This window comes from Ipomoea nil, unplaced genomic scaffold (assembly GCF_001879475.1).
Source record: "Ipomoea nil cultivar Tokyo-kokei standard unplaced genomic scaffold, Asagao_1.1 scaffold0222, whole genome shotgun sequence".
NCBI classification, from domain to species: Eukaryota; Viridiplantae; Streptophyta; class Magnoliopsida; order Solanales; family Convolvulaceae; genus Ipomoea; species Ipomoea nil.
In genome coordinates this window covers 1,050,902-1,122,990 of record NW_017616650.1, presented here as the reverse complement: position 1 = coordinate 1,122,990, position 72,089 = coordinate 1,050,902, and the positions used below count along the sequence as shown (strand labels likewise).

Sequence of the window (72,089 nt, the reverse complement as noted above, 5' to 3'; positions counted from 1 at the left end):
AAACCGTTGTCTTTTAAAAAAAAAAAAACGCACATAGACAACGGTTTAAAAAACCGTTGTCGTTGTGGTGTTGTCTTTTCACAAAATGCACAAAGACAACACACTTACAACAACGGTTAAGTAAAAACCGTTGTCTTTGACAAAAGTGTTGCATCAAAGACAACGGTTTTGGACCAAACTGTTGTCTTTTATACAAAAGACAACACTTTTCTTAAAAACTGTTGTCTTTCTAGTGTTGTCTATGTGCATTTTTCTTGTAGTGTGCTCAAAGTCTTCAGACACACCATCCACCACAACACAGTCTTCATCATCACTCACAAACACCTGCAAGTTGAAAAAAACATCCTTAACAATTAGGTACTAAATGTTTGTAAATTACAAATAAATTCAGCTTCTATTTCAGATATGTACCTCACAGCTTTTCCCAACATCCAAAGAACCACCTATCTCAGTTGACACCATCTCAGATTGGCTGCAACCTAACAAACCTGAGCAGTGCTGTGTAAGCACTGCCTCATCCCTACAAAGACTGAGCACAGTGAACGCAGAGAAATAATTATCTACTTGCGTCCTTCTTCATAGCTATGCGGAATAGCATAGACATCCCACGTAAACGTCCTAGCTCCGGTGGAATAGAGTTATTACCCTAGGAAAATTAAAGTAGACCTAACGTGTAAAGATTTTAGCATAAAAAATCAACTAAGAAGATTTTAATAAAAAATTACATACCCCAGGATAGCTATCCTTTAAATCACCAGCTACCATACCAACCAATTCAGCACATTCACGATCCCATATAAGCATAGGAGCATCTCCAGTATCATCCGCAACACGAACTATCAGTCTATACCTCACAACTCCTTCTTGCCAATAGTTCTTACACCCAGCACAATAGAGCATTCCACCACTTTCAGAGAGCTTTTTCTTGCAAGAATTAGTCTTGCAAGAAATATAGTACCAATCACATAGACTCTCAACACCAACAATTCGACCGGCTACCCAATACTCCCCCAACTGGTCAGGAAAACACAATAAACCTATAGTTACTCGAAGGCATATATGTTAAACTAAAAAATTGTTAAAATCTTCCATCTACAGTTACCTATTTTATAGTTTACGTAACTATAACCAAACATAAATAGATTATATAAGGATAAAATCATAGGTTATAACATTTGAACTCTAGATCTTTACCATCAAGCCATTTTCTTATTCTTATTTCTTATCATAACAATATGAAATCTGCAAGTACTATCTTATTATTCTTTCTTATTCCTTTAATGCAGGCAGTCAGTAGACTACAACCTGTCTCTGGATTTGTTTTTTTTTTTAAGTTTTTTTTTTAGGTTTTAAATGCATTACATTTGTTTGCAGAAAATAATTCAAACAAATAGAATTCATAAAAGTTTAATAGATATATGTTTTCACATGTAAAGCAGAAATCTATATATATTGTGGAAGCAGAAATAGAAATCTAATAACCAAATAATTTATGAAATAGAAATAGAAACAGAAACATAGTTCATTTTACATGAGTACACTGACCTAGAAACATAAATAGAATTATAAATAGAAACAGAAACATAAATCATAGAAATAGAAACAGAAACATAAACATAGAAACAGAAACATAAATAATTTATGCAATATATAATAACCTAATTTTACAGTTTAGATAAATACATAGACACAAAAATAGATTATAACGATAAAACCAAAGATTACATGTTTTTTGCTGTAAATCTCCTCAATAGAACTGACCACCACTTGCTTAGAAGGACCACCACCAGTAGGAAAACCAACACCAAGCATAGATGAGGAATCAATACACCTCAATGGGGTAGAGTCAGCTGTGAAGCTACTAAAAGAACACAACAACAGAACATTTAGTGATTAATTAAAAAACAAAGATAAAATTTGGAAAGATTTTATAGGTACACTGACCTGCCTCTTCAGTGCAACAAACTCCTTACAGGGGTGAGAGAAAAACAACTGAGTTGCATCAAAAGAGCTACAAATGCGCACTTCACCATCTGGCAAACATAAAAGATTAAATAAGTAAAGGAATTATGTGTGCAATAAAGAGCTAGTGTAACTTACTGTCCATAAACTTTGCCCTGCAGAGTTGGATCAAAAGTACCACTGGATCAGCAACATTTGTATTGAAATAAGGAATAAGTTGATCCACATGGTCATCCCAAAGTGTGCACTTAATCTAATTTTTACTGCACACATAATTGGAAAACATATATTTAGCTTGTAATATAGCTGTAAGTTCTTGTAATATATAGAACCAAAATAGAGAAACAAAAATTACCTCATATCTTCAAGCACAAAGTCTATGAGCCTAGTTTTTCTGCCACATATTACCTTCTCTAGTGGGGAATAAATCTCAACAATTCGACCAATCACATCTAAAAACATAGGACTACGTTAATAACACAGTATGTCAAACTTTTGTTTGATTATTTTAAACAAACAATTTCAAGAGTAAAGTTTTGATTATCAAACCCTTACCCATCAACACTTTCTCATCAACATCTTGTTTTGAAAGTATGGCAGGGAAAGTCTTGAACCGAAACAGAGTTTTAGGGAAAGTGATACGCTTATAGTGCTTCACAATGGTGTCATGCTTAAACTTGATCATATAACGCAAAGTGCTTGTTTTGTATTTGAAAAAGTTAGTAATACAAAGGAAATTCCTAATCCCATAAACATTCCCCTCCTTGAATTCATTCTTGTATTTGCAAACAATGTCCTTAGGTATGTGTACGTGGATAAACACACCCTACATTTCAAAACAACCCAAACCACATAGTTAGAACAACCTAGAAACAGTTAAAGAGGGAGAGAAAAAAAAATTGAAGTAGCTAATGTAGGAATAACACACCTCTTGATCATGAAATACACATTCTTGACTTCTTATGTTGTTTTCTCCCTTTCTTTCAGTGACAACATAGTTCCTTACACAACGGAGCCTAATAGCCTTGGTAGTTAGCTGTGGATGGAGGTTTGCACCAACAATGAATTGGCCCTGGCCAGACATCCTGTAGAGTTGCTTACTGGAATTACAATCGCTTTAGTGGGCGGGATCGCTTACTGGAACTTGAATTCTATTTCGTTTCCTTTACTCTTCGATTGGTGGTAGAACATGTCTCAATCTGTATGTATATATAGCCGCAGAGATGATAACCTTTACATATTATTATATTAAAAAATGTATAGACATCACAGTCATCCCATACCCCTAAAGACTTAGAAGACACGCAAACTATCAAGAGACCATATATCTACAAACTCTAGAATAGGCCAACATCCTAAATATTAGCCTACAATCACACGTAAATCTAATATTTTGATTTGGAATACAAATTTAAGTTGAAAACAGGCGGGACATTAGCTAGATTTGAGGAAAAATAAAATAAAAAAATTTGACCTCTAAAATGGTGTAGTTTTTAGTGGGCGGGAAAATGGAGCCATTTGATTGGCTGAAATCTTGTTGCTTTTATATATATATAGATATAGATTATTATTATTATTATTATTATTATTGTTATTATTATTATTGTTATTATTATTATTATTGTTATTATTATTGTTATTGTTATTATTATTATTATTATTATTATTATTATTATTATTATTATTATTATTATTATTATTATTGATGGGTGAGGACCCCGGCCCAAGGTATAGGGGCCCAAAGAAAATAGATAGGAGAAGTGGGCCAGCGTCGAGAGGAGCCCGAAGAACAATTGGGCCGAGTCTGGGAGTCGGCCCAGGCCTAAGCATGGGGCCCAGTTCCGAGCTGCCAAGAGGAGTCCAGTAGGAGCTTAGGCCGAGACAAGGAGTCGGCTCAAGGAGCCGTTGAGAGCATTGAAGAGGCTCGTTTAAAAGGGAGCCGTTGAGACATTGAAAGCCGGACACGGTCAGGCCGTTACAAGCCTGGGAGAGCCGTTGGTCGACCGAGTAATGGCATCCAACGGCTCCGTATCTTAATTAGCCATGAAGTCGGCCATCAAAGGCCTTCAAGTCGGTAGAGGGGAGCCACTATATAAAGGCTCCTCCATTCTTGTAAAAGGGGGACAATTGAACACCCAAAGAGGGGAGAATACCAAAAGAGTTCCGAGTACTAGCATAATCTCCGAAATAGACATACACTTTATCGAAAGGTGCACCCACCAGCCGAAGGTTGTGTTGGACCTCCTTGGGCCCGAAAACCCTAAAACCATCACTGGCATCGTCTGTGGGGATCGAAACTAAGAGTCACGTGTCCTCTTGAGTGAGGCGAGTCCGAGGAACAACGATTAGAATCCCAGTCGAATTAGAAAAGTTCTAGACATGGCAGGAAGTGAAGAACAATCGAGCCGTCATAACAATGGACGGGAAGCAGACCTGAGAAGCCAGCTGAATCGGAGAAATGCCCGGAGCCGGGAAAACGAGACAACACCGCCGCCGACACCACCGATAAACCAACAATTGCCCCAAGTGCTGCTCACCCTAGAGCTGCGTGCAATCGGACGCGCTTGTGCCGAAGCAAGCCTAGGAGTGAGAGAACAGTCCATCACTCGCCAGCCGCAACACGAGTTACAGCCGCTTCATAGGCCCGACAACCAGCAACAGAGCCGACGGGCCGAAAGCCAACCGGTACAGTCCGTTCATTCTCGGCTGGGTCCCAGCGTTGGGCGTCGGTCGGCAAGAGAACGATTGGGTCGGATGGAACTCAGTCATGCCCCGTTAGCCGCTCGCCATCGACAAGCTGCACGAGAGAAGAACCGTACCAAAAGAGCCAGGACTGAGACTCGTCGCGTGGAGCAACCTCCACGCAACCCCAACCAACCGGCTGAGTCTGAAATCGGCGAGAGCACGGAATCCACAGGAAATCGCACCCGGGAGAGGGTCGAAGTGGCGAACTTAGTGCAAGAAGTGCGAAATCTGAAAGAACAGATGGAGGGGAAAACCAAGTCCCCAGGACGTACGTTACTGACCGCCTTACCCTTCTCGGATGAGGTTATGGCTTTTAAAATACCTGGTGATTTCAAGTTCCCGGAGCAGGCCACGTTCGATGGAACCGGCGATTCCCGGGAGCATTTGCTGAGCTACCAGGCTAAGATGCAGGTTTTGGGGGTACGAGATCCGGTCATGTGCCTCGCCTTCTTGCTCACGTTGAAAGGGTCAGCACAAAGGTGGCTAGTGGCACAGCCCTCGGGATCGATTCACAACTTTGAAGAGCTGGCAGACCGCTTCATGAGCCACTTACGCCGCTAATATCAAGCCACAAAAGGACCTAACACACTTGGCTGACATTCGTCAAGACGAAGGCGAGTCCTTGAAAACCTATCTGGCCCGCTGGCAGAAAGAAATCCAGTCCATAGAAGAGGTCGAGGACTAGACGGCGCTCACCTTCTTCATCGAGTCGCTGCGGTCCGGCCAGCTGTACCGAGACCTGAGGGACAATCGTCTGGCCACCTATGCAGAGGCCATTCATATGGCCAACAAGAGGGCCAACACAGAGCAGGCTATGAAGTACAAGCGACAGCGCGAAGTCGGCGGATCCGCCAGCGGGAAGAGGACGCAAGCGGAAACCAAAGAAAGGCGCCCGGACGTGACTCGGCGACCCGAGGTCAGACGGCCATACGACAGACCCGTCGTCCACGCTTATCGGCCGATTCCCGAACGTCCGGTCCATGAGATACAAACGGTCGCCCCGCCTCTGCCTCCGCCGACCGACTGAATCGCCCGACGAACGAAGAAATGGGTAAGACCTCTAAGTATTGTCGTTATCATAAATCTTATACTCACAGCACAGAGGAATGCTTCTACCTGAAGAAGATCATAGGAGGGTATCATTCAGCAAGGAACCCCGCCTCCTAATCAGTGGAGGCGAAGATCGGTCAATCGAGGGGATGAGGATCCCGCCGCCGTTGCCGAAAATAGTCGAGGCAAGCAGTCGACTCCCGAGGAGGAGGAGGTCAGTGGCGTCAGAAGCCGGTTATCAACATGATAGTCGGCGGGCCGGAAGGTGGTGACTCAACAAACACCCGAAAAGCCTGGGCCCGCCAATTATACGTTGGAACGGTGTACGGGCGCGAGGAGAACCTAAAAAGGGTGTCGAGAGCCCATTGTGTTTACCGACCGAGATTTACCAGCCGGTGAAACACCGCATCGAGATGCCTGGTTATAGCTATGGACATCAATGGCGTTGTCGTCCGACGAATCCTGGTGGACACCGGAAGCAGCGTCAATGTGCTGTACCTAGAAACCTTCATCAAAATGGGAATGACTCGGGAACAGCTGAGTCCTGTCAAAACTCCCCTCGCCGGTTTCACAGGGGACTCGGTGGAGGCGGAAGGATCGATCACACTTCCAGTTGAGATCGGCAGTTACCCAGACGTACAGAGACTCAGCATGAAGTTCATTGTGGTGAATCTGGCCTGTTCACATAACGCTATACTCGGCCGATCGAGTCTCGAGGATCTTGGAGCGTTGATTTCAATTGAGCATCTTTGCTTTAAAATTCTGCACGCCAAACGGAATAGGCACGGTGCGCTGTGACCGTAAGGTCGCTCGCGACTGCTACCTACAGGCATGTAAGGGGATGGGCAAGCGCGAGATACAGGTCCATGAGATCACCGAGAGGCCCCCAAAAAGGACAATAATACCACGTCCGGAGCCTGCCGTCGAGTTGGAAGAAGTCGAGATCGACTCCACGCAGCCGGACCGACGAGTCCGAATTGGAGTCGGCCTCCCCGAGGAAGTAAAGGAAGAAATTATAAAGGTGCTCCGGAACACCAGATGATCTTCGCCTGGTGCCCGGAGGACATGCCAGGCGTCGACCGATCGATCATATCGCACAGACTCGCTGTGGATCCCGGGCATCGATCCGGTTGTGCAGAAGAAGCGATACCTGGCCAACGACCGAAGAGAATTTGTGAAGAAGGAAGTGAGCACGCTACTCGCAGCCGGACATGTCCGCGAAGTTAAGTACCCAGAGTGGTTGGCGAATGTGGTCCTTGTACCCAAGCCCCTGGCGTGGCGGATATGCGTGGACTATACCGACCTTAATAAGGCCTGCCCAAAAGATCCGTTTCCCTTACCGCGGATCGATCAACTGGTCGACGAGACGGCGGGGTCGGCGCTGTTGAGCTTTATGGACGCCTTTAGGGGGTATCATCAGATATTCATGCACTCGGCGGACGAAGAAAAGACCGCGTTTCTGACACCGGACGGAGTTTATTGTTACCGAGTCATGCCGTTTGGGCTCAAGAACGCCGGAGCCACGTATACCCGAATGGTGGCCCGATTGTTTCAGCACCTGCTGGGAAAATCGATGGCCGCGTACGTCGACGACATGCTCGTCAAGAGCCGAGAGGAGAGCAAACACGCAGAGGACTTGGCCGACTGCTTCAAGGTAATGTTAAGGTACAACCTCCGGCTGAACCCTAAGAAATGTGCGTTCGTCGTGCAAGGTGGAAAGTTCCTGGGTTACATGGTCACCAAGCGAGGTATCGAGCCTAACCCTGAGAAAGTACAGGCCATCGTCGACATACAGCCTCCCAGCACTATAAAAGACCTGCAACGGCTGACCAGCCGATTGGCCGCCCTTAGCCGCTTCCTAAGCAAGGCGGCAGATAAGACCGTGCCCTTCGTCGAAGCCATGAAGAAGAAGGAAGGATTCGCTTGGACCCCAGAGTGCCAGCAGTCGTTTGAAGAATTGAAACAATACCTCTCGACACCCCCGGTATTGTCTACCCCCCAGGAGGGCGAGCCCTTGTTTCTGTACTTAGCCGCCTCTCGCAAGGCGGTGAGTTCGGTATTGGTCCGAGAGGAAGAGCGAGTCCAGCACCCGGTTTACTACGTAAGCCGGTCTCTAAAGGCTGCCGAGTCAAGGTATACCGCCTTGGAAAAAATTGTATACGCGTTGGTGATTACCGTGCGCAAGTTGGCGCCCTACTTCCAAGCTCACACCGTCCGAGTTTTGACAGACCAACCTCTCGGAAGTGTTTTGCGAAACCCATCGTCGTCCGGCCGCCTGGTAAAATGGGCCGTAGAACTAACCCAATATGGGATTGAATACCAGCCCCGGCCTTCCGTGAAGGGTCAGGCCTTGGCCGATTTCTTGGTCGAATGCACCGCGAGTGAGGAAGAAAAGGAACGCGCCGTGGAGAGCTGCCTAGGCGAATGGTGGGAAATGCATGCGGACGGAGCCTCGAGTCGACAGCACTGCGGAGGAGGTGTTGTGCTCATCACCCCCGAAGGGTTCCGACTGTATTATGCCCTGAGCTATCTGTTCCAAGCCTCCAACAACGAGGCCGAGTACGAAGCTGTGTTAAACGGCCTCCGACTCGCCAGGGCCTTAGGGGTCGAGAGGTTACGAATCAAGACTGACTCTAAGTTAGTAGTCGGGCAGATCTCAGGCACATGCGAGGCAAAGAATGCCCGGATGACTCTATATAGAGAACGCGCGGTTGAGATGCTAAAAGAGTTCGGAGCCTACGAAATAGAGTATATATCTCGAACGGATAACATAGAAGCTGACATATTGTCCAAGATTGCCTTGGAAGGAGTACCGGACCACCTGGCAAAAATCTGTCAGAAAGAGGAGCTAAGCCGACCAAGCATCGAAGAAGCACCGCTAAGGGTCCAGCAAGTGACTGGCGAGGAATGGGACCGAGAGAAAAATCCCGAGATGTTCTGGATAGAGGACATCCGGCGATTCGTAGAAAAAGGCGAGTTACCGGAAGACCCAGGAGTCGCCGCGAAGGTTCGACGAAAGGCCCCCTCTTTCCAGATCGTTGATGGGCAACTATATAAACGGTCGTTCGGAGGACCTTTGTTAAGATGTTTGCTCAGGCCCGAGGCCGAGAAAATAATAGACGAAGCCTATAGAGGCATCTGTGCCGCGCACCAGGGTGCCCACACACTCGCTCGGAAGTTAGTTGTCCAAGGATATTATTGGCCCACCATGATGCGAGACTGTATTGAATAGATATCCAAGTGCGGCGTTTGCCAGGCATTCGCCAAGAAAGATACTCGGCCAGCTACTTTTTACACGCCGGTCACCACCGCTATCCCATTTGCCAAGTGGGGGATTGATTTGCTGGGCCTATTGCCAGTCGGCCTCGGAGGTTTGAAGTTCTGTGTCGTAGCTATCGACTACTTCACCAAGTGGGTCGAGGCGGAACCACTGGCCACAATCACCGAGTACCAATGCCGACGCTTTTTATGGAAAAGGGTAATTTGCCACTTCGGCCTGCCCGAGCACATCGTTAGCGACAACGGACGACAGTTCGATTGCCAGGCATTCACCGACTTCTGCCGCCGACATGAAATTCGCCACACTAAGGTGTCGGTAGCATACCCACAAGCCAATGGGCACGTCGAGAATATGAACCGAACGCTAGTGGATGGAATTCGGAAGAAATTGGAAGACATTCGAGGGAATTGGGCGGATGAGCTTGACCGAGTCCTATGGGCTTATCGCACCACTCAACGACGAGCAACGGGAGAGAGTCCGTTCTCCCTCGCGTATGGCTTTGAGGCCAAGGTTCCAATTGAGGTGGTCGAGCCCACTCACCGGGTCCGTACCTATTCAGACACGGAGAACGAAGAGAGTCTTCGAATTGAGAAAAATTTCTTAGAAGAAAAGAGGGAAGCCGCGAGTGCGCGAATGGCTGAATACCAACAGGCGGTGAAAAGATATCGCGATCGGCAGATTCGTCCGCGAGCCTTCCAGGTCGGCGACCTCGTGCTACGGGATCGACAGGACAGTCAGCCCATAGAAGGGGGTAAGCTTGCGATCAAGTGGGAGGGACCATACCGCATCGCCGCGATTGTCCAAGCGGGGACCTACAAACTAGAAACCATGGAGGGCAAGCCCGTGGATCGAATTTGGAACGTCATCCACCTGAAGAAGTTTTATCAATAGAAAGGGACAAAGCATGTATGGGTCCGCGGGTCCTGAAAGACTTGAATAAAAGTACGAGTTACGGTTGACCACTCCAGGGACTCGGCGAGTATATAAAGAAACAATGGGGCACTGACCCTAAAACGTTTCTAAGAAACTAAAAGCCTAAGGAGTCGCCTCGACTGAGGGACTCGGCGAGAAAGAGTTAGGAAACAAGGGCCCAGACCCTTAGTCGTTTCCGTGAAAAAGCCAAGAAGAGTCGCCTCGATTGAGGGACTCGGCGAGTATTTAAAGAAACAACGGGGCACTGACCCTAAACGTTTCTGAGAAAGAAAAAGCCTAAAGAGTCGCCTCGACTGAGGGACTCGGCAAGAAAGAGTTAGGAAACAAGGGCCCAGACCCTTAGTCGTTTCCGTGAAAAAACCAAGAGGAGTCGCCTCGACTGAGGGACTCGGCGAGTATTTAAAGAAACAACGGGGCACTGACCCTAAACGTTTCTGAGAAAGAAAAAGCCTAAAGAGTCGCCTTGACTGAGGGACTCGGCAAGAAAGAGTTAGGAAACAAGGGCCCAGACCCTTAGTCGTTCCCGTGAAAAAGCCAAGAGGAGTCGCCTCGATTGAGGGACTCGGAGAGTATTTAAAGAAACAACGGGGCACTGACCCTAAACGTTTCTGAGAAAGAAAAAGCCTAAAGAGTCGCCTCGACTGAGGGACTCGGCAAGAAAGAGTTAGGAAACAAGGGCCCAGACCCTTAGTCGTTTCCGTGAAAAAATCAAGAGGAGTCGCCTCGACTGAGGGACTCAGCGAGTATTTAAAGAAACAACGGGGCACTGCCCTAAACGTTTCTGAGAAAGAAAAAGCCTAAAGAGTCGCCTCGACTGAGGGACTCGGCAAGAAGGAGTTAGGAAACAAGGGCCCAGACCCTTAGTCGTTTCCGTGAAAAAGCCAAGAGGAGTCGCCTCGACTGAGGGACTCGGCGAGTATTTAAAGAAACAACGGGGCACTGACCCTAAATGTTTCTGAGAAAGAAAAAGCCTAAAGAGTCGCCTCGACTGAGGGACTCGGCGAGTATATAAAGAAACAATGGTGCACTGACCCTGAAACGTTTCTAAGAAAATAAAAGCCTAAGGAGTCGCCTCGTCTGAGGGACTCGGCGAGAAGAAGTTAGAAAACAAGGGCCCGGACCCTTAGTCGTTTTCGTGAAAAATTCATAAGGAATCACCTCGACCGAGGGACTCGGCGAGCAGTTAAGGAAACAGGGTTGAAGAGAAAGCCTCAAGCTCAAGATAATACGAAAGAGAAGAAAAAATGGTAATTCTATTAAAAAAAGGCCCGAAAAGGAGGCCAGCCTTTACAAAAGAGACTATCCCAAACAGGATAGCCCTAAACTACTAGGGAGGGGGTGTCGACGTCAATCCCTTCGACTTGAGCCCCTGCCGTTGGTCCAGTCAGGGGAACAGAAGAAGGGTCCTCGGCCTGAAGAGAGGACTCGGTGAGCTCAGGAAGTGTTGCTGAGGGAAGAGTCGTCGGATCAGAGGCTGCCGGAAGAGCCGCCGAGTTCACAGTCGCCGACTGTCCTTCAGTCGCCGGAAGAGCATCTATTACGGGCTTGAGGCCCCAGCTCTCGGGAGTGAAAGAGGAGTCTCGGACCAGCAAGGCAGAATGGATCTCTGTCTGCGCCTCGCGAAAGCCGAGGCGATAGTCACGCTCGCCCAGGTCCAGGAGGAACTCGTCACCATCCGGCGTCGACAGCCACTCCTTAGCAATTTCTTTCTGGCGAGCCTCTATCGCCGCCTTCACCTCCGCCTCGAAAGCAGCCGACTTCTTGTATTCTTCGACAGAGGTCGCAGCAATCGTCGCCACCTTGTCCCGCTCTTCCTCCCACTGACGGGTGACCCTCAGCATCTCGGAATTGTGCACCTCCACCGCCTTGAGGTGCTTCGCCTGCTCTTCCAAAAAGGCCTCCTCCGTCTAGCGCAGCTTGAGGACCATAGACCGCATTTCGGTCCTGTAGTTCTGCAGCCGCTTACTCATCTTCATTTGGAAGGTGAGGTTCTGCGAAATGACCACGAGTCAGATAATAAAAGGAAAGAACGAATGAGAGGAATTAGATGGGAAACACTTACGCGGTACGACTGGCGCAGCGAGGCCTCGATGATGTACGCGTCCCCCAGAGCATGAGTCGCCTCCACGTCCTTAGGCAGGAGGACATTAGCACACCACTTACGGACGGAGGAGGTGCCCATCCAGATCTGGGCATCCTCCTCTACCTCATGGCACAGCCGGATTCTTTTTTGAGCCGGCTCATCAGTTTGACCGGCCGGGCGCTTAGAGCTGGGGCTCTCTGTCTGAGGAGGAGGAGGCTGCCGAGTGGGCGACACCACTGGCGACGGAGTCAAATCCACCACATTTCGAGGTGGTGGAGGAATCGGCCTGGGAGCAGGAGACGGTTGGGATGAAGAGGCAGCAGCAGTGCCGGAAGTGCGCTGGGTCAGCCGACGCCTCATCTTTTCAGCTCTATCCGCCATCTCGGGAGTCAGCTCAACCGCTTCGTCGGAGCTGGAGGAGTCGGAATCGTACGGACCTGCAGAAAGGGGGGAAAAACCATGAAGTATTCCGAGTCGGAATGTGGCAAGATAAGAAAAGAAGAGGAACGAGGGGTAACGAAGACTACCTACGGTGGCCGCACCCTCCGGTAGCAAGCCACGCTTAGCCATGGCCCGGACTCGGGACCAGTACTTGACAGAGTATGGCCAAAAGCCCTTCAAGAACTCGCCGCCCAGGACCGCATCATCAGAAGGAACGGCACGTCGAGAACAAGGCTTGAATAGAGCGGCCGGCCACAAGGTCGGAAAGGTGAAGGAAGAAAAAGCAGGGCGGACGAAGAAATAAAGGAGCTTCCAGTCCCTAATGGAATCGGACAGCCCCTCGAAAAGCTGCCGCCCCGGGCGAGCGGCGACTTGAACGAAGCCCGGCGAGTGCGAGCCGACCTTGTTCACGGTAAAAAGATACCGGAACAGGTCTAGGTCGAGCTCGCACAACCACCAATGGCAGAGGTTGACGAAGCAAGTGAGGAGTCGGTGAGAATTGGGCACTAGTTGGCCCGGAACTAAGTTGTAATGGTGGTAAAAAAGGGAAAGAAAAGGACACGGGGGAACCCGGAAGCCAAAAGCAACCGAGTGTAAATGAATACCGACATAACCCTCGGGGGGTCGTGAATTTGCCGGCCCTCCGGGGCGAGGACTACGGCAGAAGGCCCAAGAAGGTATCGGGCCATTTCCAGGTCCACCGCATTGACAACGGATGGTGACCCGGAAGGGCGGACGATGGAATCGAACTTGCCCCGCGGCCGTCCGACGCCACCCGGCAGAGCCACCACCGTCGTTAGAGGAGCGGGGCTCAGCGGAGTAACCGCCCCCGAAGAAGAAGGGGTCGGTGGAAGAGAAGATGTCGATGGAACGTCCGTCGGAAGTTCCATACGACGAAGAGAGGACGTCGATGGAATGTCCGCCGGAAGTTCCATACGACGGGGAGGAGAAGAAGAAGACGAAGAAGGAGAAGACGAAGAGGGAGATGTCGTCTCAAGGTTATCGACCGAGTAACGACGAGAAGAAGAAGAATGTGAGGAAGAAGACATTACCTAAGTCAGGAGAGAGATCGGAGGAAATATTGAGTGGCCGGAGAAGCTCAAAGTTGAAGCTGAGAAGAAAGACTGGAGAAGAAAAGGGAAGGAGAGACGAAATGGCTATTTAAAGGGGAGGAATTTCAAAGGACGGCCACGTGCCACCTTCTCGTTGGGGGAAGAGGAGGTGACGAGACGTGAAGGGACGCCGCATTTAATGCCTCAAAAGGCGAGGCGACGGTTCAGGCCTAGGTTAGCCCACAGACGGCGCGTCTGCCCTAGGCTAGGGTCGAACGTCAAGTGACCCGGCCTGCTAAGCCGGAAGCCCGTAGTGGGCCATGGCCTCTGGGCCCGTGTGATACGAGCTGAAAGCTTCTAGAATGACCCGGTAGAACCCGGCTCATCGAATGATATCAGCCGAGTTCACGAAGAGACTCCCGTAACCAGGTCGGCAATCAAACTCGGCGACTCCCTCACCAGGAGGGTCTCGCCATAGCAAGGCTAGGAATCAGTCCCATAGACCAGAGGTCGGACGACCAAATACTAAGGAGATGTGGGGTTGGACAGAAAAACACACAATTTATTTAATTAATACGAAGATTACAAGGCCCAACACTCGGCTGATGCAAATTACAAAAAAAAAAAAAAAAAAAAAAAAAAAAAAAAAAAAAAAACAAGTCAAGGCTTGGCTTCTTTCTCTGTCGACGGGTTAGCGGTCGGAGGACCTTCCAGGAGGTATTGAGAACGGAAAGGCAGAGGACTCGGCTCAGGCTCAGGCATTTCGTTCAGATACACGGCAGGCTTCCCGTCATCGATCATTTGCAAAGGTCTCTCCAGAGCGCTTGGCGACATGGCCACACCGAAGAGGGGAGGAGCCTCCCACTTCTCTTCCGCCATTGGTTCGGGATCTTCCACCACCGGCTCCATCTCCACCCCAGATTCCGTCTCCACGTCAATGGGTTCCCTGCACATCAGGTCCAGCATGTCTAGAAGCACCACGATGGGGTCTGAGGCCGAGTCGCCCACCAAACGACCTCCGTTAGCCAACCTTTTCTGCCTCAGTTGCTCCAGACGAGCATGCTCCTTGTTACGAATGGACCAGCGGCGATCACCGTCCCTATAGCTCATAGCGACGTACCTTCGCGAAGTGGAGAATGTTGCGATTTGCATCAACTGTAAAGGGCCTTTATATAGCCCAGCAAAGGCAAATATCTAGGCGATGATCGCGGAGGAGATTATAACTGACATAACTGAGCCGGATTAGACGGATGACGCGAATCTCTGTCAGAGATTATTTCCATCAGATCCGCTTGAGAAGAGCGAGATTCGCACGCCAATACAGAAAAAAGTGGATTTGCCCCGGATATGGGGAATCTTGCAGGTGTCAGACCGAAAAGATTTCGATGACGTGATCGACCTCTTGACCAGTCGTCCAGATGAGTACGTAATAGAACACGACAAAACATAAGGCAAGGATAGCATTTATTATTATTGCAAAAAGGAGGATACAGATGGCAAGGAGCTTATTACAATGGGAAATATGAAAATGCTCCTAAAAGAAATTCCTCCGAACTATGACCGACTCCGGTACATACGATCACTCGCCAGGCGAGGAGGAGTCGCCCCCAAAGAACCCCCCCGGATGGTCCAGGCGGGGATGGGCAGAACGAGTCCCAGAAAGCTGGCATGAGTGGTGGCGCAATCGGCTCCTCGTCATCCGGATACACCTCCAGGTAGCGGGCGTAATCCTCATCATTCATCAGGCCCGTAACCGGCCCGTCCAGGTCGTCCAGCGGAATCGAGAAGGTCATTTTGAAAGTAAGTTGCTCTGGAACCGCCACCTCAACAAAGGACCCGTCTTGAGAAGTCACTCGGGCAGTCGTGGGAGTAGGCGGATGGCGTGATGGCGGGGTGACCTCGCGTCGAGAAGCTGAGGACATAGCGCCGGCAGGAGACCTCTGAGGGGCTGGGCGAGGAATCTTCTTCCCGTGTTCCCGTTCAGGCCGAGTCCGTTTGGAGGGCAGCGGACGCCAAGGAGACCCGAAGTCAATCCGTTTTCCTTTCAGAGGAGAACGACCCATGATAGACTTGAGAAGGTGAAAGAGAAGGAAGGACGCCATTTATAGGGGCCAAGTTTAGACGGAAGAATCCAAACGGCCCCGCGAGATCCGGAGGAGATGGCTGAGGATCCGGACGTTACCAAAAGATATTTAAGACGAAGATACGATGATTGAGAGGGATGAACAGTTGCTACTTTTCTAAACCTAGGCTAGCGGACCGGGTGTGGAAAAGTGAGGGACTAGTTGATGGGGTGAGGACCCCGGCCCAAGGTATAGGGGCCCAAAGAAAATAGATAGGAGAAGAGGGCCAGCGTCGAGAGGAGCCCGAAGAGCAATTGGGCCCAAGCACGGGGCCCAGTTCCGAGCTGCCAAAAGGAGTCCAGTAGGAGCTTAGGCCGAGACAAGGAGGCGACCGAGGCCCAAGCCCAGGAAAGGACTCGGCTCAAGGAGCCGTTGAGAGCATTGAAGAGGCTCGTTTAAAAGGGAACCGTTGAGACATTGAAAGCCGGACACGGTCGGGCCGTTACAAGCCTGGGAGAGCCGTTGGTCGACCGAGTAATGGCGTCCAACGGCTCCGTATCTTAATTAGCCATGAAGTCGGCCATCAAAGGCCTTCAAGTCGGTAGAGGAGGAGCCACTATTTAAAGGCTCCTCCATTCTTGTAAAAGGACAGACGATTGAACACCCAAAGAGGGGAGAATACCAAAAGAGTTCCGAGTACTAACATAATCTCCGAAATAGACATACATTTTATCGAAAGGTGCACCCGCCAGCCAAAGGTTGTGTTGGACCTCCTTGGGCCCAAAAACCCTAAAACCATCATACTCCATAATAAATAAATTTATATTAATATTTAATTATTTATATAAAGATACAATTAATTGTATTAATTAATGTAATATTAATAAATTATTTTAATGCTTGTGAATGATCTAAATAAATATATAATTATATAAAAAAATTCAACAATTGTTCTTAGCATAGTTTGTTTTAATAGGGATAACTTAAAAAGGTCAAGGGTTTAAGTATTATTAGCAACAATACTTTAAAATATTAATACAATACTCAATTACACAATTTATTTGAGGGTAGGCCCGACGGGCTAGGCCCGTTTTAACAGCTAATACAAGTAAAATAGGTTGGGCCTAACCCGATGGACTAGCCCGTTTTAATCAATAGCGGTAGACATAGTCAAGCGACTCTCATGGTTTATTTAACCTAATAAGTAGTAAAATTCTACTCTATTTAGGTGTAGCTTCAATCATTATTCCATGGACCATGGTTCACATAATTGTATGGACCATAAATAAAAAAATATACATTTTTAATATACTAAGGGTACATTATTTTATATAATGTACATTCAGTACAAAAATAATGTACTTTTAATATATTAAAAATGTACATGATATTCATGATCCACACAATTGTGTGGACCATGATCCATGCAATAATTTGCTGTGTTGCTTGGCCAAGCCACCCTTGTGGTCTATACTAGTGACATTTCATCGAATACTACTTAGAATCCACATCTTCACATTCTAGCATCATATCAAATAAACGTAATCATAATTCTCTTTGAATTAGCTAGACATTGTCACAATTGAATAGCCAAAATTGACGAAGAATTAATGAAAGCATCTAAACAATAAATAAATAAATTGCAATTGAAATGAACATTTAATTTTGATTCTGGAAATATGAAGATCAAATATGAAATTGAAGATTGAAAAGCAACAATAACTTCCCGAGGTGCATGCCATACGTGGTTCATTGACCAACCAGCTTCTAGGCGTTCTAGCATTATAATAATAATAATAATAATAATAATATATATATATATATATATATATATATATATATATATATATATATATATATATATATAGATGTTTTCATCTATATATCCTTAGCTTGCAATGCAAATTAAAGCAAAGCACCGATATGATCCATATATTGCATGCCCCCTGTGTCTGTGTCAGAGATGATGATGAGTGTGCACTGTTATATATATTTCATTCCACCAAACATATATTCTTCTGACAGATCAGAGTGAGTTCGATAACCACAAAAATAAAAATAAAAATAAAAATAAAAATGAAAATGAAGGCAGAGTATAATTTGTATTCACTCAAAGTTTAGTGCAGTAAGCTACATGCCCCCATTCAAAACTATGAACTAACACTATTTATTTATTTATTTGGTATTTAATAATAATTAAACATATATAAAACAATGATATATATATTCAGGTAAGTAAATAGTAGTACAGTGTTTACAGTGTATAGAAAGGAGGCCAGACAGGACTAATTACTAATTAGCTCACTCATGCATACAGTATGTATGTAATCTATCTCAGCATGCATACATACAATTACTAAAAAGCTAAGGAAAGATTAATTAGCTCAGCTCCCTCACATCTTTAATTATACGAATAGAAATCCGAAGCAAAAAAAAAAAAAAAAAAAAAAGACAGAAAATAATACCAAAACACAACTGATTGATTCACACTTCACATATTATAATATATATATATATAATGGTGTTCACATACCTACTGCATAAGTATCTAACAATTTATATATGTTTTGCAATTCATCTATCCAGCTTCAACAACGCAACATCCATACATACATATACATATACATATATAATATACACAGTATGTGTAGTTTTTAATTAAGAAAGTGGGATTGGATATTTGTGGATGCAATCGGCCCATGGACCCTTTTGGGCCTCGCCTAAAATGGGCCGAATGCATTGGAGGACCAAACTGTTGCATTTGGGCCCAGTTCCCATACCCAACTGCCAAACTTTATCACCTTTCTTCACTCTTTCTTTAGCTTCCAAGTAAGCCAACTCATACCACAAAGATGCAGAAGATTGGTTTCCGAACCTATACAACGTCATCAAAGCCGCCTCCATATCTATATCTCCCAACTTCAACCTCTTTGCAGTTTCCCGAACCACCGACTTCCCGGTCGCCGGAAAACAGAAATGTTGTATCGCCGACTTGAAATTCGGGACATATATCTCTGTGGACTTGTCTATAAACTTCCTCTTAAAGGCGGAAGCCAGAAACCGGAGTATTTCAGTGATGGGAAGAAATTTGGCCCCCAGAATGGGGATATGAGTTTGCAGAGTTTCGCCGGCGACGAACAAGACGTCGCCGTTGAGCCTCATACCGGTGAGACCTTCGGAGTCCTCATCGCGGATGGCCGCGTTGTAACGCCTGTCGTCGAACGCCCCTTGCGTCCTTAGACTCCATAGCAGCTTGTATTTCGCCCCACTCTTGGCTTCCCTTTTGTTGCTCAGTAACACGGCGGCGCCGCCCATCCGGAAAATACAGTTCAGCACCAGGAATGCCTTCTCCTTTCCAGGATACCAACCTGCACTTTCTGACATTAGTTTTATGAAATATAAATGCATGCATATACCAAATTTAGATTCATCCAGTTTGGTAAATGGCTTTTAGCTGATAGTTGTTTGCTGATTGTGTTAATTAGAAAGATATAACTAGTTAATAACATTAGCTATTGTAAAAAAATGATTGGTAAATTAGCTGTTTGGTATAATTTCTTTCTGAAAAAGCTAATTGAAAAAGTTACTTGGAGTAGCTTTTTGAATTTTAACATTTTAAAATTGCAAAAAGCTAATTAACCAAATATTGATATTTTAACTAAATAAAACAATTAATAGTGGTCGAATAAGCCAAAATTGATTTATTGGCCAATTTTTTACCAAAACCGGGCCTCATTCTATGTAAATTTCAAAAGGATATGATAAAGATGAGATAAGCTTAATTACCGGTTGACAAGATTTCAGTGCTGAGAATAACAGCGTTACATCTGCGGTGAGTTTTCATGATGTTGCGGACCATATCGACGGCGAGTGTGTTAGCACTGCAACCCATTCCGGTGAGGTTAAAGGTCTTGACGTCAGCTCTCATAGCAAATTTGTTGACGATGATGGAGGCGAGAGAGGGGTCGGGGCAAAACCCACTGCAGTTAACCACCAGGATATCGATATCCTTAGGAGAAAGCTTGTTGTTTGAGAGCAGTTGTTGGAAAATGGGGAAGAGGACCATGTGGACTTCATTAATGGCATCTTGGGGGCCTGATCTTGCGGGGATGAAGTGCAGAGCTGGAGGCAAGTAAGTCTGCTCACTTAAACCAGAGAGATTCAAGATTTTTTCCATGAAAGCTACGCCCTTGCTGTCAAAGAAGCCCCCCATCATTTGGATATGCTCCAGGAAGGAGGAGAAGGGGATTCTGCAAAAGTTTGGAGGCTTGAAACAAACGTAGTCCACCACGTACACCGGAGAAGAAGCACAGAGACAGTAAGACAACGAAACGACGACCAAAAGGACAGATGAAAAGGTAAGAAGGTGGTAGAAAGGATTAAGCTGGTGTTTTAAGATGATTAAATAAGATTCTATGAAGAAAAAGAGTATGAGAATTGAGAGATTGAGAAGGCGAAGAAGAGTTGAACGGAAATGCTCCCACAGAAGAAGGTTGTCGGAAACCGCCGCTTCTCTTGGCTTTTCCGGCTGGGAGAGTACTACTGCAGGCTCCATTGGGGGGATCGGAGGATCGAGGCCGACGGTACGCGCGCTACGGTGATCTATCCACAATATAATAATAATCTAATAATAATAATGGAGTGTATTAGAGAAGAGAATGGAAGATTAGATAGATGCTCTGTTTGTTAGTTGCATATATTATATTATGTTTCATGCAACACTACTTGGTACGAAATAGGAATGGTAGGATTGGTATATATAGATCACATAAACATATATGCAGCATTAATTAGCAATATCACTACAAATGTAACTTTTTTTTTTTTTTTTGGTGTAGCACATAATTTCTACAGTCAGACACAATGACTAATCCCTATGCTGAATTATAGGTAAGACTGCTTCATACTCAAAATAATCAAGAATATAATCTTTGACATTTAGTTAGGATGGATGAATCATTTCACTCAACCATGTCCAGGTTAAAATGAAACTTTTAATTACATACAATGCATGGCATGGATATTTTTAATTCATTAAAGTAAAAATAATTGAACACAAGGTTAACAAAAAAAAAAAAATTATTGGATTTTTGTTGATTTGAATAGGGCATGTTTACCAGGACTATGTGGTCCAATGGTACCCGGGTTGGACTTTCATTTAGAAGGTTGTAAGTTCGAGCCTCAGTGGAGGCGTTATTAGCTCTTTGTGTTTCAGTAGGTTGAGAAAGTATATGAACAGATACTACGATCTAATAGAGCTAGTAGCATTCAAAAAAAAAAAAAGAATAGGGCATGTTTGCTAGGACAACTTAATCATTTAAGATACAATACTGAGTGTACATTTATGCACGGACATTAATTGCGTACATTTCTTATCTGTTGTTGATTATTTTACGTAGCTTTGTTATTTTGATTTGTCTCAATTTTTTTCTTACAACTAACATAACAATAATTTCTAACAAATTACTTAATTATTACTCAGATGTAGTAACATTCTTTTTTTTTTTTTTTTCATTGCATTGTAATTTGGGTGATATAAAATTTACCGTATCCAATCTCATCTCAACAAATAAGAAGGCTAATAATACATTTTTTAAAAAATCTTTTCGTATTCAATGGGATGATAAATTCCAGCTTTTGAGCAAATAAAATTAGGTGCAGTGGGTACTGGGTAGTCTGGTCGTCCTTCCCTCATGTGTGTGTATATATATATATATATACTAGTTCTTTTACGCGTGCGCGAATGAAATAATGTTCAATGATTATTTTTAAATAAATATTTCAAAGTATATCAATGCAATATTATATCGGAGATGTTCATTCATAGGTAAATAAATATTAAATTTGTTTATTTAAATTGGTAATTTAAAGCATATAAATCCAAGATAATATATGAGAGATTGATTTTATTGTCACTAAAATAAATGTTTACAACTTTGTAATAACACTAGTCTAAATTAGATACGCATCACCAAAACGCACCATTAGGTATAAATAAAAGCACCACAAAGTGTTCGGAAATACACCATTGGGGTGGTGAGTTATATGGTGTATTTTTTGGGTGTGTTGTGTGTTTTTTTGGTGTATTTGTGCATTTTATTGCTGTGCTTTTTCCTAACACTATTGGTGACACTGTTGGTGTATTCTGTCAAGCGACCGATATAAATGACACTATAATTACCATAACACCCCCCACTTATCAAGACGCGTTTAAATCTTCAAATCTTCCTAAATTAGCCGCTGCCGTTAGATTAAGCATAATGGACGATGCTGATATGGCGACACCTCCGCACCTAAAGCCCCTGTCGCATTTGAACTTTTTCCCCTCTCTCTCTCTCTCTCTCTCTCTCTCTCTCTCTCTCTCTATATATATATATATATATATATATATATATATATATATATATATATATATATATATATATATATATATATATATATATATATATATCTATACAAATCTAATAAGAGCGAATAATGTTAGGCTCTTAACTGTAACAAAAAAAATGTCGGTACTAATTGTTTCTTAAAATGAATGGTTCATATTATTTTGATTTTAGTATCTTTTAATGATTTTCCTTATTTACCCTCTATTATATTATTTTCTTCCCTTAAATAACCCTAAATTCCGTTAGTTTAAACTTTAGTAACGGAATATTCCGTTAAATATTTATTATTCTTAACATACTCTTAATTTATATAAGGTCTTAGGTTCGAACCTCATCCTAAGTATAGTTGGCATAATTGTTAAACATATGTTATGAATATGTTAAAATGTATTAAAAAATATATAATATAAAATTTAACATAAACTTTGGTCAAATAATTAGCTCGACTAAATACATAGTATTCAAAGTTGAGCATCAAATATTATAAATCAGGAACTACTTTAAAATCATTTGATTTTCTTGAATTTTTTATTAAAAAAAAAAAACAAATTTAGGTTAAGTTTTTTTTTTTTTTTTTTTGGTTTAATTAATCTTCTTCTGATTATTTAGAACAAAACTTAATATTTCAATTATGCTTTTGCATTATTGGAATGATTTAGGTCATTATGGTATTAATATTTTTTGTATATTTTTTTTATAATGGTACAATTGTACATTACTTTACTAATATTATACTATTATTTTTTTATCGGACAAAATTGTTCTTACATCATTGTTAGACCTGCGCGGCCTAACTACAAAGTTGTTAATCATAAATACAATTACACATTGACTCTAAAACGGTAGGATCATTTTCCAAATAATTGACAATGTTAACATCCTACTAGCTTCAATTGAACAAGTTTACACATCAAAATTTTATCAATGCATGAAAACTTCTAAAGAAATTTGTAAGTTAATTTATACTATATCATTATATTAATATCTATTGTAACCATATATTTTGAATTATTTATTATCATCCTCTATTGACAGAAATTGTAGCAATTGTTATGGACAAACTCTCAAAACAATTTGTCTCAACAAGGAATAGAAATTAAAAAAAAAAAATCATTGATTTCATTATTGTTGAAGAAAAGTATGTTCGAAACTTTATTACTCTTATTAATTAAATAAATTAGTAGCTACAACAAAAAATAATACATATGCATTTAATTAATTTAGAATTAGATGTCTATTATGCTTTATTTAAAAAAAATATTCATTATAAAAAAATTTAAAAGAAATATAATTTCATTAGTTATATTATCTTTATTTTCTACAATTCAAAGATTCCTTACCTTCAAATTTATTAATTTATTATATTTACTACATTGTTCATTGTCTTCTTTTTTACATTATCTTGTAATTAAATATCAAAGTTATAATACAAAACATGGTGTGTATATATATATATATATATATATATATATATATATATATATATATATATATATATATATATATATATATATATATATATATATATATATTTATTTATTTATTTATTTACCAAGTATTTTATACAAATATAATAAATATTAATATTTTGTTCAATACTTTCACATGATAACCTACGACACACATCTCACAACACATGAAACATGTAATAAAAAAACTACCACTACTAAATATCAATAGGTGTTTATACGCTAAAGAGTTCATATTACAACTAAAATCTCAATCATGTACACAACAAGGCAAATCTAAAACTTCATACACCATAATCTCATTGCATGATAAATCTCTCTATGCTGCTACCAGTAACCTAATTGCACATGACACACTATCAATTAAAAAAAAAAAGACATGTACTGAAAATGAAAACAATAACAATGCTACCCAAAAAAAGAATTAAGAAGAATTAAAAAAATTTAAACCAAAAGTAGTATTTATTTAGATTATTGCTTTAAGACTAAGTATTTAGACTAGCGTTATTACAAAGTTGCAAACATTTATTTTAGTGACAATTAAGGGTGTGTTTGTTTGGTGGGTTTTGCCTATAGGAATGAATATGAAAGTGATTGTTGTTGTTTGGTTGATAGGTTTTTAGAACACTACAATGGGTTTCGAATACCCCATCAATTGAAAAACCCATACCCAAATACAATAAGGGTTTCATTCTCTTATTCATTCTCAAGTACTACTATTAGTAACCATTCTCATTCCACCCTACTACCAAACATGTTAAATATTTTCACCAAAACTCATTATCATTACCAAGTATTTGATACCCATTCCAATTCCGATTCCTATGTGCGAACCAAACATATCCTAATTATAATCAATCTCTCATATATTATCTTGCATTTATATACTTTAAATTACCGATTTAAATAAACAAATTCAACATTTATTTACTTATGCATGAACATCTCATATATAATATTGCATTGATATACTTTGGAATACTTATTTAAAAATAATTATTGGGCATTATCTCATTCGCGCAAAGCGCGTAAAAAAACTAGTATAGGAATAAGGGTCAAATAGGCCATCAAACTGCACACAATAATGCAATTAGGTCACTGAACCTAAAAAAGCTACAATTAGATCTCTAAACTAACCATTTTTTTTGTAATTAATCTAATTTGTATGTTTTCTAGGTTGCTACACTTTTAATTTAAAATATTTATTATTTAAAATAATTATTTAGAATTAAAAAAAAAAAAAAAAACAATAAATTGTGTCACCGGCCAAGGATTCGTCTCCATGGCCGGAGACATCTTCATCTCTGGCCGGCCGAGTAGAGACGAAGACGTCTCCGGCCATGGAGACGAATCCATGGCCGGAGATCGACGATCTGTTATTTTTTTAAAAATAATTTTAAATAATTATTTTAAATAATAAATATTTTATAAAATATTTTAAATTAAAAGTGACCTGCTAGCAACCTAGAAAACTTACAAATTAGACTAATTGTATAAAAATGGTTAGTTTATAGATTTAATTGTAACTTTTTAAAGTTTGATAGCCTAATTACATTATTGTGTGCAGTTCGAGGACTATTTGACCCTTATTCTATATATATATATATATATATATATATATATATATATATAATCATAGTGAAACTTACATTCAATGTATAGTACGGAGTAGTATTTAGAGGGTCTATAGATCCTATATATCCTATCTCCTTCAATTCAATTTAATCCCATGTACTACAGATCAGATCAGCCAATTTGGTTATGTGGTATATTAATATACTAGTTTTTTACGCGCATTGCGCGATTGGGATAATGCCCAATGCTTTTTTTAAATAAGTACTTTAAAGTATATTAAGACAGGATTATATGAAATTGTTCATGCATAGATAATTGAAGGTTGAATTTGCGTATTTAAATAGATAATTATTCTCCCAAATGTTGAGTCCCCAACCCCAAGGGCCCCCCACACTCCGACCCGACAGAGTATTGTGGGAAGTTGTAAATCACGGTGACTCAATGGTTCAGCAGACAGGGCCAAATGCTGATACGCACAAGGAATCTGCCCACTTTGGACATAATTCCCGCACTGCCGCCGCCGAGGTTCAAACCTTCGTCTCTTCTCCCAAATACTACCCACTAAACCATTGAGCTAAGCTCGTGCGGGTTAAATAGGTAATTCTAAGTTTACAAATGCAAGATAATATAGTCAAGATTGATTATAATTGTCAATAAACTAATTGTATAGGTATCGTTGAAACCAAATAGGAGACATAAGGGAGAACAAATAAAAATTAGGACATAAAATATTAAATATATACTAATATTGTTTGAGGAGATTCCGACATTAGGATTTGTGGTTAACTTCTATTAAGACTTTAATATTAGAATAAGATTAATGGTGTAGTTATAATTCTATATTAGACTTTAATATTAGAATTAGACTAACGGTGAATTAACGGAAAAGTTAAATGGATAATGATATAATTAAGGATAAATTAGAAAATCTTAAAAGAAAAAATTAAAACCTGAACAATATGAACCATTCATTTGATTTAATAATTTGGCGGTCATTTTTTCTACCCAATGTTAATAATTAAATAAATTCGCTGGTCAAATCCGCTAGTATAATCCGCTAACGTTAACCGCTAACTGCTGATTGTCAAACAAGGACATTGCGAGGTAGTTCTCACTTCAATTTGTTGTGTGATTTGAATACTCTCGTTGTCACAAAATCTCTCAAGTAGTTAATATGGTTGACTCTATTAATTATATTTTTTAATTTTTTCATGGTATTAATAAAATACTTGGTAAATAAATAAATAAATAAATAAATATATATATATATATATATATATATATATATATATATATATATATATATATATATATATATATATATATATATATAGCATTATTTTGTATTATAACTTTGATATTTAATTAGAAAAATAGTGCACAAAAAAGATAATAGATAATGTAGTGAATATAATCAATTGATGAATTTGAATTTAAAATTTTTAAATTTGAGAAAAATAAAGACAATATAACTAATGAAAATATTTCTTTTAATTAATTTATTGATAATTAATAAATTTTTTTTCACTGAATAAAGACATTGTAAGGATAATGTAGCGAATATAATCAATTAATAAATTTGAATATAAAGAATTTTTATATTGAAGAAAAATAACGACAATATAACTAATAAAATTATTTCTCTTATTTAATTGATTGATAATGAATAATTTTTTTTTTGAATAAAGGCATTGTGGACACATAATTCTAAATTAAAGAAATGCATACGTATTATTTTTGGTTGTAACTACTAAATTATTATTTATATAATTTAATAAGAGTAAAATAGAGTACTAATTATGCCAACTTTGATTAGGATGAGGTTCGAACCTAAGACCTTTTTTTATTGAAATCAATGAGTAAGTTAACGGTAAACTAACGGCAATTCTTAAAATTTTAACGGAATTAGTAACGGTGTGTGGGTATTTTAGGAAATTTTAGTGTAAAATTTAAATCTGATCAATCTTTTAATTAATCTGAGCCATTCATTTGATTAAAATCTGTAACCGCCATTTTTTCTACCTATTATAGGCCTAACTCTCTTGGGCTCTTATTAGTATAGTAGATTTAATTGATTGATAATGAATAATTTTTTTTTTGAATAAAGGCATTGTGGACACATAATTCTAAATTAAAGAAATGCATACGTATTATTTTTTGTTGTAACTACTAAATTATTATTTATATAATTTAATAAGAGTAAAATAGAGTACTAATTATGACAACTTTGATTGGGGTGAGGTCCGAACCTTAAGACCTTTTTTTATTGAAATCAATGAGTAAGTTAACGGTGAACTAACGGCAATTCTTAAAATTTTAACGGAATTAGTAACGGTGTGTGAGTATTTTAGAAAATTTTAGTGTAAAATTTAAATCTGATCAATCTTTTAATTAATCTGAGCCATTCATTTGATTAAAATCTGTAACCGCCATTTTTTCTACCTATTATAGGCCTAACTCTCTTGGGCTCTTATTAGTATAGTAGACATTCATTTGATTAAAATCTGTAACCGTCATTTTTTCTACCTATTATAGGCCTAACTCTCTTGGGCTCTTATTAGTATAGTAGATATTGTACTAAATGTTGTTACTTGTTGATAATAATTAAAATCTGAATACATAGCTTAAAAGTAGATTGCGCATTATTTTGTATATAGAATAAAGTGTAGTATAATATTGTTGGTAAATGTATGTATTTATTAGAGAAAAATGATCAAATATGTCCTTTAATTTTACAAGAAAAAGTAATTAAATTCTTAAATTTTGAAAAGGGAAAATTGCATTTTTAGTCCGTGAGTTATACCTAAGTGTCGACTCAGTCCCTGAGTTATGACCGTATCCATTTTTAGTCTCTCAGTTATGAACGAAGTGGCGCATTTGGTTTCTGACCGTTAAAACTGACGGAAAAAATAAAAAATATTTAAAATTTGAGGGGTAAAGTAGGAAATTCACATTTTATTCTCTTTCTTATATCAAAATCACTTTCACAACATTATTTTTCACTTCTTAGCCTCTTATTTCAATATTGTTCAATTCTAAAAGCATTTCAATAACTTTAGTATGACTTGTTAGGAACCTGGCTCTCGTATAACAAACGTAAGACTTAGCACAAACAAAGAAACACTTGATCATTGTCTTCAGACGTGTGACACACTATCCTATCAATTTTCAATTTTCTTTACTAAGCAACAAAGATAATCAAACCAGAACTTTTGAGATAGAAAACGATGTCAAATTTCTCAGGTTGCTTTTATGAGAAATTCACCAATGGAATAACTTGAGATTTTTAGTATGTAAAAATGTTTCATATAATCATATGCAATAGTCAATAATCGTTTTTAGAAGTTACAAAAGTTTTTAGAATTTTCATAACTGAGTCTTAGGTTTCTCATTCATTACTCTGATTTTTAAGAAGACAGAGGAGGTGATGGGTATATAAATAATATAATTTTCATATATTTTCAGGATATACGATTCTTGATTAAGTTACTCCAAAGCTTACGAAAGAATTTTACGTACTAAAATTCTCAAGTTACTCCCTTTGTGAATTTGTCATAAAAAGAGTTAATTACCGAAATGGTCCCTTAACTATAGTGAAATTACCAATTTGGTCCTTGACTATTTTTTTGACCAATTAAGTCCCTCAACTTTAAAAGTCTTAACCAATTTGGTCCTCCGTTTGTTTGACCGTTAGTCAACTATTAATTTGGGACCAAATTGGTAATTCGCTATAGTCAATGGACCATTTTGATAATTAACTTTAATGGTGGGAAATTCGGTTCAGTTTTCTCGAACCGAACCGTACCAAACTAGTTAGATTCTATAATATACCAAACAACTGAACGGTAATAGATTCTTGTATACCGAACGGTTCGGTAAAAACTCGAACCGAACTGAGTTGTTCGGTAAAAACCGAACCGAACTGAATACCGTTTGAACTTTGGATTGCTATTTTGTTATATATTATACTTTGGATTTGGAATTTGTAAACACCATAACACATAATATATAACTTTTGATAACAAACCATAAAGAAATCAAATAAAACATTTACAAGAGATACCAGTGAGAATATGAGTTGAACGACAAAGCACGCAACAAGGGACTTGGATTTACTTTTTATTTATGTATTTATTATTATTGTTATTTTAAAAAAAAATCAAACAGTATTCGGTTCGGTTCGGTTCATTTTTTACCGAACAATTCGGATCGGATTTTTATCGAATCGTTCGGTTGTTCTGTATATTACCGAACCAACTAGTTCGGTTCGGTTCGGTTCGAAAAAACTTAACCGAATTGCCCACCCCTAAAGTTAATTACCAAAATGGTCCCTTGACTATTGCAAAATTACCAATTTGGTCCCAAGTTAACGGTTGACTAACGGTAAAAAACAGAGGACCAAATTGATTAAAACTTTTAAAGTTGAGTGACTTAATTGGTCAAAAAAATAGTCAAGGACCAATTTGGTAATTTCGCTATAGTCAAGGGACCATTTCGGTAATTAACTCTCATAAAAATAACTTGAGAATTTTAATTAATATCTTCTTGTATTTCAAAAGTTATGGTTTGATTACCATTATGTTTAGTAAGGAAAACATAAACTTTTAGGATGATGTGTTTTACATGTTTGAAGACAATGATCAAGTGTTCTCTTCTTTGTACTGAGTCACATATTCCTTATACGAGACTCATGTTACTAACAAGTGATACGAAGATTATTGAATTGTTTTTGGAATTGAAGAACCTTGGAATAGAATGCTAAGAAGTTGAAATTAATGTTGCAAAAGTGGTTCCAATATAAGAAAGTGAATAAAATGTGAATTTCCTACTTTACCCCTAAAATTTTAAACATTTTTAACTTTTTACGTCAATTTTAATGATCATGGACCAAATGCGCTACTTCGCTCATAACTAAGGAACTAAAAATGGATATGGTCATAACTCAGGGACTGAGTCGTCACTACCATTATAACTCAGGGACCAAACTCGTAATTTTTCCCTTTTAAAAATGTACAATTAAATATTCTAATTTGTCTTTTCAAAAAAAAATTATAATTTGTCAAAATTAGTCAAATAACCATGTTTACCTGTTACGAGTAAAATTCTTCCAAAACGTTAAACCTCAATCCTAAGGGCCTCCCACACTCCGACCCGACAGAACATTTAGGAGAATCTGTTTCGGGTAAAATTATTGACATTGATCATCGTTCACCGCTGTTAAATCGCCAACGAAAAAAAAAAGACTACCGGTCACCTTCTCCGAATACTGGTCATCTTTTCCATTAGAAAAGACGATGGCCACGTTCTTTTTCAATGACAATGGCGATAAGCAACTGTTCATGGACACTTTAGGTCCATTGGCATTTAATTTCTTTCCAATTGATGTCCTTTCGTCAGAATACGGTTAATTGAACTTTAAATGAAGGGGTAAACTCGTCCTCTGCCTATGTATTATTTCTCGTATTTCTCCCTTGTATACGTGATATATATGAAGATAATCTCAGTCGAAGCCTTAGAATGTTCCTCGTCGTTCTCTATTGTGCATTCCTCCATTATTGAAATGTTTTTAAGATATAGTAGCGAAATACTAAGTTAAAATTTGCAGTTGCGTAAAATAATAAAAGAAAAGTTTAAATTTGCAGTTGTGTAAACATCATATGAAATTAAGATGGTTATGTATGTAGGGCAGAATGAATTGAAAAACTAAAGGTGCAGTGTAGGTGTATGTAGGGCTTAGCATTTGCATTCATGTCCACTACTATCTAGCAACAGCTGGAGGATTGGAATGGCGCTGCAGACTGCAGTGCATATATGAATGCTTGCCCAGTAGGCAAGGGATTTTTTCTACGGAACATTATTATTGCACATGCGCTCAATTCTTTCTTTGGGCTCAATGCCCCGATGCCGGCCTGTATTTATTACGGAGTATTATTTATTTAATATTGTTATTCTGAAAATTAAATGGTGATAATCAACATTTTACTTTCACAAGACCATAATAATATTGTTAACTATAATAACAATAACAATAATAATAATAATTGCAATAATAATAATGATAATAATTTCCACTGACAGTTTCATATATATATATATATATATATATATATATATATATATATATATATATATATATATATTTATTTATTTATTTATTTATATTTCAATTTTTACTGACAAATTATTGTGTGAACGATGGTCCACATTGTATGGATCATGAATATCAAATACATTTTTAATATATTAAAAATACATTATTTTTATATTGAAAGTACCTTACATACATATATAATGTATCCTTAGTATATTTAAAATATACTTTTTATTGCATGCAACCCCAAAGTTCATAAGTTTGAAATTAATATATGGCATAGTTAGGCGGCCTAATATTTAAGATTGTTGATGTGCGTATTGAGGACTACGGAGACAAAGATGCGTTATTCGTGGATTCATCGGATATTATCCAACAACACTCTCCAACTTAATTGACGTGAAATAGGCTTAGTAACATTAAGATTGTATTCTCGAATTATTAGTTCTCATCTTTTATTGATTACACACTTAATTCGATAGTATTTGGAAGAAAAAATCAATGTTAGAACTAAGATTGTGATTTTGGTCCTTAAAGGTCAATTGTATATTGCTACATCTAGAGTTAGAAATCTCAAAGGTCTAAAAATTTTGATCCGTGGTGACTCTAAAATTGTAATTCAATTACTATTGTAGTTTACTAAGTTCTTAAAAATTTGTAATATTAAATATTATGTACTAAATTTTTAATATAGTTTAAGATTTGTAGTAATCACCCACCTTAAATATTATTTTAATTGTAAATATATTTATGTTCATAATTTTATAATAGGAATTCACACATAATAATTATTAAATAACAAAAATTTTATATATGAATAAACCTCATATAGAGTATATTTTTATAACATATTTTCCGTGCATCGCACGGGACAAATACTAGTTTATTTTTAAAATCAACAACTAGCTAGATGCACCATATATATATATATATATATATATATATATATATATATATATATACCATCTACAATACTAATAAGAGCCCAAGAGAGTTAGGCCTATAATGGATAGAAAAAATGGCGGTCAAATTTTTTAATTAAATGAATGGCTCAGATTGATCAGATTTTAATTTTTCCTTAAGATTTACTAATTTATCCTTAATGAATATGATTATCCTTTAACTTTTCCGTTAAATATTATCTTTTCTGTTAATTTCTGTTAGTTCACCGTTAACCTATTCATTGATTTCAATAAGAAAGGTTTTAGGTTCGAACCCCATCCCAATCAAAGTTAGCATAATTAGTACTCTATTTTACTCTTAATAAATTAAATAATAATTTAGTAGCTACAACAAAAAATAATACATATGCATTTCTTTAATTTAGAATTATGTGTCTACAATGACTTTATTAAAAAAAAAATATTCATTATCAATTGATTAAATAAGAAAATTAATTTCATTAGTTATATTGCATTTATTTTTCTCCAATATAAAAATTCTTTATATTCAAATTCATCAATTGATTATATTCGCTACATTGTCCATACAATGTCTTTATTAAAAAAAAAATTATTCATTATCAATAAATTAATTAAGAGAAATAATTTTGTTAGTTATATTGTCTTTATATTTCTCCAATGTAAAAATTCTTTACATTCAAATTCATCAATTGATTATATTCACCACATTGTCTATTATCTTTGTTGCGCACTATTTTTTAATCAAATATCAAAATTATAATACAAAATAATGTTATATATTTATTTACCAAGTATTTTATTAATACCATGAAAAAATTTAAAAATATATATAATTAATAAAGCTAATTATATTAACTACTTGAGAGATTTGTTGACAAAGAGAGTATTCAAATCACACAACAAATTGAAGCGAGAACTACCTCGCAATGTCCTTGTTTGACAATCAGCAGTTAGCGGTTAGCGTTAGCGGATTATATTAGCGAATTTGACCAGCGAATTATATCAACGGTTGAAAAAAAAGATATTTAAAAAAAGCTATTTAGATTAACATGTAAAATGACCTAATGGTATACATAATAATAATAATAATAATAATAATAATAATAATAATAATAATAATAATAATAATAATTGTTTTAAAAAATTACAAAATAACAAAATATAATTAAACCAATCATATTAACTACTTGGGGATTTATTAATAAAAAGAGTATTCAAATCACACAACAAATTGAAGTGGGAAACTATCTCGCAATGTCCTTGTTTGGCAATCAGCAATTAGCTCTTCAATATTAGTATATATTTAATATTTTATGCCCTAAATTTTATTTGCTCTCCCTTATGTCCCGTATTTGGTTTCAACAATACCTATACAATTATTTTATTGACAATTATAATCAATCTTGACTATATTATCTTGCATTTGTAAACTTAGAATTGCCTATTTAAATACGCAAATTTAACATTCAATTATCTATGCATGAACAATTCCAATATAATTTTGCATTGATATACTTTAAAGTACTTATTTATAAATAAACAAAAAAAAAAATATTGGGCATTATCCCAATCGCGCAATGCGTGTAAAAAACTAGTATATATATATATATATATATATATATATATATATATATATATATATATATATATATATATATATATATATATATATATATATATATATATATATATATATATATATATAAAATAGAGATCAAATGTGGTAATAGGCTTCAGATACAAGAAAACTTTATTTTTAAAAATGCGGTGATAATTTAGTCTTTTTGCATATTGATCAAACTTAAGGTGTGCCGTTCTCTTTTTTAAGGTGCGTCAGTTCTTCAGTTGAGAACTTAAGGTGCATTTTTTGTTGAAACTTTAAGGTGCTTCAGTCTAAAGCTTTATGTGCGTCTTTTTATACCTTAAGATGCGCCGTTTTCCTTCTTAAGGTGCGTATATTTAAAGCTTAAGTTGCGTCGCTTTTCTAGTTTAAGGTGTATACATTAGTCTAAAGCTTTAGGTGCGTCTTTTCATAATTTAAGGTGCGTCGTTTTCCTTCTTAATGTACGTATATTTAAAACTTAAGGTGCGTCACTTTTTTAGTTTAAGGTACATCAGTTTAAATTTAAGGTGCGTGGTTTTATAACTTATGCGTAATTTTATATCTTAAGATGGATATTTTGAGACAATTTATCATTTGCATGCATATTGACAGAAAGCGCATTTTTTTACAAATACTTTTTCTTGATTTGAGCTGTTAATTTAAATTAGATTAACAGCTCAGATTTCACCTCATCTTTCAGTTGGAGAGTCTTCAATATATATAACACGTTTCACAATAAATATCTATTAAAAAATAAGATTTACCCATCCTAGCTAATATTTATAGTTAGGACTTGGCATTTAATTTATAGATGGAATGCAGGAGTGAATGTTCAGATTACGTACGTGTATGTTCCGATCCACTGGACGAGAGAAACAGTGGGAGTGGTTGGGTGATAGATTGTCATTTAATTTATATATATGGATGCATGCCAATTGCAGGCTAGGCCGGCCCCGCATTAATTATGTGGTGTCCGGTGGTTGTGGCCAACAAAATTAAGTAGTTGATTGATTTTGAATTGTATCTTTTAAGCTCATATAAAGATTATGATCTAACAGGTAGGTTATACATATATGATTATATTTCTATATTGAAGTGTCAAATCTAAACATCAAGATCTATTACAACTAAAAAATATAATGTTATTTATTGGTGGTGTATATTTATTAACGACCAAAAACATGTTACAACTAGAAGATAAATACATATTAAAAAGAATTTCACTATTAGTTATGGATATAAATTTTGTAATTGCCTATAATGTATAAGAAGTCATTACTCATATAGAAAAAGCGGGAATATATATTATATATTTTAATATGCATGGAAAAATGAAAAAGGGTAATGGGACAGCATGGTGGTGAAGTACGTACAAGTTTTGTGTGGACTGTGGCCAACACCTACATGTATCTCTATGCACATTGCATGTCTGCCTTGTTATTAGGCAATGTGTTTTCCTTTCATTTGACTTGTCTTCATCTGTGACAAAGCACAGCTAGTAATCAGCGGCGGAGCCTAAGGGGGCCGGCCCCCACCCCCCAAAATTCTTTATAAATATATATATGTATATATTATTATAATTAGAGATAAAAAATAAATAAATACTTTTTTACTCCCCTTATTTTTTGTTTTTTGTTTTTTTTAATAAACTGAAAATATATATTAAAGTCCAAATTAATCAAATAAAATGAAATGTTTTCAAAAAAAAAAATAATAAATTAAATAATCAAATCCTTTATTCTTTCGAGAAAATGGTCAAATAGACCACTATTGGGTCAATGAAGTCCAAAAATCAATAAATGACATGTTATTATATGTCATTTCAATTCCGGTGACGAATTCCGATCGTCTTCCACTGGAGAAGACTACCAGACGTGTAATAACATGTCATTTATTGGTTTTTGGGCTTTCCAATTTGACATGATTAAGGGATTAATTGCTCTTTTTTAAAGTTTAGGAACTTAATTGACCTTTAGATAAAGTTAGGGGTCTATTTGACCATTTTCATCTCTAAGCTGGATTGCTAGAGTATGTGGCTATGTGCATGCTTTCTTTTATTAGTTGATTAATTAATTAGTGATTTATTTTGTGTTTTTATTATTTATTTATTTACACTTTTAGAATGTACATTCGCTAACTCAAATTATTAGTTTTGGAATTGGAAAAACCAAAGTTAATATTAATTCTTTAATTTTTTTTTTAAATACTCGTGGTTCTTTACAAGTGAATCTAAAATCTCACCACCAAGATTTGAACCTATAACCATCCATTTAGATAAGTAACCAAGATGCCATCACACTACATGGTAGTTGACAAGTTAATTCTTTAATTCTTGATTATAAGTTTAGTCCTCATACCTCAAATTTTAAAATATTAAGTTAATCAATAAAATAAATATCAATCAATTATCTAAAAAATGTTGCCAACAAAATAATTAACATATTTTATCTGATAAAAAGGTGGCAAACAAGATTAAAATAAAAATACATTTATTAATATATTTTTTTGTATTATGTCAAATTATATAAAGTATCGATGCCAATCATATTTAATTTGTACAACAATTATGTAGTTCTTACATGATTACACAAATTATAATTAAAAATTATTATCAATAATATATTATACAAATATATATGGTATGCACAAATGCACAATAATATCAAGTATAATAAGTAATGATATTGACTGTCTTATAAATTTTTACGAAAATTTTAACTTCTCAAATGTAAATTTTCTGACTCTACCCCTGCTACTAACATTCCGATTAATCTTACCAATCATGTGGAGCTAATGATATTGGAACATTGGAATAGTGATACTTAATTACTCATATATCATAACCCCAATAATATTATTTCCAAATACGTACTGACACTATAATTATTATTATATTACGTGTTCTATAAATGGAAAGTTTGATTATTGTCATATTGTGTATGAGAATAAATAATTATAAAATTAATTAATGCGATGGAAGAGTAGTTGATTATGATATTATATTCAATTCTATCATTCTTCTCCCATATTATCCTGCAATGCATGCATGTATATATAGTCAACAAGCCAGGCCATACACTACACTTGTCCCCATTGACCAATTAATACCACATTAAATGCCAACTGGCAGCTGAGCTGATAACAAACTTTTATTTATTTTTTAATTCATTATATTTTTATTATTATTATATTTTATGTAGAATCAATTATTCATACTTAGATCGTATAGTATACAGTATAGTACTATATACATACGTTGATCCATTATTTTAAGTTACATATATATAATATAATCTCTGCACATAAACAAATACTTAGTATTAATCTTTAATTAAATAAAATTAAAACAAGCTTAGCTTCTACAAAATATTAATAATTATTGTGACAAAGTTATGGACTATTGTCCGTAATTAACGTACAAGTAGCAGGGTCGGTTTTTAAATTTTGGTGGCCCCGTTCTGGTAAATAAATGAGGTCCTACCAAAACCACAATCTTTAAATTTAATATTGTATTTAATAATAATAATAATAATAATAATAATAATAATAATAATAATAATAATAATAGTGTGCGCAAACTCGCAAAGTAAAATGATTTAAAAAGGAAGAAAAAAAACAAAAAAAAAAATATTATGGAATAAATTACAATTACAATAATAATAATAATAATAATAATAATAATAATAATAATAATAATAATAATAAATTTAATTTTTTTTTTAAAAAAGGGGAGATGTTCAAAGTTGGAGCAACACTCAAGTTTGAATCTGACCTCCAAGTTAAAATACAATAAGCAGAACTTTTGGTTTTTAGTATAAATTAAATATTGGACCTAAGTTTCGAACCTCTAACCTCCAAGTTAAAACATAATAAACACATATTTCTACCATTCCTCCAAGGAATCTTTTGAATTTAATTGAAAATTTTTTGTTTTTATTTCGAAATTCATTAGGTAAAAATTAAATCTTGGACCCAAGTTTTGAACTTCTGACCTCTAAGTTAAAATATAATAAACATGTTTTCCTACCATTCCTCCATACAACCATTTTAAATTTAATTGAAAACTTTTAATTTTTATTTTTAAACTAGCTAGGTAAAAATTAAATATTGAACCCTTTAAAATTTAGGGGCCCTCTAAAATTTGCGGGCCCTGTGCGGTAGCCCAGCTTGCACAGTCTAAAATTCGGTCCTGACAAGTAGAGTAGTAGTATTGAATTAATTAACAAAATAAAAAGTTATAAGAAAGGTTATAAGAAAGTAGGATTGGATGGGGAATGAGCAATCGTTATATCATGTACTAGGACACACAATGCATTACCGTCATGTCTAAAATGACATCGATTTTTATGTTAAGATTTTATGTATATTATGTTAAGAATTTATGTGTATTATGTATTATATTATACATTTATACCATTTTGTATATTCGAAATATGAATTTGTTTTTAAAGTAGTTAACGGTAAAAAAAGGGAAGCAGAATTAAAAAAAAAAAAAAAAAAAAAAAAAAAAAAAAAAAAAAAAAAAAAAAAAACAGATAGCAAACGACGCCGTATTCGATATAATTTGCCGGGGATGAGTATGATGGAGGAGCATTTGGGGCCTGGGCAACAGTGGGCGGAATGCATTGGATTTGGGCCGAGTTCCCATACATACATACTGCAAAACAAAACTTGATCATGTTGAAGCACCTTTGTTTGTTTGTTTAGCTGAATTAGATTATGTTGAAGCAGTGTATAGTAATGGAAGAGTCGGAGGTTGGAAGCATCGGAGAGTACGCAATTTTGTGTCGACTGGGCGGCGGAGCTGTATCGCAAGTGTGGAAAGCAGAGCACAAAAGGAGCGGCCAAGTGGTGGCGCTGAAGCAAATCCGCCTCTCCAACCTCACTCCCCACCTTAACAATTCTCTTCACTCTTCTCTCACCTTCTTGTCCTCTGTAAATCATCCAAACATCATTCGCCTTTTCCATTTCTTCCAGGTTATAATTACTTCCTCCCCTCCCCTCCCCTCCCCTCTTTATTTTCAATTCTCAGATACATACTATATTATTGTCCTCCCTCCCTCCCCCCATCTTTAATTAAGGAATTCAACTTCATGTCCCTCCGATCCCTTGTGTTGTTTGGATCCAGTTTTCAATTTTATGCGATCATTTAATGCTTTAGGAGAATCCCAACCGGCCGTCTCTTTGTGTTAATAACCTAATCTAACCTAACCTAACCTAACAGCTTTGCTTTATTTACTTCAAAATTATAGCATTAACAAACAAAGCATTTAATTAATTTGGGTCATTCCATGCCCGCATCAATCAATCAATCAATAATAGTCAAGAAAATTATTCTGCTTTCCTTAAACGCTGTATACATACAATTTACTGAATACTGATGGAAGTAAACAAACAAATTAAACGTCTTCGTTCCGATCCTCAGGCTGAGGACTGTGTTGTTATGGTATTGGAGTTCTGTGATGGAGGGAATTTGGCATCATACATTCACCACCATGGGAGAGTTCAACAATGTGTAGCAAAAGGATTTATCCAACAGCTTGGTATGTACACTAATATAATAAAGCCTTCTTTTTTTTTTTTTTTTTTAAATATATATATTTTACATCATCAGATGAGATGAGATGAGATGAATCTCACATACACTGGACACTGCAGGAGCTGGTCTACAGCTACTCAACTCTCACCGAATCATCCATCGTGACTTGAAACCAGAGGTGCTCATCTAGTCATCTCTCTCATTTCTTGTTTCTCAAACTTCAGCTAAGTTTATTATTATTATTATGTATGTGCATATATATTTTTAATTAGATATGTTTCCTTGCCACACTTTAGATCTTACCACAAGGGTAGAGACCGTTAGAACATTAAATGGCCTGGGGCAGGAAAAGTCGTATTTTTTGCAATAAGCACATGCATGTTAATGCATTACTAAAAGTACATTAGTACACAAGTACTACATGCATTCAATTCTGAAAATTGAATGAGTGGATGAATAATGATAAACAACAAAATAGGCTCGCTCATGAAGAATAAGTCAAAACACAGTTTTAATGTTTATTGTACTACACCATTTTCTGCTGCATTTATCTTTAAAATTTTCCGTTAACTTGTCTTGTTTTTTAGGTTAGCAATCAATAGTTGTTTAGGCAAAAACATTCTAAACTAATTTGTCTTGAAGACTTGTCTCCTTTGAATTATATTATAAAGAATTTATCTTTATCTCAAGATTTTCTGTTTTTTTTTTCCACCTAAAATAGCACACTGTTTTTTGGCAGCTAAAGAAACTTTGCAACTCTGCACAATTTCTTGTCTCTAACACTGCAAATCTCAAAATCACTAATTTTAAGGCTTTTAATGGTTCAGAATATCCTCTTGTCCTTCTGTGAAAATGGCCCAGTACTGAAAATTGCTGATTTTGGTTTGTCAAGGTAACTGCAACCAACAACCTAGCTAATATGGAATTTTGAGAGGGAGATGCTAAATTGCTGTTTCACTGATTTTATTTCGTTTATTCTGGAAGCAGAACATTAAATCCAGATGAGTATGCAGAAACTGTTTGTGGCACTCCATTTTACATGGCCCCTGAAGTTTTACAATTCCAAAGATACAATGAAAAGGTAAAAGCCTGACCGTTGATGACTTCTTTAAATGATACGGAGTAGTAATAAACTAGATCTGAATATCTGATCTTTCTTAGCTTGATAGGTAGATATGTGGAGTGTTGGAGCAATTCTTTTTGAATTGCTTAATGGTTACCCTCCTTTCTGTGGCAGGTCCAATGTTCAGGTAGCATCCATCATTGTTTACTTTTCTAAAATCTCCTCCTCCTATTTACATCTCCATTTTCTCCAGTTAAAAAAAAAAAAAAAATTATTTTCAATCTCCAGCTTTTGCAGAATATCAAGTCATGTACACGCCTTCCTTTCTCTGAGCTAATCCTTACCGAATTGCACCCTGACTGCATTGATCTGTGTTCAAGACTATTATCTATTGATCCAGGCTAGCATTCACTCTCCCTCTTAATTCCTTAATTGGAATCTTACACTTACTGTGTGTCCTTGTCCTTGTCCTTGCCCTGCCTGGCAGAGAAGCGCTTGTCCTTTAAAGAGTTTTATCAGCACAGGTTCTTGAAAGTATGATAAAAAGTAAGTAAGAGCTGAAAACCACTCCACTGTTATATGCTATACTTTCTCTCTATGGATACAGGAAAGTTGTCTAAACTTGCAGCTTTGGATGTTTTTATAAGATTATTCTTTATGGTGGATTGATGGTGCCATGAATTTCTTTACAGTGTCATATCCAAGAGAAGAAGTTTGATATTCAGAAGAATTTTCAGTACATTAGAACGATCAGATCAGTGGAGATGAAACCATGCCAGCCTGAATCTTAAATGGCTTGTTACTGTTAAACTAAAACTATGTATTGAAACCCCTTGGGTGCATAATAAACTTTTAACTTTGATATTGCTTAGTTATTCCCCAGTTTTGAATATAGCAATCATCTACCTTATCATGTCACTTAATGCTATCTTAACAATCTCTAGAAAGCATTCAAAAAAACAATCTCTAGAAACAATACTGCACTAGTTTAAAAAGTTTGGAAAAAGGGTCAAATACACCCTTCAACTTTATGTAAGAAGTCAATTAGACCTTTGAACTTTTGAAAGTTGTAATTACACACATTAACATATTAGTTTAGTGCATCAAGTTTCAAAACCCTAATAGTGAGTTGCAATAACAGGTCAATAATGCTCCGACGAAGGCAACCATGCTCACCCAAACATGATGATTTCACGTACGGCGTAGATACAATTCATTTAAACAATTACCAAATTAAACTAAGCTAATTACTCAACAACACTAAATGAAATTGAAAGCTCTGTTCGTAACCATCACAGTAAGTTAGCAATTCGATAATTGTTAATTGAAAAGTAACCTATTAGCTAAATCCACACCAATTGAATAAAGGAAAAAACACTATGTAAAAGAAGGAGCACCAGATTTGATGTACTGGAGTTACAAAGCTGGCGACTGAAGATTGCTTTTTGGGTTTAAAGTAGGAATTGGCTCATGAAGGAGAGCAGCAAGAAAATAAAACATTGGCCTATGCAGGTCTCGAACCTGCGACCTTCGCGTTATTAGCACAACGCTCTAACCAACTGAGCTAATAGGCCATATATTATAGTAATGATTTTTTAACATAAAATCCTATTTCATCGTCTTATCTTATGCACAAAGAACAAAACACGGCAAATCACAAAATATAAATAAAAAGAGTTTTTTACACTTTTAGTCCCACAACTATAGTGTCACTAACAATTTTGATTCACGACTTTTAAAATTTGTAAAATTGATTTACGATTATAATTTTCTTAGCAAATTTGATCCTTGCGGTGCATTTTTCGTTCAATTTTACTCATCATTTTAACATGGGTAATATTATCTTTTCCATCTCACAAACTAAAGATATAAATAAATAAATATATAAACACAGCTAGTGATAATCACTGTATCACTAGTTGTGTTTATTTATTTATTTATGTCATTAGTTTGTGAGATGGAAAAGAAGACAATATTACCTATGTTAAAATGGAGAGTAAAAGTTTTCAGTAAAAATTGAACAAAAAATACACCGGAAGGACCAAGTTTGCTAAGAAAGTCATAATCGTGGACCAATTCTACAAGTTTTAAAAGTCGTGGATCAAAATTATTAGTGACAATATAGTCGTGAGACCAAAAAAAAAAAAAAACTCTAAATGAAAACAATCGAACACTAACAATGCAGTCAGTGATGCAGCAATAAGAAATTCAGAATGCCTCATTGCCCAAATGGTGCAACATTAATTACTAAAACAAACATTTGTCCGTTGAGTAAATTTCAGCTCAGCTTACAAGCAAATAGTAGTTCTTGAATAAAGCCAAATTGATCAAACTGCTTAACAATACGGGTTAACCACTGGTATTATGTGCACCGTGATTTACCCAGTAATCATTGTTCCAGCTCCTTCATCAGTTAAAATCTCAAGTAGCAGGGAGTGCTCTAGCCGGCCATCAATGATACTAGCAGTCCTTACCCCTTGAGCCAGAGACCTCACACAACAATTCACTTTAGGAATCATCCCACCACTAATCTTGCCATCATCCATCATCTTCTTCACTCCTTTGATATCAACCTCCTTCACCAAACTTCCTGGATCATCTCGGTTTTCCAAAATCCCAGCCACATCCGTCAAAAGGATAAGTTTTTCAGCTCCTAATGCTGCTGCCAACTCCCCTGCTGCAGTGTCTGCATTGATGTTGTATGATTGTCCCGACTTATCAGCTGCAACAGAGGCAATCACTGGGATGTGATAGTTGTCAATGAGGGGCCTCAACACATTGGTGTCTACACTTTGAATCTCACCAACGAAACCAAGCTGTGCAGAGTTTGGGGAGGGTCGGGCAGTTAGAAGCTGGCCATCAATACCTGATAACCCGACTGCAGTTGCCCCTGCCTTGTTGATCAAGGCGACAAGATGTTTGTTAACCTTACCCACCAACACCATGGACACAATCTCCATTGTAGAGGCATCAGTTACACGAAGCCCATTTAAGAAGTTGGGTTGGATTCCCAAACGTCCAAGCCACTGGTTGATCTCTGGACCCCCGCCATGGACAAAAACAATGCGGAGGCCAACACAAGAAAGGAGGACAAGATCAGTAATAACAGAAGCCTGAAGGGCTTCTGATTTCATTGCAGCTCCTCCATATTTTACTACAATTGTCTTGCCTCGAAACTTCTGAATAAAAGGCAATGCTTCTGAAAGGATTTTGACTCGGGTTGGTGCTGGTGTTGAAATGGTTTCTGGTGCTACAATAGATTCCAAGGAGGTCTTGAGGCATGAGGTGAGGAAAGGCTTTTTGTTGAATTTTGTACTGACAGGGATAGATTGTGGGAGGCTGAGATTAGGATCACGAACACGAAAGGCCTTTGAGATAGGGGAAGACAGAGGGAGGGTATTAGCAGCCATCATTTCTTCCTTTTTCCCTCTCCTTGATGTCAATACATAGGGCAACGATTTGTAACAGCAGATTTTTCTAGAAGTTCCAAACTTCAAAGCTCTGGATTATTAGTAAGATTCACAATCTGCAACCAAACCCAAAAAAAAACAGTAAAAAGCTAGAACTCAAATGTGAACTATCTATCTAAGCAAAGTAATAATCTAGCATCTTTATAGGTATGAATTTCAAAGATTTATAATAAAATTAGTTTCTCCTCAGCCTCTAGTCTCTGGCTAGCATCACCCCGGCCCCATTAGTAAAAGGCTAAAGCATACATACTACCACGCTTTTACTTGAATAAGCGTAACAGCAACTGGTAACAGAGAATCATGATAGATAGAAATCCATGGATGGTTTAATGAGATGAAACAGCATCTAGCAAATTGAACAGAAGCAATGGTCCATAGCTTCCTGGCTTCCCTCCCCACCCCTAATCCCCTCTTAGAATAGGTAATTGGCCAGTTTGAACAAAGGCGCCGCAATCTTCAACGGCATTAAGGTGCTCAAGTCTTGAACTATTACAAATTAACTGATCTCAAAGTTGAATAGGACAAAGAGAAGGGGTAGATTAACCCACACATATGCGGCTTTATGTTTTCATGTTAATTTAATTGAGCTAAATAACTATCCCCTCCATTGGAAGATTAAAACAAAGCTGGAAATAAGTAAAATGGACGACCGAGGAGTACCTTCGAGAGAGAGAGAAGAGCGGCAGCCGGCAGGTGGATGATGGTGGCGCCGCCGCCAAAACTGGTGACACAGAAGATGGCAACTGGCAAGGGGAGAAACCAGATTTCTCCAACTCTCAACTTCACCGTTTTCTTATTGCTAAATTGTGTTTCATTATGCACTCACGAAATCAATAAACCCTTGACCCCTAAATAGGAGTAATACCAAATACGAAGCCATAATTCATTCCATTACCTACTCTATCCGTTTATTTTCCCCATCCACTTTTATTTTTTTAGGGGAATTGTTATAATATTATTTTGTAATAAATTATTTAACTCTAATGTCATTATATATATATATATATATATATATATATATATATATATATATATATATATATATATATCTACTATCTACTATCTACTATCTACTATATACTATACTATACTAATAAGAGCCCAAGAGAGTTAGGCCTATAATGGGTAGAAAAAATGGCGGTCACAGATTTTAATCAAATGAATGGCTCAGATTAATTAAAAGATTGATCAGATTTAAATTTTACACTAAAATTTCCTAAAATACCCACACACCGTTACTAATTCCGTTAAAATTTTAAGAATTGCCGTTAGTTTACTGTTAACTTACTCATTGATTTCAATAAATAAAGGTCTTAGGTTCGAACCTCATCCCAATCAAAGTTGACATAATTAGTACTCTATTTTACTCTTATTAAATTATATAAATAATAATTTAGTAGTTACAACAAAAAATAATACATATGCATTTCTTTAATTTAGAATTATGTGTTCACAATGCCTTTATTCAAAAAAAAAATTATTCATTATCAATCAATTAAATAAGAGAAATAATTTTATTAGTTATATTGTCTTTATTTTTCTTCAATATAAAAATTCTTTATATTCAAATTTATTAATTGATTATATTCGCTACATTATCCTTACAATGTCTTTATTCAGTGAAATTTTTTTATTAATTATCAATAAATTAATTAAAAGAAATATTTTCATTAGTTATATTGTCTTTATTTTTCTCAAATGTAAAAATTTTTACATTCAAATTCATCAATTGATTATATTCACTACATTATCTATTATCTTTTTTTGTGCACTATTTTTCTAATTAAATATCAAAGTTATAATACAAAATAATGCTATATATTTATTTACCAAGTATTTTATTAATACCATGAAAAAATTAAAAAGATATAATTAATAAAGTCAACCCTATTAACTACTTGAGAGATTTCGTGACAACGAGAGTATTCAAATCACACAACAAATTGAAGTGAGAACTACCTCGCAATGTCCTTGTTTGACAATCAGCAGTTAGCGGTTAACGTTAGCGGATTATACTAGCGGATTTGACCAACGAATTTATTTAATTATTAACATTGGGTAGAAAAAATGACCGACCAAATTATTAAATCAAATGAATGGTTCATACTGTTCAGGTTTTAATTTTTTCTTTTAAGATTTTCTAATTTATCTTTAATTATATGATTATCCATTTAATTTTTCCGTTAATTCACCGTTAGTCTAATTCTAATATTAAAGTCTAATATAGAATTATAACTACACCATTAATCTAATTCTAATATTAAAGTCTTAATAGAACTTAACCACAAATCCTAATGTCGGAATCTCCTCAAACAATATTAGTATATATTTAATATTTTATGTCCTAATTTTTATTTGTTCTCCCTTATGTCCCGTATTTGGTTTCAACGATACCTATACAATTATTTTATTGACAATTATAATCAATCTTGACTATATTATCTTGCATTTGTAAACTTAGAATTACCTATTTAACCCGCACGGGCTTAGCTCAATGGTTTAGTGGGTAGTATTTGGGAGAAGAGACGAAGGTTTGAACCTCGGCGGCGGCAGTGCGGGAATTATGTCCAAAGTGGGCAGATTCCTTGTGCGTATCAGCATTTGGCCCTGTCTGCTGAACCATTGAGTCACCGTGATTTACAACTTCCCGCAATGCTCTATCGGGTCGGAGTGTGGGGGGCCCTTGGGGTTGGGGACTCAACCTTTGGGAGAAGAATTACCTATTTAAATACGCAAATTCAACCTTCAATTATCTATGCATGAGCAATTTCAATATAATCCTGTCTTAATATACTTTAAAGTACTTATTCAAAAAAAAGCATTGGGCATTATCCCAATCGCGCAATGTGCGTAAAAAACTAGTATATTAATAAGAGCCCAAGAGAGTTAGGCCTATAATGGGTAGAAAAAATGGCGGTCAAATTTTTTAATCAAATGAATGGCTCAGATTGATCAGATTTTAATTTTTCCTTAAGATTTCCTAATTAATCCTTAATGAATGTGATTTTCCGTTAAATATTATCTTTTCCGTTAATTTCTGTTAGTTTACCGTTAACTTACTCATTGATTTTAATAAGAATTTAAAGGTCTTAGGTTCGAACCTCATCCCAATCAAAATTGACATAATTAGTACTCTATTTTACTCTTATTAAATTAATTAAAAATAATAATTTAGTAGCTACAACAAAAAATAATACATATCATTTTTTAATTTAAAATTATGTGTCTACAATGCCTTTATTCAAAAAAAATTATTCATTATCAATAAATTAAATCTTCAATATTAGTATATATTTATAAATATTTTATGCCCTAATTTTTATTTGCTCTCCCTTATGTCCCGTATTTGGTTTCCACCATATCTATACAATTATTATATTAACAATTATAATCAATCTTGATTATATTATCTTGCATTTGTAAACTTAGAATTGCCTATTTAAATACGCAAATTTAACATTCAATTATCTATGCATGAACAATTCCAATATAATCTTGTCTTAATATACTTTAAAGTAATTATTTAAAAAAAATATTGGGCATTATCCCAATCGCGCAATGCGCGTAAAAAACTAGTATACTAATAAGAGCCCCAAGAGAGTTAGGCCTATAATAGGTAGAAAAAATGGCGGTCACAGATTTTAATCAAATGAATGGCTCAGATTGATTAAAAGATTGATCATATTTAAATTTTACACTAAAATTTCCTAAAATACCCACACACCGTTACTAATTCCGTTAAAATTTTAAGAATTGCCGTTAGTTCACCGTTAACTTACTCATTGATTTCAATAAAAAAAAAAAAAAAAAAAAGTCTTAGGTTCGAACCTCATCCCAATCAAAGTTGGCATAATTAGTACTCTATTTTACTCTTATTAAATTATATAAATAATAATTTAGTAGTTACAACAAAAAATAATACATATGCATTTCTTTAATTTAGAATTATGTGTTCACAATGTCTTTATTTAAAAAAAAAAATTTATTCATTATCAATAAATTAAATAAGAGAAATAATTTTATTAGTTATATTGTCTTTATTTTTCTTCAATATAAAATTCTTTATATTCAAATTTATTAATTGATTATATTCGCTACATTGTCCTTACAATGTCTTTATTCAGTGAAAAACAAATTATTAATTATCAATAAATTAATTAAAAGAAATATTTTCATTAGTTATATTGTCTTTATTTTTCTCAAATGTAAAATTTTTTACATTCAAATTCATCAATTGATTATATTCACTACATTATCTATTATCTTTGTTGTGCACTATTTTTCTAATTAAATATCAAAGTTATAACATAAAATAATGCTATATATTTATTTACCAAGTATTTTATTAATACCATGAAAAAATTAAAAAAATATAATTAATAAAGCCAACCATATTAACTACTTGAGAGATTTTGTGACAAAGAGAGTATTCAAATCACACAACAAGTGAGAACTACCTCGCAATGTCCTTGTTTGACAATCAGCAGTTAGCGGTTAACGTTAGCGGATTATATTATTAACATTGTATAAGTATGGGTATTTTAGTGAGAAATATACAAGCGGATTATATTCAAATTTTTTAATTGCACTTTGACCAGCGAATTTATTTAATTATTAACATTGGGTAGAAAAAATGATCGCCAAATTATTAAATCAAATGAATGGTTCATATTGTTCAGGTTTTCATTTTTTTTCTTTTAAAATTTTCTAATTTATCCTTAATTATATGATTATCCATTTAACTTTTCCGTTAATTCACCGTTAGTCTAATTCTAATATTAAAGTCTAATATAGAATTATAACTACACCATTAATCTAATTCTAATATTAAAGTCTTAATAGAACTTAACCACAAATCCTAATGTCGGAATCTCCTCAAACAATATTAGTATATATTTCATATTTTATGGCCTAATTTTTATTTGTTCTCCCTTATGTCCCGTATTTGGTTTCAACCATACCTATACAATTATTTTATTGACAATTATAATCAATATTGACTATATTATCTTGCATTTATAAACTTAGAATTACCTATTTAACCTGCACGGGCTTAGCTCAATAGTTTAGTGGGTAGTATTTGGGAGAAGAGACCAAGATTTGAACCTCGCCGGCGGCAATGCGTGAATTATGTCCAAAGTGGGCAGATTCCTTGTGCGTACCAGCATTTGGCCCTGTCTGCTGAACCATACGCAAATTCAACCTTCAATTATCTATGCATGAACAATTTCAATATAATCTTGCCTTAATATACTTTAAAGTACTTATTTAAAAAAAAAAAAAAAAAAAACTAGTATATATATATGCACACACTACTCCATAAATAATAAATTCAGAATTCAAAAATGTCCAGAATAAAATATCAAACACCGATAATATTATTCAAATACAAAATACATTATAAATTACAATACAATATTTATGAATGATGAACTACATGATAGTACTCCTTTACGTTCTCTCATATTTATATACTGCAGCAATTGGCTGTGAACGTGGACAGTAGCAGTGTGTAGAATCAACGAATAGCAATGAAGACGGCACACAGAAGAGCCTGAATCTTGAGATATATGAGTGTTGAAACTCACACAATCATGCACAAACACACAATATGCGATAACCGTGCGTAGAATCAACGAAGAGCGATGGAGACATCCTGAGATGTATGAGCATAGAAACTCACACTATCAACTCGCACTATCAATCTATCATGCACAGATCCACCAATGGTATAACTTATTTTAAATTGTAAATAAACTATAAACTATATTTACTTATTTTTTTTTATATTTACTGGAAGGTGATACCCGAAGAAAAGCAACTAAGCTACAAGCTATTAGCAGGTTCATGAACAAAACGACATAGAGGAATCCCAGAAGTGTCATCCTCCAGAAAGCCTCCCAGCGTCGCCGGCGGGTCAGTAAGAACATGGAGGCCAGCCAGGGAATGTCTGGAATAACTCGCGATGCTGTCTGCTACCCTGTTCTGTTCCCGAAGAACGACGTTGATCTGCCAAACTTCTATTATACGGAGTTCCTTCTTGCATGCCTCAAGGATATTGTGAGCCGTGATGCATGGGGGCTTTGATCCTGCCAAGTAAGATACTACCTCCTCAAAGTCGGATTCGAAGATCACCTTAATATAGCTCATGGGTATGGTGAGTTGGATGCCTTTCAACAGGGCCCAAGATTCAGCTTCAAATGGCAAGCAATTCCCGATGGTATAGGTGAAGCCACGTAGCCAAGTACCTGAATGATCCCTGATAACTCCACCGCAGGTAGCTCCAGAGCTGCTTCCATGTCGCTCTTCCAGTAGATCTTAACGAACCATTTGCCCTTCCGAAAGCCTTACAGGTCTGCTCAACTTGCGCTCGAATCCAATCAAGTTTCAAGGGAAGTGGCTTCGAGGAGCCATTAAACACAAATTCGTTTCTCCACTTCCACACCCACCAGATCGTTGTGGCGAAGAGGGTGCTGGGCATAGAGGGAGACCGGTCTCCGAGGAGCCATTAAACACAAATTCGTTTCTCCACTTCCACACAACCACAACCACAACCACACCCACCAGATCGTTGTGGCGAAGAGGGTGCTGGGCATAGAGGGAGACCGGACTTTGCCATTCTCTAAGGGTGCCGAGCATGTAAAACATGAAGAGTTTAAAATAATAATTTATTTTAAAACGTTATATTTAAGTAGCGTTTCAAAATAAAATAGTACTCCGTAACTACTAACCTTTAAACTAGCTTATATACGGAGTAACAAGCAATGTAAGCCAAAATCTAACGACATTTTTGAACGGCACAGGTAAACTTACAAAGATGCCAGTAATCAAATCTGACCATCTTTTTGAGCATACATACAACCCTTCACGCCAACTTTATCATATCTGTCATACTTAAAATTATATTCCGTATAATATTTACACAACATATGAAGAAACCATTATGTACAATATATATAGTATATACATCCTGCTGCCTAATGCGTATCCCAGCCAAGGCTTTTTTATATCACCACATGCTGAAAAACCAGCATCCTTACAAAGACACATCCCCCCTCTCTTTTTCTCTATTAAATATGTGTTTGTGTGTGTTCAGATGTATATGAAAAATTCAGCTCACATGCCCTTTAGCTAGGAGAGTCCTATGCCTAGGACTCAGAACAAATACGCCCATGGTATGTACATCAAAAATACGCCGACTGTTAACCCTTGACCTTTTAATACAAACTGCGGCAAAAATTTATAGCAGAGTGATACTTTGAAGACACTACTGGTGACTTGAACTGGACATTTCTTTAGCAAAAGCGACATGGGCCTCTACTACATCTCAGACTTTCCACCTTGCTTCAGAAGCAAGTCTTTCATATCTCTATACCCACGAAGCTCCTCTAATGCGTCAGAAGTAGTTTTCGCAGGGATGTTCACAGAAGACGCAAAATTACTAGTAGAAGAATGTTGTGCTCCTCCAGGCTTATCAGATATCTGCACAGGATTTATGGTTCCAGGTGTAGAGTCTTGCAACAGGTTCAGTGAATCAGAGTCTTGGCGAAGAGGAGGAGCCTTCTTTAGCATAGAAATAACTGTGCCTACAGAAGCATGGGACTTCCTGGCCAGAGAAACTCCTCCACTTTGATGTCTTGCTTGGTTAAATGAACTCAGTCTGGGAAACAAAACAAAGGAAGAGAACCGTTACTCAGTTGAAGTAGTAGACACATTCAACTTGAACCCAAGGAGAATTTCACCCAACTACATGTAAGTTTCAGAAATTTAACATTTGGCTACTACATTCACAGATATTGAAGATATAGTTGCGAATGTGAGAATGCCAATGGGCTAGTTAAATAGATTAAACATTTTGAAATCAAACACACCTAAATACTCGCACACACAGACACAGATAAAGCAGGTGTATGTGTGCAATAGAAAAAGACACTAAACAACACTTTCCTTCTAAGCATTTAGTAAGCCGCCAAGTGTAAAATAAAATTCTAATAAAACCTCTATTTACTGATTCCTATCAGCCACCACTACCACTACTGAGTCACGATTCCAGAGTCAATATTCATGATGTCTAAATAAAAAATGTTAAATTTTTCATTACATACTCTATTTTTATCACTATATTACTTTAGCAGAAAAGTATCATGATGATCAGGACTTGCCATCTTACTATGCTATCAGAGATGGAAAGACCAAGTTCAAGAGTGTAATTCAGAATTATAAAACTTCTGTGAAGGTGTCCTGTCAAAGCAGGAGATGTGCTATATTAATACATATTACAGATACAATGAAAGTGAGGAAAGGAAAGAAGAGGAAGGCAAGAAAAAATGCTTCTAAATCAAAAGAAGAGATCATAAACAAGAAGTACTGTATATCAAAACTCCTATGAAGTTTAATACCATGTGTGCATGCAATTTATATGAATGATACAAACATCAATTAATGGAAGGAAGCTGCAAAGAAAATCCTGCAAGGTTAGAATTACCTTTTACCAGGGTCTGTCATGTCATCATCATCCACAACAAATGGTCCAGAAAACTCAGAATCATCGTAATCATCCTGAAATGACAACCGGCTAGAGCTTCTGGAGAAAGATTTCTGTGGTGAGCTGTTTGTTTGCATCTTAAACACAGACAATTTATCACCATCATCAACATCTTTTGAAGATGAGAAAAGCTACAGCAGACAAAAGAATACTTTGTAAAATTCCCTTAATTTCCATTTCACTTGGGGAAGGTAGTTCAATTTAAGCTAGATTTCAAAATACCTTATCAACCAACGAGCTGCTCTTGAGCAGCTCCACCTGTACATCCATTTTTGTAGAAGTAGGTCTGATGCCTTTCGAGGGGGGAGAAGGGGGCAACATTTGATTGTAGACTCGAAAAGGAACACTCAAGAGCCTTGATTCAGGGATATTAACAGGAGCACTTCCAGACCGTAAGAGAGCCTTCCGTATGCAACTACTAGGAGTGTGGGTAGGTGGTGACAGAGATGGTGATGTTGAAAATGTAGGGGATGGCAAATACTCATCAAAGCTAGTATTTTTGGTATGAACTTGTGGTGTATCATCAGGCAGATGGCGAGATCTACTAGTTGGGGGGAGGTGTCCAGCACGCATTTGATTAATTGAAGACTGTGATTCTGAATAAGTGGGTGAAGGTGATGGGATAGCAGAAGGTGGTGATGCTCTATACAAATCAGAACTCCAGCTATGACGCCTTTCAAGAGGAAATGATAACTGGGAGAATTGTGGCACAGGAGCAGATGGAAACCGCTTAAGAGGTTCTGCCATTGGGCTCCCAACATAATCCGGAATGAACTGAGGAGACATTGGGGTTGAGGGTTCAGAACTGAAATCAGAAAGTGATGAATGATACCAAACTGAAAGACAAAGCCTGCCACAAGATGTGTCCACCGGAGTGAACACAAATTGCTGCATTTCAGCCTCCTCTCTACGTGTAAATGGTTCAGCAAATGATGAAACTCGTGGACAGAGGTTATATGTTCGAATTTGAGCAGATGATGTGAGGTCTCGATATAGCTTATAGCCAGGCAAAATCCGAAGGGCAACATACAAAGACCTTAGCAACAAGGTTGTCTTTTTATACAAAATCTGTGAACTAGTGCAACTTGATCTCTTACTCCCAGAACCATGACCACTATTAGTCTTCCTACTCTCATACTGTATAATCCATCTCTCAACAATCTTCTCTTTCTTCCCCTCAATGCCAAACTCATCATGCTCCAAATTCCAATACCTTTCTTTAGACAAACTCCGAACAGGCTCCATTTTAGGGGAGCAATTCGGAGCATCCCAAGCATTAGGTCTTTGCACTAGAACTACGTCTATGAACATAGGCTCAAGGTTACTCTGTCTCCAAAAATCTATATTCTCAAGTGCGGCACTGCAATCTTTGAGTGCTAAATTAAACCATTTATCTCTAGGCCGAGCACTGGAAGAGGAAGAGGAGGAAGAGGATGGTGATGAAAGACATTGCTCACCGCTATAATTCCGCGAAGAGACGTAAGGGCACCTGGATTCAAGTATTATATGAAGAGTCTTTGGGAAAAACTCAGTAATAATCTGCTCCATCTTAGCAGGTTCTGAGTGCTGCTTATTACTATTGCCGTGATGTGATGCCATAGCGTTCAGCAATCTAAACACAAAAAAATCCACAGAAAAAGGTATCAATAACTACCCTGGAGATCAAGCAATAGAGCAGCTGGATTCGATAAGTCAATATACAGAGAATAAAAGCCACAAAAGTGCAGAGAGACAACCAAAATTGAGTCCAGATTAAAGCAGAATCGCAGAAGAAGAAGAAGAAGAAGAAGGAAAAAATGAGTGGACTTACTGTTTGAGGGCTTAAAGGGGAATTCGTCTACGCGGAGAGAATTATATCCACACACATACACGTACGTATCTTATATGAACATAGAATTGTATGGATTACCAGGCAAAAAACTGAAGATGAAGAACCCTAGGCGGCGATGATTATATGGAGAGAGATAGAGGGAGAAAGGAGTCATTGAAAGAGAAGAATTTCCGTGGTTTTTGGGTTTCGGCTTAAGAGAGAGAAAGTGATAGAGGGAGTGGCAGAGCAGTAGAGTTTTTCCGTCGATAGGAGAGTGAGAATTGAGAAAGAGAGAGGCAATGAATTGAAGACTGAATAGGTATTTACCTTGCACCACTTACGTGGTAACTGATTTTTTAAAACCGCACTTCTTCTTTCCTTTATTTTAAGACGATAATGGTTACTTATGATATAAAACATAATACTTGTTACATAAAATTAGTATTTTCACTCGTGCGATGCACGGAATGGAATAATTGTAATATATAAGAATATTTAAATCGATATATAATTATTTAAGCACTTATCTTTTCTGACAATTCCAAATTTAATTATTATGATTTATTCTATGTTATAATTCTTAAGTTAATATTCTTACTATTATTATTAACACTTAATTACTTTTAGATATTATTATTACCACTTATATTATTATTATATTATTATTACTATTAGTTTCTTTTCAAGTTCTGTTAGTATATAATGGTCGTGAGGCACAATAATAATATAATCATAATTAAATATTCTTGTATTGTATTCCGTGAGTCACAATAATAATATAACAAAAATTACATATTCTTCAATTCTATATTCTTCTAGGATTTCTATTACCATTATTAATTATTTCATAATTTACCATAATTAAATAATTTAACCAATTATAAAGAAAGATTATTAAATAATGCACGGGACAATTTTTTAATAAAAATTTTTAAAAATTCATTAATAAAATATAATGTTCTCATAGTTTTTTCTTAGAAATTATTTAATAAAGCATTTTTTTAAGAAATTGGTGGGCGGATAGATCTCGAAAAAATACGCGATTTCAAAAAACCATTTGTTCAAAACGGACAACCGAGTCAAAAGTTATGCCGTGCCGAAGTTTTGACACATTACAACTTAAAAAAAAAAAAAATTAATCGCCGGTTCACCCGGCGAGGTGGCCACGGAAGAGGCCGATTCCGGCCTTCATCGCCGCAGTCAGCGGCACGATTTTTGCAACACTGATACATAGTATAGATATAGATTACAATAGGAATAGTATTACACTGTTTTATAATATTAGAATAGAATTTTAACGCATATAATTATTATACGAATGAGAAAGTAGAAATCAATATATTTTATTAGAAAGTGAGATTTTTTAGGAATTGGGCGGGAAGTTAAAATTTCACAATTTTGTTATTATAGATAGTATAGATAGATAGATTGATTGATTAGAATAGGAATAGTATTACACTATTTTATAATATTAGAATAGAATTTTAACGCAGAATTATTGTATGAATGGGAAAGTAGAAATCAATATATTTTATTAGGAAGAGAGATTTTTTAGGAATTGGGTGGGAAGTTAAAATTTCAGGATTTTGTTATTATATATAGTATAGATAGATAGATTGATTGATTACAATAGGAATTGTATTACACTATTTTATAATATTAGAATAGAATTTTAACGCAGAATTATTGTACAAACGGGAAAGTAGAAATCAATATATTTTATTAGGAAGAGAGATTTCTTAGGAATTGGGCGGGAAGTTAAAATTTCAGGATTTTGTTATTATATATATAGTGTATATATAGTGTATATAGTATAGTATAGATAGATAGATAGTATAGATAGATAGATTTAACATCAATTTAAAATAAATAAATAATTACTTATAATAGATATTGTTATATACTAGTATTTGCACCCGTGCGATGCACGGCCATAAATAATAATAATAATAATAATAATAATAATAATCCTTTATATAATAAAGCTATATGGTTTGGGAAATAATTAATGTTACAATTAATGCCACAACATCCTTTATTAAAAAACAAAAAAAAAAAAAGAGCACAACATTTAAAAAATAAAATAGCTATATATTATATAATCATATAAAAAATATACTTTTGAAAAATAAAATAGCTATATATTATATAATCATATAAAAAATGTGTTCAATTAGAGTTTAAATTTACACATACAAAATTTAAAATTTGCTTTCCAAATGTAATTATCTTAGTTATTATTCGTATTGTGAAAATTATAATATAGATGAAATACAATTAAGAATAAATCAATGTAATTATGTAAATTCTCTCTATAAGTTTATTTGAATATGCACATAATTAGAGATTATATTAACTATACAAAATTATAATTTTAATATTAATTTTAATTTTGTATTCTATAAAAATAATAAATACTTGACCAATGGAAGCTCAAAAATATTATTATATTAAATAATTTAAAATATTTTAGTTTTTCTATTTTTTATTTATATGTATAATAACATAATTTTTTCTCGTGCATCGCGCGGGTGAATTACTAGTTAAACAATATAACATAATAATAAAAAATAAGAAAATATGTACAGTGAAAAATTATTAAATAATAATTAATATTGAAATTGTATTACACATTATTGAAAATTTCTATACGAAATTTTTAGTTGTACTCATAAATTTCATTATCTCCACAAATCAAAATTTTTTATTTTATTTTTGTTTTGTTTTTTGAAAACAACATAAATCAAAATTTCTAATCCCCTTAGATTACTTATTCTAAAAAGTGCTGCGTACATTTGACCTTTATTAAAGACAAACTTTTTCAAAAACAAATTCACATGCGATACAGAAAATTTGTTGTATATAGTACAAAAAGTATATAAATTTAATTCAAAAAAAGTTTATACAATAATGCTAAATATATTATAAAAATATATGAATTTAATTCATATTATTTTTTCAATTTAGAAAAAACTTAACCAATAAATAGAAATTATATATATATATATATATATATATATATATATATATATATATATGTGTGTGTGTGTGTGTGTGTGTGTGTGTGTGTGTGTGTGTGTGTGTGTGTGTGTGTGTATATTATAAATTAAAAAATATAAAAATAAATCAATATAAATGTTATTTCATAATATTTAATAACTAAATATATTACTTAATATAATAAATTATTGGTCATAGTTTCATTTTTTAAAAAATAAATAATCAACCCAAAACTAATCCAATAATGCATCCCATAACCTGAACTCAATAAAATCATATATAAATGAGTTGATGTTGTTTGATTTTTTTCATTTTATGAGAAGATAATCCCATAACATGTACACAGGAAAAAAAAAAAAAGAAGTTAAACATTAAATAATTGCATAAATATTAATCAAATGGTTTGTAACCACAAATAGAGGTATATATATATATATATATATATATATATATATATATATATATAATACACTTTGTATATATAATATATATCTAAAAACATAAAGAAACAATTAAACTCTGAGATGTATACTGTGGTAGGAATGGAAACGCTCTCTGAACAACGATCGGAAGAAGATCGCGATCTGCTCGAGCGGAGCACGAAGAAGCACAAACGAATGGACGATGTGGTGGAGTCTCATGCAGAGGACGCGATGGAGATGGCGCAGGCGGATATCGACGTCGTACGGGAGACTCCGCTAGCGGAGATGGGGGAAGCCAATGCATCGACGCGCATGCAGGTTTCACAAGTGAATTTAAATATGGCTGTTCTGACTCCTAGCATGTCGCAGGTACCGGCGAATCCATCACGGACATACGCTCAAAGCGTTACAGGTCAGTATCCTCAAGGGATGCATGATGCAGCGGCAGATTCTGAGGATGACACCGAGGTGGAATCAGACGATGAGGATGATGATCCTTTGTGTCCAACCATCCGATTGACTAAGCAGGAGGTAGCGCAGATAAGGGCTCCGTGGAAGAACGCTGTCATCATTAAGGTCCTCGGCAGGAATGTCGGATATGCCTACCTGCTGCGACGCATAACCGCCATGTGGAAGCCTCAAGGAAGCATGGATATGGTTGCTATTGATAATGGATATTTCATCGTTAGATTTGGATCGTTGGAGGACATGGCTTTCGCCATGTACGAGGGACCATGGATCATACTAGATCACTACCTGATTGTCAAGCCCTGGGTTCCAGATTTTGATCCTTTTTCGGATGTTACAGAGAAGGTGGTGGTGTGGGTCCGGATTCCATGTCTGCCAGCGGAATATTACAGCATAATCTTTTTACGCAAGCTGGGGAACAAGGTAGGGAGAACCCTCCGAGTCAACCGGGCCACAAGCAGTTTTTCTCGAGGTATGTTCGCGAGGATTTGTATCGAGGTTGACATCACGAAGCCGCTGATCTCCAAGTTTAAATATAAAGGGCGTGTTCGGTCTGTTGCTTACGAAGGCATACATATGATTTGCTTTGCGTGTGGGATCTATGGACACGCGCCGGAGGCCTGCCCCAAAAAGACCAGAACAGCGTCGGAATCTGGTGATGAACGGGCCATTGCAGCAGAGGGCCAGTCTAAGGAGAACAATCAGAATAATGCTCAGCGGGGAGTCCAGGTAGGCGCAGAACCTTTCGGGGAATGGATGATTGCTCCAGGCCGTAGATAGCGGCCGACGGCTCGACGCGCAGATCGGCCTCTGAAATCCGGGGGAGGCAAGGAGTTACCACGCGGCAGCGCACACGGCGGCAGGGCTCAGGCCTCCAGATTTGCGGCGCTGGCAGTGAATGTAGCCGAGATTGATGACGGGATGGCTGAGGAATGGGATGGGCAAGAGGAGGCAGCACCGGGACAAGCTATAACTCCCCAGGTGGGGTTGGCGGTTGAAGGTCGACCGAGGAGACCCAACGTGGTGGTGAATGAAAAGCAAATCGCGAATGACCCGCCTGGAGTGCGCACAACACAGAACAATGGCTTAGAGGCATCCACGAGTGTCAGACGAGCTGGGGGATCGGGACCACGACGAGCGGCAGAAGAAGATGAGCACATGGTGGTCCGCGGCAAGCAAGGTGGAATGGTTATTCAGGCATCACGGGTGTTCAGTGGGGGAGAAACAGGAGATGTACCGTCACCTGTCTGGCAACCCACCAAGGAACACCACTCCGATCCGCGGAGATTGTGGATGCGGAAGGTGATGCGGTCATGGAACTTGATGGAATGCCAGCGCATGAGGATGAAGTGGGGGCCGACGCCCCTCACTGAGTGTTTGCTTCTTGCTGTGTTTCGGCTTTTCGGCTTTTCTTTGGTTTTTCTATCTTTATGCTTCTTTTCCTTTATCTTATGGATCTGCTACTCTGGAACTGCCAAGGGGCGAGTGGACGGTCTTTCCACCGCGCCCTTAAACACCTTCTCCAGGAATATAAGCCCAATATTTTGGGCATCTTTGAGCCAAAAGTGTCTGGCCACCAGGCTAACACGATTTGCTCGAAGCTTGGGTTCTCGGACTGGGTTCGTGTTGAAGCCGTTGGTTTTAGCGATGGTATTTGGGTCTTTTGGAAGGACCCGGTACACGTGTCTATTCTATACACTCACCCTCAGTTCTTGCTTTTACAGGTGACGCAGTTTGGTTACCCACCGTGGGTATTCGCGCCTGTTTACGGGAGTCCGACTCACCACTTACGACGTCGGCTGTGGAGGGAACTGTCACAATCTAAGCGGGGCGTGTCTGGTTCATGGCTCGTAGCTGGAGACTTTAACTCAGTCACTTCGAAGGAGGAAACTAGTAACTACATATCCTTTTCCACCCAACGAAGCTCGGATTTCGTCACTTGGATTCAGGACGAATGCCTTATTGACCTGGGTTTCTCGGGGCCCAAGCTTACGTGGGTGAAAGATGGGTCAACTGCTGCCTACAAAGGGGCCCGTCTCGATCGGGCCCTATGCAATTTGGATTGGCGTATCCGTTTTCCGGAAGCATCTGTCGTACACCTACCCCGAATAGCATCTGACCATGCACCCCTTCTGGTAAGATTACAAGGAGGCCGACAGCACTCTCATAATAAGCATTTTCTTTTTCAGGCTGCTTGGCTGACACATGAAGATTTAGGCAAGACGGTTCAGCGCCTTTGGAGTGCCGATCAAAATCTCCTGGCAAATGTTGAACAGGTAGCCACAGGTCTTTCAGCGTGGAACAGGGAGGTCTTCGGGAATATACACAAACGAAAGAAGATTATCATGTCACGCTTAAGCGGCATTCAAAAAGTTCTGGCCGAAAACATGCATAGAGGCTTGTTCAAGTTGGAACAAAAGCTGCGACTAGAGCTGGAAGAGATTTTGTACCAGGAGGAACTGATGTGGTTCCAGAAGTCCAGAGAGGAATGGATTACGTCGGGGGATAGAAACACGGCGTATTACCATGCTGCAGCCACGGTCCGCCGAGGGCGGAACAGGGTTGCAAGACTCCAAGATAGTAATGGCGCATGGATTACGACTGATTCCGAGCTGAGAAAGCATATTCAGCAATTTTATATTAATTTGTTTACTGATTGCAGGGAGGGGGCGGAAGGCCAACCTTTAGAAGCACACTTTCCTCGGCTTAGACACATTGACTGGGCTGTCTTTAATAGGGAAGTGACAAAGGAAGAAGTGCACGAGGCTGTTTGTGATATGAAACCTTTTAAAGCTCCGGGACCAGACGGTCTTCCCGCAGGCTTCTACCAACACACGTGGGACGTGACTGGGGATAACATATTTGCGATGGTCTCTCAGGCTTTCAGACACGGCCAGATACCGGAAGGCATCAACGACACCCTTGTGGCTCTCATTCCTAAAGTGCAGGTCCCGGATACTATCAAACAATTTCGCCCCATAAGCCTCTGCAACGTCAGCTACAAGATCCTCACCAAAACCATTACGAACAGGCTGAAAAGTATTTTACCACGGATGGTAGTTCCGTTCCAGAGCTCTTTCGTCCCAGGTAGACAAATTTCTGACAATGTGATCATGTACCAAGAAATCCTCCACACCATGCGGGAGTCAAGGGGAAACAAGAAATACATGGCCATCAAACTGGATCTAGAAAAGGCGTACGACCGGCTCTCGTGGGATTTCATCAAGGACACTCTTGAGCACGCGGGCTTCAATGAACGGTGGAGGGACATTATTATGACATGCATCACTACTCCGAGGCTTGCTATCATCTGGAACGGTGATAGACTGGAGCCTTTCAGGCCGGAAAGGGGCATTCGCCAAGGGGACGCCATGTCTCCTGCGATATTTGTGTTATGTATGGAACGGCTAAGTCAATTGATCACTGCGGAGGTTGATAGCCTCAGGTGGAAAGGCATTAAACTGGCCGCCTCCGGCCCTACTATGTCGCATCTCTGCTTCGCGGATGACATGGTTCTGTTCACAGAAGCTACTTCAGACCAAGTGGAGATCGTCCAAAATTGTTTAGCTGTGTTTTGTGCGGCCTCCGAGCAAAAAGTCAGCCTCGACAAGTCCCAGATATATTTCTCTAAGAACATGGCGCCAGCTCTTGGAACCGGGATAGCAAGCAAGTTTGGCATCTCTGAGACCAAAGATTTGGGGCGGTATCTTGGTGTGCCTTCTATTCATGGGAGGGTCACATGTCATACATATGACGGACTCCTCGAGCGTATTGCGACTCGGCTTGAGGGATGGAAGGCTAAGACTTTATCCTTAGCAGGAAGAGTGACTTTGGCAAAGTCCGTACTCAATGCTATTCCTGTCTACACTATGCAGACTGCGGCTCTGCCCAAGGGCATTTGTGAAGAAATTGAGAAGAGAACTCGTCGTTTCATTTGGGGCAAAAATGAGCACATCGGAGGTGATAAAATGAGTCTTGCAAGCTGGGATTTGGTGACGAAACCGAAAGAAGCGGGGGGTCTTGGACTGCACCGTTTGCACGACATGAATATTGCTTGTATGGTTAAATTAGGATGGCGATTACGCACCAACTCTAATTCTCTTTGGGCCCAGGTAATTATGTCTAAATACGGCAGTTTGGAGCATGCAGCAGGCAGACGCAAAAGGTCAAATGTCTGGAAAGGAATAACCATGGCGAAGGAAGTCCTCGACAATGGCATCACACATCTCGTCCGGGATGGCAGTGCTACCCAGTTTTGGATGGATAAGTGGATTACGCCTAGACCTCTTTATGACCAGCTCCAGATCCCTTTGGGTCTACCTGATCTCTACGCGACTGTGAGCGCATACTGGGATCAGGACCGTGGATGGAAGTGGGAGAAGTTAGCCGATACGTTACCACAGGAAACTTTGGAGCGTATTGCAGGATACAGGCTGACGGAGGAAGGCATCTCGGATGAATGGGGATGGGGACCGGGCCACCGGGGGCACTTCTCAGTCAAGTCGGCGTATGATTTCATCACCAATTCACCCGTGGACGCAGCAGATACGGATTGGAAAAGACTTTGGGCTCTCCGAGTACCCGCTCGAGTTTCGATGTTTCTATGGCTTGTGAAGCATGGGAGAATTCTTACAAATGCAGAACGCGCAAGGCGACATCTTACTTCTAATGATTTTTGTTTTCGTTGTGCAGGGAAGCGCGAGGATATGGACCACATCTTCCGTGAATGCCCAGCAGCGCGGCAGATTTGGAGCCTGAGTCTCCATACGCAAATGGTCGAAAAGTTGAGAACTCTAAGCTGGCAGGAATGGTTTACGGTGAACCTGCATGGCGCCGCGACGCATGGTTTCGACGATGGATGGCCTGAACGGTTCGGGAACAGACTCTGGTGGCTTTGGCACTGGCGAAACGATGAAGTGTTTAATCATCATCACATCTCAGTCGAGCAAAAGATTGATTGGCTCCGTAGATACGATGCCGAGGTGGCCGGAGCGTTCGCGAAGAAAAGGCGTCCTCTCAATAGGAAGCCTATGACCGTGGAGACCAGTGTGGCTTCGAGGAAACCGCCAAGCGATTGGGTAAAAATCAATGTTGACGGAAGCTGTCGGAGGAACAAAATTGCAAGCTGTGGCGGTGCTCTTCGTAATGACCGTGGTGATTGGCTTTGTGGATTTACATATAAGATAGGACGATGCTCGATCGAAGTTGCAGAAGCATGGGGCGTTTTGCACGGTCTCTGCATGGCAAGGCATTGGGGAGCAACCAAGATCATTCTTGAATGTGATTCCAAGTCCACAATTGAAAGCCTGCGCAGGAAAAAGGATTGGCACGGACAAGTTGACAATATTGGCAGGCTGTGTTTAAGTATGGCAACTCAATTCTCAGAGGTTCGATTCGAGCATATTTACAGAGAACAAAACCAATTGGCTGATAGCTTGGCTACTATGGTGAACGAGGATCAACAGGGGTTACAGATTTTTGAAGAGCCACCCCCGATGCTTGCGAGTGTGATTGAAATGGACAAGATTGGAGCCTCCTTAACGCGGCGCGTTCTTCAAGTCCCCCAATCGGATGTGTAGCTTTGTTTTTTTGGGTATCCCCCTCAGTTCAGAAGAAAAAAAAATATATCTAAAAACATAATAAGTTTCAATACAAGTTATGTCCTTGATTTTTGTCCTTTTTTTATATGCTAATAAATATATACATTTTGCTTTAATTGTTGTACATTCATTTGCATTGGACAAAATCACCCTTACACCGTTATAACACCGTTAGTTTTTAATATATCTACCAATCTTACCATACACCTACATCTATCATATATTTTTCCTATTTTTAATTATTATTTTATTAAAATTATCATATAACAATTAATTTAATTATAAATTTTATTTTAATTAAATATTTATATGAATGTTAAATTATATATGTGTATCATATATATATATATATATATATATATATATATATATATATATATATATATATATATAAATATATTATTTGTGTATCCATATCAATATATCATATATGTGAGTGTTAGCTTAGTATTATTTGTAAATTATTATTATATAAAAATATAATTTTTTTTTTTTGTTTTGATCACTATTCAAATATATGATAATTCAAAAATATCATCACTTTAAAAAATTGCAAAACATAATTTTAACCAATTTTTTAAATTTTGTTACTTACAAATATTTTAATATTGGGCATAAGTTTTCGCGCATCGCGCGTACAAAATGCTAGTTAGTCTAATACGTGTCAATTGTAAATGGTTTAATCTACTTCTAAGTGTAATCAGCATATGAATGCTAATATATTTATTAAAATAAAAAATAATAATAAAGGAAAGTTCTAGAACATGGAATGGACAGTCTGGGCAGAGCTTGAGTGCTTCTTCTCTCTATCTCCTCTAGCCTGCTCGTCTTCTCTCGATCTTGCTCTCTATAGCTACCATTTCTTTGAAATTGCATGCCCACTATGAAAACATCACTAATCTGCTCCGATTACTGAACTACAGCTAATTTGGAAGTGAATTCGAAGGCAGGTATATATTTTCTTCTATGTATAATCTGACAATCATATTGTGTATCTTTGTAATTCGTGTAATTTATTAGTTTATCTCTATGAATTTCTTTACTCTAAAACCACCAACACACTACACACTGATTATGTTTAACGAACTTACCCCCAAAATAGCTTAATCATAGATCTAGGGTTTTATATTCTCCTGATTCATATGCATGTTTTGGTAACCTTCATTATTTGACTTTTATCTACTTGCTTTGTGATTATCAGTGTGTTATTGATTGTTATAGATCTATGGTTGTTTCTTTCTTCTAGTCTTTTCCTAATATTTTTTCTAAATGTGTGTTTTTTTTACAGATTGCATAGGAATTCAACAATTAAACACATTCGTCACAATAAAGATAAGTATTCTAGTTAATTTAGTAGAACTCTTGTTTTTACAGTCCCTTATTTTCCTAAAAATATTTCAAACTAATCATATTTTTCAGATATTGATTGTATATTCTATTATTAATTAGAACAGAATATTGAATCGTATGTCGAAACGGTTATTTAACTTTTGTTGGATTTATATGGTTGAAGAAACAGACTTGTTATATAGCTGCTTTGAAATTATAAATCTTTATACTATTTCATTATTTATATACTAACATTTTTTTTTCCAGAAAATGACATGTGATGAAAATATTTTCTGATGCCTATACTTCACTAAATTCATAAAACATTTAAGATCTTTTTAATGTGAGGCTGGAAATTTGTGTGTGTGTGTGTGTGTCAATATGAAGGAAGTATCCACTTTATTTGTTAATTTGTGGCATTGATGATAACAGTTAAGCTTCTAAATATCATTGATTGATAGAGCTGTTGTTTTTTCTGAGTCACTTTAATGTCACTTTTTTTTTTTTTTTTACATATTTAATTTTTTGTTAATTTAGTGATATTTATCTTTGTTTCTTAATTTTGAGTTTTAAGTATAGTCTTTATGTTTTCAAAGTATATAGCCTTATTTCATTGATAGAGATGTTTTTTTTTTTTTTTTTTTTTTCTGAGCAAATTGTTTTTTTTTTTTTTTTTTTTTTTTACATAATAAGTTTTTTTTTTTTTTTAATTTTGTTTGTTTCTTGATTTTGAGTTTTAAGTAGGCAAGTGATTTTCATGTTAGCTTTCTTCCCTATTTGCCTTATTTCTTTGGATTTTGACATGCCTTTATGTGTCCACTTGCAAACTGTGTCTGATCTCTTGGGTTAAATGTAAGTAGAAATTTCTGAGTGTTCTTTACTTTGGTCTCTCATTTACTTCAATTCTGAGTGTTCTTTACTTTGGTATCTTATTTAATTCATTTTGATTTTTCTTTGTTTTTATAATTACTTATCTACAAATACTGTTTCTTGAGTGTTGACGAAGAAGAAATGACAGAAGAAATGATTTCGTATTTTCTGAGTGTTCTTTACTTTGGTGTCTTATTTACTTCATTTTGATTTTTCTTTCGTTTTATGATTACTTAGCTACAAATAATGTTTCTTGAGTGTTAACAAAGAAGAAAGGACAGAAGAGGACAGAACTAAAGACACAAAATGTTGATGACATTGGATAAATGTAAGCATTTCTGAACCTTATGAATTTATTTGGTTGATTTCAGTAATACTACATTATGGTTTACCTGATGTGCATGATCAAATATTATATCACATACTTACAAAGAGTTGTGTGTACTTTTTTGTGTGTGTTCTATATTGATGTTACTACTTAATCAATAAGTTAGTATTGATCAAACTGCCATGTAAGTAGCATTTATACTTATACTTGAAATTCGATATTTCCTTATGGTATCCTAAGTCTGTAGACTTAGCAATCTGGAGAATACATTTTCTGCAGAGTTTTTAAATCATGCCCACATGTCTTACATTGCAAAGATCTTTGTGGATAAAGATTAGGTTCAACTTCTTCCATTGATAGCTTGACTGCCAGTTTGATTCAATCTTCAACCTTCAATCTTGATCTTGATTAGGACACCATTTTAGACTTGAATCTCTTGACTCCTTGAAAAATAAAATAAAATAATAATAATAATAATAATAATAATAATAAATACACAAATTCTACAAACAGTGTATAAAAAAGTCAACCTATTATTACCACCTAGCATAGCTACTATTAACTGAAAAGAATATAAAACTTTCATTTACTGATCTAGCATGTCTTTGATTTTTTGGGTTCAAGTAACGTATTCTTCGCAGGCGGGTGATATAAAAACTACGGTATTGCTATGATTGTTGAGTTTAAAATCTGTTTTGTCCATAAAGTTGTACTTACCTAGGGTTTTCCTAGAGTACATTTATGAACTAATTTATTTTTCGGATTACTTCATCTAGGGCTTCATATCTATTTTATTTAGGGTATATGATGGACAATTTAATTAAGTCCTCGCAAGTGCACGAGTCAATTGTAGTAGTAGCGTGCAATAGCAAGGGTCGAACCCACATGGAATTGATAGATGCAATTTAATTACTTGAAAGCGAAGGAAGAGAAACTTTAACATAAATTTTAATTGCAGTAAATTAACAAAAACTAAATGATTAAGGCACTAGAATCAAATAATATCAATAATTAAGATCATGATAAACTTAAATGCAAAGTAATAGAATCAAAATGTAACTTGACAATTTAAAGTACTGAAATCAAATGCTAAAGATAAAGATGAACTCGAATACAAAATAATTAAGTCAAACTAAAAAAAAACTAAGCAAATAAATTACCAAGAAGCAAGAAAAATCAAATAACAATTAACTTCTAAAAGCCTAAGAACATGAGGATTAACAAATCATTAAGCAAGACAATTAAGAACTCATTATGATCTACAAACAATAAATAACATAAGATATCAATATTTTAACTCAACACTAAGCATGGTAATTAGCTTTGTACTTAAAGGAAATTGGAAATTGAAATTGAAATTCCCACTAACAATCAAACAAAGTGAATGTGAATTAAATAAGAAAAAGAACCAGAATGATTAAGTTGCTGCTGACAAAAAACATGACGTAATGCCCAAGAATTAATTTGTTGTTGTTCGCAGATTCTTCGCCTCCCAGAATTGAGAAAAAGCTGCCGCCTCCGATTCTGCACCGCCACGGGAATTAGTCCGGGGCAAAAACTGACTCAATTACTCTCGTTCTATTCTCACCTCCGGAATTGATCCGGGGTAAAGTCCATGATGATTTCTTCTTCGAATTGGCCTCAATTTATACTGCTCTCTCCCCCAAATTCTTCCGCAATTCTGCCATAAATTGCTATGTATTTCTTGGTTCAATTACGCAGAAGAACTCGAGCCACACACCATCATGCCTGTTGTTCAATCGGATCGCTTGAAGCTTTGCTCTGTGTTTCGTCCGCCTCTCTCTCGTTGATCGGCTTCTGTTGAATCAGCACCGCACAAAGAGCTTTGACTGAAGAATTATTATTTTTTACTTAAATAAAATAAATTAGAACCCAATAAAATTCTACAATTATTAGAACTCCATATTGACCAAGTATAACTAAACTACTATTACTACTACTACTACTACTACTACTACTATTATTATTATTATTATTATTATTATTATTATGGAATTATTAGATTGTCAGAATTCAAATAATAGGACAACTTTAATAATTAAAACAACCTAAAATTGAATAACATTACTAAAAACTAATTATAGCAATAATAAATAAAAATAGATAAGAATTAATTAATTATTTGCAACTTAACTATAAAAAGATTATCTAAAATAACAACAAAAATAATGTTTATCAGTATAAATTTTCTATCAATTGTTTTGCTCAACAACGCTACTCATCCAGAATTTCATTTATATGTTAATTTGCTAGATCTAGAGTTTCTAATGTTCAGTCTAATACTCTAGAACTCAAACAATTCTGTCAATTTTGCTATCTAAAACAGTTTAAATCGGTTATGTTGTCCATTTCTAAGTGATCTAGGAGTTTCATTATCTAGTACGATTACTCTCTACTATCATTTTACCAATCTAAAATGGGTATACACTATTGTAAATAACTATTGTGTTCTTCTGGCTATGAGTCTCTGTTTTACGGACTACGGTACTTAACACCATATTTTTCACACCTAATAGATGTATTTAACTATAAAATCATCTTAAAATCATAAAGTGTACATACTTTTTTCAAACTATTGAGAAAAGGCTTTTAGTTGGTCTTGTAAGTTGCTTCATTCTTCTCAGATGCAGTTTTTATACAATCTGTATCACTTATTAAGCTTCATTCTTCTCATATGCAGTTTTATACAAACAGTGTCACTTATTAAAATAGTGACTCATATCTGTACTACACTTTAATTTCTACAGCTAATTATGATAGTTAATTTTATTCACCATTGCCACTGTACAATGAGACTTTCTGTTCTTTTTTATTAATTGCATTGTGTGTCTATCTCAGATGAAATTGTATTCTGATGCTATCTACATAATGCAACCTAATTGTTGTCCTCAATGCTATAGAATATCATCAATGCTATATATATATATATATATATATATATATATATATATATATATATATATATATATATATATATATATATATATATATATATATGTTATTTACAGAATGCAAATTGTTTTACATCTCTTACATTCTGTTAGTTTTTGAATTTAACTATCATCTCTTTAATGTTTTGGCTATTGATTAAGTTTTAAAAGTTTACTATCCCCCTAATACTTTTTCTGTTTTGTTAGATTCAAATCGAAAAATTGAAAAACAACAATTTGAACTTGTGTGTGTCCTTGAATATATTAAAAACACATTATAATTTATTTACTATTTATATACTATTATAATTTATTTTTGAATGAACTATTGCAGGTGGAGGAACAGGGAGGTCAACAACACTATAAGACTAAAATACAGAATCAGTGTTAAAAATTGTAAGTTTAATTTATACATGCATAGTATACAATTTTTTATTTTTTTTTTGCTTATGTAACATTAAAACCAAAATCAGATCCAAGCACACGGAAAATCCAACTTTTTTTCAAATTCTTTTTCAATTTATACACTTTATATCCATTTAATTACATTGTATACAAATACTCCATTTTTTGGACATTCTAAACTCACAAATCCTTCAAAAAACAATTCATCTATAGCTTCTTCATGACCTGCAGTTATCCAATACAACTTTTTGTAAAATATAAAAATGAAATGAGCAGAAAAAATAGTTGCATCAATGCTCAATATATGCCATCCTTGTCACTGTATATTTAATTTTTCACTTTAGATCATAAACTATTCAAATATTTTAATTTGTAATTTTTTACACTTTAAATTCATGGATGGGTTTTAGATTGAAATGCAAATTGTGAGAATTACATATTTGTTGGCTGTCTTGTTCATACTTTTTTTTTTTTTTTACAATCATTGAGATTTGAAGGCAGCCCTAAAATCATTAAATCACACAGCAAGGATATTACCTGGAACACATCACACAGCAGACCTATTAGTAAGGGGCGAAATATCCTCTTCATTAAGCACCATGGCTTTTGTAAGTGTATACCTTTCCCATCTCCTTGTGCATCTGCTCCTTCATCTCCTCAGTATCATCCTCCACAGAAACCAATAGTCTAATATTGGAAATTAGATAAAGAAATAGAAAAGAAACCAAACATGAATACATGAATATATAGTAGTAATTGAACAAAAAAAAAAACTGAATAATTAGTAGATAATATAGGTGAGAATAGAAATGTTTCCAGAAAACTATGCTACCAATTTTGTCTGTCCACATGCATAATCCAGAAAAAATCTCAATACAATTGTCAAAAAAAAAAAAAAAAACAGATGTGCAGGTGTTCTCACTGTAATCTTCAAGCAAACTCTGTTTTATCAATACTGCGATGGCAGGTGGCAGGTGTTCTCACCGTAAACTTCAAGCAACTGTGTTTAATCGATACTGAGATGACAAGGGAGCTTTATATAGAGGCTGAAATTTGTTTTTCAATTTTGAATATTGTCTTGGAACTATGAATGCTGCTTGAAACGTTTCAAGACCCAAGATTACATTCAATAGATTATTTTTTCGAAGCATTTTCTCGTATATAGATGTGTAATAGCTGTATGTGTATATCTGTATCTTTATATATGTAAATAAATGTAGATTATAGATTAGCTTCTCAATGTAATTAGAACTCTTTGACTATTAGAAGTCTTTATTTACATCGGTAATAGACTATTAGCCACAATTAATTCGACTGTTGAGTTATCTTATTAAAACGACGTCGGTTAGTGTGGGCGGGAAAATGTTTTAGACCAAAAGTTACTGCTTTATTATAATGATAGATATGTATGTGTGTATGTGTGAACTTGTAATACTATTTAGGGTAAAATGATTGTTACTAATCATAAACATTATAATACTTATTATGTGAAATGTTATTTATAAAATAAATTGTATAAAAATTTAATACCAATTTAAATAAATTGAAAATAAATCGTTATTTAAGATAGATAATTAGATATTGTAATACTTATATGTGAGATGGTGATACTAGTATGGTAAAATTGATTGTTTTTTTTTAATCGCATATTATTAACTTAGTAAATATTGAATACAAATTAAAACGGAGGGGTATCATCCCAAGTATGGCGGTCAAATTGATAGCAAGTGTCCCTAACAAAGGCATGGACCAGCTGGTTCGATAAACAAGGATAAAATGACAAATAAAATTATGAAAGAAGCTAAGTAAACCATTACATTGCACTATGATAGGACCAGTAGGCAACTATACTAATTCTTATGTCTTCCATGAAGTTGGGCCCTAAACCTATGGAAGGCAACACAAAACTTGGGATTTGTGATCCCATGTAAGATCGGTTAAGGATCACGGGACCATTTGTAATTGCCCTATAGATCCTATGGGCATGTTTGATTAATGGCAAGTCCGCCAATTTTTTGACAGATCCATCATCTTTGACGTTTTGACCATGGTCAAAACGCCAAATACCATGTTTGGTTAACCAGCGGTTTGCTCCAAACTGCTGGAATCCCAAACGCTGCTTGGAGCAGCGTTTGGGATTGGCGTTTTGGGGAAAGAAATTTCTTTCTCCAAAACGCCCCCAATTATAAATTTTTAAAAAAAAAAAAAAAAAAAAACAAGCAAGGCGAGGAGCAAAACTCCTCAAGTCTGAGTGCCTGACCATCCAAATTCCATTCCATTAATTAATAACAACTAAACATTTGAGACTTGAGGCTCATTTATATAAGGGAGTGTTTGGTTGGATGTAATTTGGGTGTATTGAATTGCAATTCTGTGGAAGGTCCACCGAATTACAATTCCCTCCAAATGTTGAATTCTAATTCAGACCCCCCCCCCCCCCCACCTCCCTCCCCTCCCCTCCCCTATGAATTACAATCCGTTGTTTTGATGGAAGAAAAAAAGGTAGTGTGAATATCATTTTACCATCTAATATTATTTTGTCTTATTTTTGAAAACAACAGAAACTTCATTAAGATGTAAACAAACCAGCGATACAAAGTGGTGGGGACTGTTAAAGTAGCCCATGTTAG

The 72,089-nt window shown here is 36.4% G+C and overlaps 6 protein-coding genes, 1 long non-coding RNA gene and 1 other non-coding gene across 12 annotated transcripts; 3 read left to right on the top strand and 5 right to left on the bottom strand.

The window, feature by feature from the left end:
- Positions 1–284: 284 nt before the first annotated feature.
- Positions 285–3,046, bottom strand: LOC109193875 (the record flags this gene model as incomplete). The annotated part of the gene is made up of 9 exons (XM_019344703.1): positions 2,891–3,046; positions 2,518–2,788; positions 2,318–2,414; positions 2,101–2,117; positions 1,945–2,033; positions 730–1,014; positions 565–646; positions 412–479; positions 285–324 (listed from the first exon to the last, which is right to left on the bottom strand). Coding segments are annotated over exons 1-9 (1,105 nt in total), but the record flags the coding sequence as incomplete, so codon positions are not given.
- Positions 3,047–18,170: 15,124 nt separating this feature from the next.
- LOC109193497 (3-ketoacyl-CoA synthase 5-like) lies at positions 18,171–37,341 on the bottom strand. 2 transcript variants are annotated; one of them, XM_019344343.1, is made up of 3 exons: positions 37,312–37,341; positions 19,396–20,233; positions 18,171–18,977 (listed from the first exon to the last, which is right to left on the bottom strand). In XM_019344343.1, the coding sequence occupies exons 2-3, from the start codon at positions 20,162–20,164 to the stop codon at positions 18,268–18,270; spliced, it is 1,479 nt and encodes a 492-aa protein (XP_019199888.1). In that variant the 5' UTR covers positions 20,165–20,233; positions 37,312–37,341; the 3' UTR covers positions 18,171–18,267. The 2 variants fall into 2 exon arrangements, with proteins under 2 accessions (XP_019199888.1, XP_019199884.1); XM_019344339.1 differs by lacking the exon at positions 37,312–37,341 and having other exon boundaries at positions 19,396–20,358.
- Positions 37,342–38,336: 995 nt separating this feature from the next.
- LOC109193511 (serine/threonine-protein kinase ATG1t) lies at positions 38,337–41,136 on the top strand. Of its 2 annotated transcripts, none has more exons than XM_019344361.1 (9): positions 38,337–38,636; positions 39,085–39,202; positions 39,318–39,376; positions 40,026–40,090; positions 40,186–40,279; positions 40,368–40,448; positions 40,559–40,661; positions 40,749–40,807; positions 40,954–41,136. In XM_019344361.1, exons 1-8 carry the CDS (start codon positions 38,379–38,381, stop codon positions 40,799–40,801), a joined length of 831 nt encoding a protein of 276 aa, XP_019199906.1. In that variant the 5' UTR covers positions 38,337–38,378; the 3' UTR covers positions 40,802–40,807; positions 40,954–41,136. The 2 variants fall into 2 exon arrangements, with proteins under 2 accessions (XP_019199906.1, XP_019199900.1); XM_019344355.1 differs by having other exon boundaries at positions 38,338–38,636; positions 40,550–40,661.
- A 625-nt stretch (positions 41,137–41,761) lies between these two features.
- On the bottom strand, positions 41,762–41,835 carry TRNAI-AAU. The gene has a single exon. It is a non-coding gene; the product is annotated as a tRNA-Ile (tRNA).
- Positions 41,836–42,461: 626 nt separating this feature from the next.
- On the bottom strand, positions 42,462–44,562 carry LOC109193503 (acetylglutamate kinase, chloroplastic-like). Of its 2 annotated transcripts, XM_019344350.1 has the most exons (3): positions 44,495–44,562; positions 44,392–44,459; positions 42,462–43,787 (listed from the first exon to the last, which is right to left on the bottom strand). In XM_019344350.1, the coding sequence occupies exon 3, from the start codon at positions 43,672–43,674 to the stop codon at positions 42,640–42,642; it is 1,035 nt and encodes a 344-aa protein (XP_019199895.1). In that variant the 5' UTR covers positions 43,675–43,787; positions 44,392–44,459; positions 44,495–44,562; the 3' UTR covers positions 42,462–42,639. The 2 variants fall into 2 exon arrangements, with proteins under 2 accessions (XP_019199895.1, XP_019199890.1); XM_019344345.1 differs by having other exon boundaries at positions 44,392–44,553.
- Positions 44,563–50,573: 6,011 nt separating this feature from the next.
- LOC109193481 (autophagy-related protein 13b) lies at positions 50,574–54,416 on the bottom strand. Of its 2 annotated transcripts, none has more exons than XM_019344329.1 (4): positions 54,087–54,416; positions 52,535–53,888; positions 52,217–52,407; positions 50,574–51,391 (listed from the first exon to the last, which is right to left on the bottom strand). In XM_019344329.1, exons 2-4 carry the CDS (start codon positions 53,873–53,875, stop codon positions 51,052–51,054), a joined length of 1,872 nt encoding a protein of 623 aa, XP_019199874.1. In that variant the 5' UTR covers positions 53,876–53,888; positions 54,087–54,416; the 3' UTR covers positions 50,574–51,051. The 2 variants fall into 2 exon arrangements, with proteins under 2 accessions (XP_019199874.1, XP_019199867.1); XM_019344322.1 differs by having other exon boundaries at positions 52,499–53,888; positions 54,087–54,415.
- A 4,481-nt stretch (positions 54,417–58,897) lies between these two features.
- On the top strand, positions 58,898–63,555 carry LOC109193865. Its single transcript, XM_019344698.1, has 2 exons — positions 58,898–59,626; positions 59,701–63,555. The coding sequence occupies exons 1-2, from the start codon at positions 58,898–58,900 to the stop codon at positions 63,553–63,555; spliced, it is 4,584 nt and encodes a 1,527-aa protein (XP_019200243.1).
- Positions 63,556–69,883: 6,328 nt separating this feature from the next.
- Positions 69,884–70,775, top strand: LOC109193903. Its single transcript, XR_002056346.1, has 2 exons — positions 69,884–70,067; positions 70,427–70,775. It is a non-coding gene; the product is annotated as an uncharacterized LOC109193903 (long non-coding RNA).
- Positions 70,776–72,089: the final 1,314 nt, after the last annotated feature.

Excerpts from the sequence above, each read along its gene's own strand:
- LOC109193511 (XM_019344355.1), top strand. The coding sequence starts at position 38,379 with ATGTTGAAGCAGTGTATAGTAATGGAAGAGTCGGAGGTTGGAAGCATC. Across the intron at positions 40,091-40,185 it reads GCTGATTTTGGTTTGTCAAG|AACATTAAATCCAGATGAGT; the intron begins GTAACTGCAACC and ends TTCTGGAAGCAG. Across the intron at positions 40,662-40,748 it reads ACTATTATCTATTGATCCAG|AGAAGCGCTTGTCCTTTAAA; the intron begins GCTAGCATTCAC and ends CCTGCCTGGCAG.
- LOC109193865 (XM_019344698.1), top strand. The coding sequence starts at position 58,898 with ATGGCTGAGGAATGGGATGGGCAAGAGGAGGCAGCACCGGGACAAGCT. Across the intron at positions 59,627-59,700 it reads AGCCGTTGGTTTTAGCGATG|GTGACGCAGTTTGGTTACCC; the intron begins GTATTTGGGTCT and ends TTGCTTTTACAG.
- LOC109193497 (XM_019344343.1), bottom strand. The coding sequence starts at position 20,164 with ATGGAGCCTGCAGTAGTACTCTCCCAGCCGGAAAAGCCAAGAGAAGCG. Across the intron at positions 18,978-19,395 it reads CACTGAAATCTTGTCAACCG|GTTGGTATCCTGGAAAGGAG; the intron begins GTAATTAAGCTT and ends CAGAAAGTGCAG.
- LOC109193481 (XM_019344322.1), bottom strand. The coding sequence starts at position 53,875 with ATGGCATCACATCACGGCAATAGTAATAAGCAGCACTCAGAACCTGCT. Across the intron at positions 52,408-52,498 it reads GCAGCTCGTTGGTTGATAAG|CTTTTCTCATCTTCAAAAGA; the intron begins GTATTTTGAAAT and ends TGTCTGCTGTAG. Across the intron at positions 51,392-52,216 it reads ATGACAGACCCTGGTAAAAG|ACTGAGTTCATTTAACCAAG; the intron begins GTAATTCTAACC and ends TTTGTTTCCCAG.
- LOC109193503 (XM_019344350.1), bottom strand. The coding sequence starts at position 43,674 with ATGATGGCTGCTAATACCCTCCCTCTGTCTTCCCCTATCTCAAAGGCC.